At 35.2% G+C, this 72,089-nt stretch overlaps 1 long non-coding RNA gene and 1 other non-coding gene across 2 annotated transcripts; one reads left to right on the top strand and one right to left on the bottom strand.

Moving 5' to 3' along the window:
• Nucleotides 1-31,408: 31,408 nt before the first annotated feature.
• Nucleotides 31,409-31,512, bottom strand: LOC111756043 (U6 spliceosomal RNA). Its single transcript, XR_002790546.1, has one exon. It is a non-coding gene; the product is annotated as a U6 spliceosomal RNA (small nuclear RNA).
• Nucleotides 31,513-35,121: 3,609 nt separating this feature from the next.
• LOC134474059 (uncharacterized) lies at nucleotides 35,122-59,749 on the top strand. Its single transcript, XR_010044646.1, has 3 exons — nucleotides 35,122-35,186; nucleotides 52,042-52,119; nucleotides 59,480-59,749. It is a non-coding gene; the product is annotated as an uncharacterized LOC134474059 (long non-coding RNA).
• The last annotated feature ends 12,340 nt before the right edge of the window (nucleotides 59,750-72,089 follow it).

Below are 72,089 nucleotides of genomic sequence, written 5' to 3'. Positions count from 1 at the left end.
AATGGAGACAGGTGGGCGACAGAAGTTGAGATGACCACTCAGAATGATCAGATTTAAGGCTGAAAGGGCACCTCTTAGCGTGAGTGATGTGAAACCAGGATGGCAGTCTAGTAACTTTGATTTAGGCATGGGTCACTGTAACCTGGTTGTATCAGCAGTTTACCTGGTTGTGAGAAAGGCTTTTATGTATCCTGGAAAAGTATAAATAAAGTGAGAAGACAAAATGTATCTGTCAGTCTTGACCAGAGTTGTCTGACAAATTGGTGAATATGAAAAGAAGGGGGCTGTCTTATATCACTGAGGAGAGGTCCACCAGCAACAACAGGTGGAAGCTGCCGAGGCCTCAGTGTGTCTAAGTGAGCCTGCATAAACACAAGGGAGTGAAAGCATTTTAAGATTTAGGACTAGGACCTGCACGAAATAGGCCCTGTTTATAAATGGCATAGGTTGACCATCAATACCCCGTCATAGAGATTGAGGACTTAATATAGCAGCCTGAAAACTCAGGAAGAACTCTGTATATATGGCCTCTCTATCCACAAATATAGAGAACTGTCTTACGTGAGACTTAGTGGGACTTGGATTCTGAGACTGACACCTTAAAGGGGGCTGTTTTGCCCTTAAACCCCTCAGTCTTTGGCAGCAATTTTTTTCAGCGATGAATCTGGCAGTGTCCACATTTCCTGTGAGGGCTAGAAGCTAGGATGGCTTACCCACTCTCTGGTGGCTAGGACAGACCAGCAGCCCTGGAGTAAGGTCTCCAAGAATGCCAGGAAGGGGCATTTTTCTTGTCCAATGTCTTCTGTTGCATTTGAGTGTGGTCCATGGGGGGAGTCAGGCAGCTCCACCTTGTGTAGATTTACCTGCCTCAGAACTCCAAGTGTCAAAAGTGTTAAAAATATGAAAAACCATATTAAGATCTCTCTAAGGTTGGAAGGTCAAGTTTTGTCTTTTTGTTTGGGATTTGGACTACAGTAAAATTAAGTAGGTATGCAGGAATTTAATATTGGCATTTTAGATCAGAGAGCAGGCTTTATCTGGATGGGATATTGCTTTTAGGGTGTTGCATGGAATTATATATTTAACAAAAAAGGCTCAAACCGAGGCTACTTACATACCCCCATGCCACGTGTCTGGCGGAGAGATCACTGGATGCCAGTGGTGGGGGGTGCCAGTCATCTCTCTCTCTGTGTTCTCAGAATAAAGGTCACTTTTTGTTTTGTACTTCTCGTCTTTTGGAAATATTTTTCATCTTTTGGAAATAATCCTATCAGATTTATCTGGTGTCATCTCTTGACATAAGGACACAAAAGTGCTATGGAAATAATTATAATACTAAAAACAAAAGACCAACTTAATCCAAAGAGGGCTCTTACACTGGGATTTTGTAGTCAGAGAAGAGAGGGTCAAGTCAAGGTAGAGAGTAGGGAGAGACATGGATGGAAAATTACTAAGGGTATAGTAATTCTTTGGTAAACTGATATAATAGAATTTTCATTAAAGATGTCATTGGCTAGTATGGCCCCTTGCTTCAGCAATAATGGGAATGAAAACAAAGCCATTTACCATGAATTTCATGAAAAAGTTTGAATTGAAAAGTAAGAGAAAACATGAAGGCAGGGCACAGCTTTGACACAGAGCAATCTGGCCCCTTCCCAGAGTTGGGGAGGCGCTGGTCTGAAGAGGAGAATTAAAGTGGCCCATTAATGCAACAATAAAGGCCAGTGTTACTGGTTTCTGTGGTAGGCTATGGTCTGGTTGATCATTATTTTAGTTCTAGTTTTGTAATCCTAGAGGAATTCTCATGCCTGAATGGGCAGTTTGATGTCCATGAGTTGTTTACCTCTGCTTAGACCCTGCTCAGTCATGTTGTTACAGGTAGCTGAGTTAGAAATATAAGCAGTGAGACCGGGTTAGGTCCTCAAAGGAGCCAGGGCATAAACTCAGATACCTGGCAACTGGGGTGAGGGGGGGAAACCCACCAGACACCTCCTGTTGTGGGACAGGCCTTAAGACAAAAAGTCAAACAAATACACCCTGTCTTAGTTACTTTTTACTCGTTGCTGAGACAAAATACCTGAAGCCCAAAGTTGGGAAAGGAAAGGTTTATTTCTTACAGTTTTTGGAGGTTTCAGTCCACACTCAGTTGGCTCCAAGACAGGCGGGCATGGCTGGACCGCCGTTCATGGCAGCTGCAAACAGCAAGCTCGAACCAGCAAAGAGAAAGGCACACCTTCTTCCTGCCATTACATCACATCCTGGCTCCACCCCTATGTGGGTGGAGCACTGACGCAATCAATCCAAGCACTAGACAATGAACAAATAACAAGTGCACAATTCAAACTCTTGAGGGCTGGGGGACACAGACATAAACCATGACACACCCATATCCTAAGGATTGGTATTCTAAATAGTTCCCTATCACCCTGAGAAAGCCTGGAGTTACAATCCCATCCACCTAGGGAAGAGTCACTGCTTCCTAAGAATGCCTGCTTTCTAAGTGACTGGCTTCCCCATTTGTCCCTAATATAATCTAGTAATCTTATTAGCTAACTATAGGTATGTCCCACCTTATACCCATCTGCTTTCTGAGCTCCCAGTCTTCCCCCAACTTGAACACATCTCACTCCATGATTTTGGTCTAGAAATCTGGAAAAGAGTCCCTTGGCAACCTGCTCAGGACCTCTTCTGTCTCTCTTCAGACAGAAACTTTCTTTCTCTCAATAAATATAGTCTACTTTTAATATCCATTGTTCCTAAAATTCATTCTTTAATTTTAGAGAACACATACTTATGGACATAGTAGGTCAGGAGTTTCATTTCCTATATCAGTGTGAGGCTCTCTTGGAACCTAAGGTTGATGTAGGAGAAATATAACTCCCAACTTGTTACGTATCAGATGTGCCCAGTTTGTGTCCCCTGAAATCAAAGAACGAATTACAAAGGTCAAAAGAGGTTAACAATAGGAAAGATTCATTAAGAGACAGGAGGGTTCCTAGGAATGGGTTGCCATCAAGGCCCTTTGCCAGGGATAATTTATACAGCAAAGTTACAATGTTAGTCCAATTTGGGCCAAACTGTCCTAAACCTATGGGTTTCCAAGTTTATCTGCTTAGCTAACATTGGCCCGATAGGGAAGTGGGTCACACAGCAAGAGTACCTGGAAAGAACAAAGGCATTTTTGGAAAAGGATGGTTCCAGATGCTCTGGTCTTCCACCTGGGTGACTGATGTCGATCTGGACTTCCTGGACTAGGTGGGCTTAGCTGTAGTATAATTTCAAGCTACTGTTTTCCCTGGCAGAGGCATCTAGGGTCTGCCAGTATGTATTTATCTTGAGTCCTGGTTTCTTCAGATGCAGTGCCAGCCACAATTCTGATATCTTTTTTCTTTCTGTGGACTTTGATAAACACCCAGTCCCCATCACATATTTATATACATAAATTTCTATCTAACTCATCTGCCTATAGTAAGGTGACTATAGGTTGAGATCAATGCAGACTTCTAGGCACAGTTGAACTTTCCTGTAATTCTCTTATTTTGAGTCCTCAGTTGTAAAGACAGATGAGGCACACTATGTAAATGAGGGGTAACAAACCATCTTAAATTACTAGCATATCTGTATGAAGAGCTGAGGAGTTGATCCAGACTTTTACCAAATGAAGGTCAAGCTTGGTTCAGATTTTAGTTTCTATTAGACATTTGTAATTGCAAGTCAAAAGTCATGGGTTTTAGTTTTAAAAAATGCTTTTAAGTTTCTGTCTGCCTCAGAAGAAAACACAATCCATGCTTTTGATGAATAACAGGTTAAGGGACCAGGAATTTCTTTGTGCTCTCTACCTAAGGTGGTCTCTGAGTCAATCAATTGCAGGGGAATATTGTCAAAGGGTGGGATATTTTCCTTCAACTGACTCAGCAGGATTCTTTACAAAACTAGAATAAGTGGGCCATATGGAGCCCAGTTTCAGTGCTGATAGAAAATGAGGGCAGAGAGAAATTTGAGTAGATTTAGGTCAAGGACAGATTTTTTGTTGTTGTTAGGAAGTAACAGTGAACAAATAATCACTGTGATGTAATATTGCATTTTTCCATGCAATATTTATTTGTATGTTGGTGAGACACCATCCCTGAGAATGTCACATGCTGAATTGGTTAGTAAATAATATACAAAGAGATCAAATTTATTATTTTAATGTAGGAGTCTCACCAAAATTGTAGTCCAGCCTTATATATTTTACTTTGTTAAGCTTTGTTCAGTATCAGTTTGAACAGGAAAATGAAAGCATAAAGTAATTGGAAAAGTATCATTACCATAAATTTTGAGTGACACAGGAGAAAATGGAATAGAAGAGGAGTAAAGCAAAAATGTCTGGCCTTGAGATAATAGAAGTATTTTAGGATGAACAGCTGACTGTTCTTCCCACTTCTTACTTTATCTATCCAATCAGCTACTACTAAAATGCCCTTAATATGTGAAAGCATCAATTCCTTCCAGATCTCTTTCCATTGTGTGGCTCAGCAGGTCTCTTTTCAAAGGTAAAATGTTCCTAGTTGTCATTAACAATGGTGAAGATCTGTGACTACTGTGAGTGTTTCTTTTGTTCCCTCTGGAACTTTCTCTGACGGTTTTTCAATTCTCACTAGTAAAATTGAATCTTTCCTTTCTAACTGTTCATCATGGGGTAATTGCATTCCTATTTGGGTAATTATCTCCTTAATGAGAAAATTGCAATTCTTCTCCATATCTGCCATATTTCTGAGAACCAATTTATTTAGCTCAGTAATACTAAAGGTCAGCTACCTAAAAATATTTACCCTTTTTAAGTCTCAGCTCAGATTCATACTAATTCACCTATATTTTTTGGTATAATTAAACTCCTTCTTTTAGGAACAGTGGAAACAATCATACCAGTCAAATGCTTGTTACTTTTATTTTCAAATTCTGGGGAAACATTAATCTTTGTATAATTATTCAGCAAATAATGTGTTCAGTGGTCCTGCATTTTTTAAACAATACTTTGAATTCTAACACTAAAACTAAACACTCCTATTTAGTAATTTAATTCAGGACTAGAAATTACATTTAAAGTTCCTGTGTACCGGTATTATTTTATTTGCACTTGTAGTTAAGTACCTAGTTTTTCAAATGGGTAAAACTAAGAACACAGACACATTTCCATGTGCCCTTAGAATTGGGAAATATTTCTTATAGTTCTTGACTGTTACCAGAATTTTGCAAAAAAAAAAAAAAAAAAAAAAAGCCTTCAATCTGGAGGTATCCAGGAGTCCAGGCTCTGTCACACACCCTGTAACACTAACCAAGGGGATGAGCATGGAAAAGGGTAAAAAGGACCTTCAGTCACCAGGGCCATGTGAAGCAGCACATATTAACAGAGGTTCAGAATCTGACTTTGAGCAGCTGACAGAAGCTTTGTGGTTTTATAGCTGGCAGCACAGATAATCCTTGTCAAGACATGGTCTGGTTGATGGATGAGTATTTCAGGACTGTTTCTGCAAGTTTATGTGAGATCCATTATGGTTTTAAAGTTTATGATTTAGACCTAAAATGTTCCTCAAAAGTCCTATGTGTTTGGAAGATGATTGGATCCCAGGGGAGCTATACACATCAGTGGATTTTTCAACTGATGGGTTCAGGAGCTGAGTGTGCTAACACGTAGTAGGTTTTGGGTGGAGGTGGTGACGCTGGAGACAAGACCTAAAAAGGCTTATTCTTGTCCCTGACCTCCCCTCCTCTGGATTTTTTCCTGGCTGCCATGAAGTGAGAAGTTCTCTTCCACCAGGCCATCTTTGTGTGCAGTTTCTGCTCTGGATCTGGCCAAATTGGGACTAAAGCTTCTGGAAACTGCAAGCCAAACAAACCTCTCCTCTTTTAAGTTGTGAGTGTTGAATGAATCTGACAACTGCAATCCAGGTCGGAACAGAGACTACTTTAGATACCTTCCCACTGCTATGCTTTCATACGGAATGCCCAGTAAGCATAGCTACACCCTACAATTCCCAATCATACTTCAGTCTTGCCCTTGACAAACAACAAGCAGCTCCTTGTTCATTCTCAAGCCCTGTCCCTTAGGGAGAGCCAGGACTCATTGATGCTGATCCCAGCACCATTCTCAGGTCCCACAAAAATCTCATTGTGACTTATTCTTTCCATGGCCCTCTTTTTATGCTCATGATCCTTAAATACCTTATAGCCTGTATAGGAGTTAGCTGTTCTGGTCTCCTGTGCCAGAGTGGTCCCTCTCAGGCTTGTTCTGAAATAAATCTGTGCTACTTCTTTTCCTTTTAACCAACAAGTGTCAGGCATTATGCCCTAGAGATAGGAAAATGACTAACACAAAACAAAAACCCTGTTGTCTTCATGAAATGATAGTTCCTGTGTAGAGGTGCAGCCTCAGTACCTGTCAGAGGGTTATTCCCTTTGCTTGTACAGTTTCCGGATCATGGGTCACTGCTTTTCCTGGAATCAAGTTTTAGGACAATGGTTACAGATTTGAAGGTATCATTACAAGAGTTCTGGAACTATAAGTCATTGAAGCCTGGCAACTGAATACCACAACAAATGGCAAAATTAATTTATTTACTGTAATTTCACCATTCTCAATTTTGAAGGGGGATGAGTTTGTCAGTGTAAATATATGGCAAATAATCATGGTAGTACAAATATTCCTTAAGTGATTAGCATGCCATGTATGGGGTGGAGGAAAGATGCCAAGTTTTATCTGTATTTATTTACTTATTACTCCCAGTATCTCCCTTGGTTAGTTCTGCTCACTGACAACTGCTTTTCTTTGCAGACACTCCATGTTCCTGAATAATCCAACTCCTAGAATCTGCAAAACACTTCACCTTTACTCTTGCAGCTTCACGTTTTCCTCTCAGAGGCACACAGTCTGGCTACCAAGGTCTTCTTCCAATGTTTGAGTGGAATAATCCCTTAATCCAACAACTTTTTCATTCTGTATTCTGATAAAAAAAAAATCACCTGGATGTAGCCAACATCTGCTGCCAGCTTAACCAGTGGCAAAGCTTCTAGAAGTCTCTGAGTACCTGAGTGGCTGAGTTCTTCAAAATAAATTCTAGGAAACATTATTTTAGGGGCTCCTTATCTGACAAATGGAGGTCTCTGAGTGCCTGAACGTGGCTGAGCTCTGCAAAATAAATCCCAATAAATCAGCATCTTAGATGCCCCTTGTCAAACAAGAGGTCCTGCATCTATATTTGCAAATGAAAGCACTGTAGTTCTGTACTGTTAAACATGTGAGTGTGGTTCTTACAAATTCTTGAGATGCCTTCTTGACATTTTTCTCATTATATTCGTACCAAGCATTTTCTTTCTTTCTAATACTAATCTGTTCAACAACCATGGTCAGCTGATTGCATGGCAGGAAGGTCAGGATAGAAAGGTCTGGCAAATCATCCAAATTTTACATACACTTCCTTTTTGACAAAAGTCCAAAGGTTTTGAATGGACTTTTTCTTCTGATTTTTATTGCAATCCAGGTTAAAAGTAGGCAGAAGTACTTATGCCACAGCCTCAACGTTGGGCTATCATGAAATTTTCTCAACTAGATTAGTTCACTGATCTTAATCTAAGTCCTTGTGAAGTTTCATGATATGAGGAAAATATAGACAAATTTCCTGCTATGAAAAGATCTTTAGTTCAAATACCAATGGATTACTTTTCCTAAATGTGGTCTCCTGAGACTAGTCTTTACTGTGTACATTTCTTTTGGCATTCTTGTCTTCAGAGATTTGACCAGAATTTCCCATCAAGCATTGCTTATAGTATTCTAGGACATCAAGCTGACATCTCCAAAGTTTTTTAAACTCCTCCTGAAAACCAGTTCCAAGGGCTTATGAACTACATGGTCAGGTATATGTATTGCAAGGATCCTACTCCCAGTACTCAAATCTGTCTTAGTCACTCATCACTGTGACACAATACCCAGCTTTCACATTTCAAAGGATGAGAGATTTATTTTAAGTCAGTTTTTAGAGGATTCTTGCCAGAGCTGACTTTTACCACAGCAGTAAAAGTGGTGGAAGTGTCTGGCAAGAAAGAAAGTCACCCACTTTACAACAGCAGAAAGCACATAGTGATTGAAGGAGGCTGGGAGGGAGATACATCTTTCCAGGTAACATCTTCAGTGACATGCCAGCCCCTGCATCCTAACAGCATAGTCAGCTGTGGAACTCATTTTGCTGCTTCTGTGTTTGAATTTGCCATTCATAGACAGAAACTTTAAAACATGAACCAAAATAAACTTCTTTATTAAGTTTTGAGTGTCGAGTATTTTGTCACAGCAAAGAAGAAAGTAACAAAAACAATTGATGACACAAAATTAAAGGAAAGAAGCAAGTACTTGTAAGAACTTTGATGGACTATGGTGTGAGGTGAGGGAAATAGCAGGAATAAATGCTTGTTGGACACTGACAGTATGCTAGAATATCCTGTGTTCTCTGTATTTATTCACTCATTTTTCTTTGAAATCCCATGATGTAGAAATTAGTGTCCCTAAGGCAGAACAGAGATTAAACAATACTTTGTAAGTGATGGAGCCATTCTTTGAACTTAAGGGATAGGACTCTAAGTCCATATTCTGAAACATGGTATAATAAGAGATACAATTTATCATTATTGGGAGGAGAAAAGCTCATTGCATATATATAAAACTTTTCACTGATATTAGCAGCCACTTTAAGATTATGAATAAAAGGTTGTTGATATAACTCAGTGGCACAGTGTCTGCCTGGCAAGAATCAGGTACTGATTACCAGCAACAAAAGGAAAAAAATATGAGACTGGGAATAAAGGAATGTCATGATTCATCTTTATTTTAGCAGAATAACTCTCTGTATCACTAAGAATGCAAATAGGCAAGTGCAGAGCAATGATGATAGTTTAAAAGGAGTACGCTGCTGATCAAAATGAGCGGTGGTGGTAACACAGACCAGAGTGATGATGGTAATCAAGGCACATTGAAACATTTTAGCATATATGTATGTATGTATGTATGTATGTATGTATGTAAAGCAATAGCATTTGACCTCACAGAGAATATAAGATATAATAGTGTGTTTAAATTTAACTGTCCAACAGCTAGAAAGATGTAGTTATCTTTAATTTGTGTGGAAAGATAAGGTCTCTGGGTGAAGAGGAAGAGACTGCTTCCTGACATGCCACACTTCACATTCATATCCTAGTAGGATTCTGGACCAATAAAATATATGGCTTTGCTAGCTGGGAGTGTGGCACAAAACCTGAAACATGCAAGAGCATTTCTAAACTTTAGCAATTTTAGTAATGGGAGATAAGTAGGATGTAGGAAGGAATATAATAAAGATTAATCGGTATAATATAAGGAAAACAAGAGGCCAGGGGGTTTTAGTTTAGCAGCATAAGCACCTGCCTGGCAGGCACAAAGTCATGAGTTCAAACCCTGATTAAAAAAATATATATATATGGAAAACCAAAACATGTGATATCATACTTGCCTCCAAGTATTCCTAGAAAGAGTAGTGTGATTAAATACTATTGAAGATTGCATATGACAAGCCCTGAAAACTGAACATTGAACTAATCAAATGGATAACATTTGTAACCCTGAGATCTGTAACTTTGGTAAAACTTTGGAAGTAAATGAAAGAGAGAGAGAGAGAGAGAGAGAGAGAGAGAGAGAGACAGAATGACCAAATTAAAATTTCAGGAGGACTGATTAAAATGGGAACATAGTATGATGGGAACCATTAAAATGAAGAAAGTCTTTTTTTCTTTAAATTTTAAAGATGATACTACTTTTATGATGGTAAGGATGAGCCAGTAGAAGGATGGTTTTAATAATATTGAAAAGAAAAGGAAATACAGGCCTGGGCAGGTGAAAGCAAATAGTATCTAATGTACACAAAGATTAGTCTGGCTGACAATCAAAGGAGAAGCATTTACAGGAAAAAAGAGGAAGATGTAAATACATAGGGCCTAAAGTGTGTAGAGAAGTGGTATAGATGTGTTGAATTAATATTATAATTGCTTCTGTTAATATATGAGAAAAAGCTAAAAACTATCAATGCATAGAAAAAGAGAAGAAAAACAAAAAGCCTGAAAGAAATTCTGTAATTTGCAAAAAATCATTGGATCACTTGAGACTTCAAATCAAAGTAAAATTTAACAACATGGTTGTGTCTTTCCCAGCTTGGTTTACACATAAGGACTGCTATTTTTTATGGAGTTACTGAAACTGAGGTGACACCAAAAAGAAAGAATCTAAAAGATGAATGTATTGGAATGATCCACAATGTAAATATTGACAACAACTAGAATTAAAACAAAAGTAGGATGTTAACATTAGGCAAGAGATCAATTTTTCAAAGAATTGAAAGGAAAAACCCAGGAGCTGCTAAATGATTTTAACGAGAGTGAGTAATTACTTTTGAACTGTGTTTGTAAGCTTCACTCTAGTTAACAAATTCACTGCTAACTTTACAACTATGATATTCTCAAATTCATCTTATGTTTGACTTCATTTGAGTAACAAAGCATTAAGGACATGTCCATAACAGAGGGGTAAAACACACTTTTTTATATCTTATATCACTACAACTGCAGAATACTGACACAGTTTGAATTTTGGAGATGCTGCAATTTATTGAAATAACAAACATTTTTCTAACTGGTGTTCTGAACTTTTTTTTTTCTTTGAGCCCAAAGCAAAACATCACTGTCAGCAAGCAAAAGTGAATCATTTGTATCACAGCAGGAAACAGAGAAGATAACAAAAGAACAGTGTTAAACTAGCTACAACCTCTTTCCCTTGATCACTTTCTTTTCATAACTAGAGCTCAGTAATTAAAGAAAACTGGTTTATTTTATTGGATGCAATGAAAAAAGCAATTCAAGAAGAAAATTTTGTCACTCAAGGAAAAAAAATGGGTTGGATACTTGAAACAACATTGTGAATGAATGATTTTAGAGCGCTACAAACATCCATTTTAATGACAGCTTTCTGGGAACTGTTTTTCAGAAAAATGCCAGCATCTTTCTCTCTGAACAAACAAACAAAAAATACCACCTTATACTACCTTTTACCTTCATTTTTGAAACACATCTCAAGCAGTAATGTGTTACAGTTTTCCCTTGAGAGCTGAAGGGAGTCAAGTATTACATCTTAAGAAGGAAAACTTCAGTGTTGGTCAAGGAGTCCAAGATTCCAGTCATATGATGATTAAGTTCTGGAAATTGAATGTCTAATATGGTGATGATAATTAGTAATATTATATTGCTTACATTAAATTTGTAGAGGGTATACATCTTAAATATCTTTAACAAACAGCTACACACAAATACAATAATAACTGTGGATAGCAATTTTCATGTGTAAATTTGGTTTTGATATTCATTTTATAACATATATGCAATGTTATATTATCATACTGTACACCCTGAATTTTTTTTTTTCCAATAACATACCAATATCGCTGGAAAAGAAATCAAAAGAAACATGACTTAGCTTGAAGAGCAGGCGGGAAATTTACAAATTGTAGATAAATTTAAATACCCAAAATTAAAGTTCAGATAGCTTACATGATTCTTACCTTGACATTTCTCAAATTATCTTTTGAGATGTGGGACTCTGAGCCACCCAGGGAATTTCTCCTTTGCAATCTGAAAAGGGACTCTGAGTTCAGGCCACTGTATAATCAAACACACCATTAGAAATCTTAGAAATTACAAAAGCAAGCATCATTGGAAGAGGGAAAGAAGTAATTCATGTGTTTCTTGAATGATTAATGGAAGTATAAACAGGTAGGAAGATGCAGGCTGTGAATATGCACCTTTAAGGAACATTGACCTAAGCAAAGAAAATGGACCCAAATGCTGTCCATAATGCTTAGGAAAAGTTACATAAACAGAAAATAAAAATCAGTGAATATATTACTCAAATTGGCTTTAAACTTGAGATCCTCATGGTTCTGCCTCCTTAGTGCTGCGATGAGTGCATACATCATTAAGAAATCATCCTTGTTTATGTCTTTCCGTGTCCAAAAATGTCAATAAAGCACATACTTTCTATAAAGTAGAACTCATGAGTTATATGAATTAGCATATAGAACTTCACAATGCACGCTAAATAATTTTACAGCTAGTTTTTTAGCAATTTCCATTATATGAAAATAATATTGGCCACTTTCTTGGCAGTGAGACAAAATACCTTTATATATCCAATTTAAAGGTACAGAAGTTTATTTTGGCTCATGGCAGATGCCTTAGTTACTTTTCTCTCATTGTTAAGGGACAAAATACCTGAGGCCCAAAGTTAAGGGAAGAATGGTTTTATTTAGTTTTACAGTTTTTGGAGGTTTTAACAGTCCATAATCATCTGGCTTCAAGGCAGAGTGGAGTGGCTGAGGGGCAACTGTTCATGGTTGTGGAAGACACCAAAGCAACAAGAGCAAAAAGAGGGTAAGCAAGCCTCTTTTCCTCTCTCGTGTTGCATGCAGGCTGCCACCGTAAGGCGGGTGTGGTACTCACCTCATCCCCAGGCCTTCCTCTTGCATAAGCTGAGGATGTTTACAAAGTGAGGACCCTGGCCCTCTGCTGAGTGGCTTAGCTAAAATTCTCAACTTCTCAAGTTGACACAATTAATCAACCCTTACAACATTCTGAAATCATTTGGTGCCGTGACTCGATGGGCAGTAGGTTGACTCCTGGGACACACCAAGTTGAGTCCCCCAGCCAATTCATGAACCAGATAACATCCTGGGTTAATTCCACACTTTTTCCTCTCCTGAGATGTCCTTGTCGCCAGCCGCCTGCACTCACCATCAGCCAGATTGATTTCAGGTGAGCACTCTCCAGGGAACTCTTGGCACTGGGCAGCCCCAGTGGACTGTTCTCCCCATTCGTGTGGGTCTGTGCATTTTCACGTCCTTAGGACAGGCCAGGGCTGAGTTCTTTCTGGGTGAACCTGTGTCCACACTCAAAAACCTCTCACATTCTTTGGGTTCGGATAGCCCAAAGCAGAGATTTTTGGACCACCCACACTGCAAGGCCGTCACTTCCCTTAAAGCCTCACGCTTTTCACGGGCAAAACTGTTACTGACCCCACGTGGGCTCCAACTCATAAATCTCTCAGTGATGACTTGAATATACGAGTTTTTGGAACCTTAGCCACCATGTGGTGCCACAAACAAGTGAGGACTTATCCTCTGGACCACGGCTTACTTCTTGCCTGAACCAGTCATGGGAAACATGTTTCCTGACTCCCAAATGATGCCTTTACAATGCCTAATTTCCAATTTATGTACTTTAAAAATTAAAAGTACCATAAAAACTAAACAACTAACTTTTTACTGCCGGGAGGTGTGGCAAACTTATCCACTTAGCGGCAATCATTGGCCCAAAGAAGGAACATTTGACCCCTGCATTCTCAGGAACTTGTATGACTTCTGTCAGGCCTGTGACAAGTTATTAGAACTGCCTTATATTCAGGCCTTTCTTATTCTGAGAACATGCCCATCTCTCACTCCCACTGAGATACTTTTAGCTAACTCTACCATGCCGCAAACTTTTCTGTCCTGCCCTCAGGATTTGCTTGATGACGTTCCTCTGGTGTTTTCCTGGCCACCTCCTCCCTACCCCCAAAATGGTTCCACGCCATTATTTCCCGCTGTGTGATTGAGTTCCCCTCCATCTCCTGGGACCCATAACTCTCCCAAAGGCTCTAATCCCTCTGTTAGTGCTTCCTTGTAGTCTCTGACTTCTTATTCTCCTGAGAATTCTCTATCCCCTACAGCATTCTCACCACCGCCCACCATACTAGGTCTCAGTCACTATGTCCTTCCAGCAGGCTGCGTGATTATTCCAGCTTGCGCCGGGAAAGGTCTCCATGTTGCAACCCTCTGCCATGTGACAGGGCGCCGCCATGTTCAGAAGAGTCACATGGCCACAGGGTGCCACCATGTTCAGAAGGGTCACATGGCAACAGGGTGCCACCACATTTGGACAGTCTCACAGTCAATGGGTGCCCCCTTGTGAATGGCAACAGCTGCCCTGTTGTGGTCCACATGACAGTTGCCAACAGCAATCCTCTCGCTGCAAGGCACACAGTGAGATGCCATCTGCCTGTGTTTCCTCCTCCCAGGGTGAGCGGCAGCCACTCTGTAGTCACTCTTCAGATAATTCCTCACAAGTGTCTACAGGACAGATGGCTGCCCAATGGCCCTCTGCTCCGGAACCTTCTCCTCAGGCTCTGCTACCACTTTGGGAGCAAGCTGGCCCCAAGGGACTTGTTAACATCCATGTGCCTTTTTCTCTTTCTGATCTATCTCAGATTACCCATAAATTAGGTACCTTCTCTGTTGACCCACAGAATTATATCAGGCAATTTAAATTTATTACTAATTGTTATGATTTACATTTTAAGGATGTTTATGTGATTCTAAATACCACTCTCAGCTCACAAGAGTGAAATCAGCTGTGGCAAGCAGCTCACGAAGAAGCTGATCACAGATATAAGGTAAACACCGCTGATAATGACCCTGGGCCTATAGCTGTGCCAGAGCAGGACAAGCCATACTAACTATAACAAACTTTTAAAACAGGTCCAGGAGGCTAATAAAAGCCCAGCTGTGTTCCTAAATTGGCTTTCTAATCCTCATGCCCCGTGAGCAGTTCCAGCTTCCTGCACTGTGTGGGGCTGCCTCGCAGCCCCTCCCCATGCTCCCTCCCAGCCCCTGTGCACCATCGTCGTCGCCGCTACCTTATGCATTTCTGGGGGCAGTCCCAGCCCACCCCTGTACGCTATGTCCCCCACCCTGGGCGTGCTTTGCCAGCACACCGCAAAACAACAGCTCAGTGGCTTCATATGCTTTTTTAACAATTCAGCTCTGCTCAAGAGATGCTATTTTTTTTATCACAATTCTCAAACCATTTAATCAAGGTTACTGGCCACCTGATAATTTTACCAGCCTTGTTCATCAATAAACGCCTTTTTTGTTAAATATGTAATTCCACACAACACCCTAAAAGGGATATGCCATCCAGATAAAGCCTGCTCTCTGATCTAAACTCCTTAATTCTACTGTAGTCCAAATCCCAAACAAAAGGGCAAAACTTGACCTTCAAAGCTTAGAGAGATCTTAATATGGTTTCTCATATTTTTAACACTTATGACACTTGGAGTTCTGTGACAGGTAAACCTACACAAGGTAGAACTGCCTGCTCCCCTCCCCCATGGACCACACTTAAAGGCAGCGGAAGACACTGGGCAAGAAAATGCCCCATCCTGGCATTCTTTGAGACCTTACTCCTGGACTGCTGTACTGTCCTAGCCACCAGAGAGTGAGTAAGCCATCCTAACTTCTAGCCCTCACAGGACACTGCCAGATTCTTCACTGACAGAAAATTGCTGCCAAAGACTGAGATTGTTCAGGACAACAACAATCCCCTTTAAGGTGTCAGTCTCAGAGTCCAAGTCCCAATAAGTCTCAGGTAAGACAATTATCTATATTTGTGGACACAGAGGCCATATATACAGAGTTCTTCCTGAGTTTTCAGGCTGTATATTAAGTCCTCAGTCCTCTTATGACAGGGTACTGATGGTCAACCTATGCTATTTATACACAGGGCCTATTTCGTGCAGGTCCTAGTCCTAAATCTTAAAATGCTTTCACTCCCTTGTGTTTATGCAGACTCACTTAGACACACTGAGGCCTCAGCAGCTTCCACCCGCTGTCGCTGATGGACTTCTCCTCAGTGATATAAGACCACCCCCTTCCTTTCTTATTCACCAATTTGTCAGACAACCCTAGTCAAGACTGACAGATACTTTTTGTCTTCTCACTTTGTTTATACTTTTTCAGGATACATAAAAGCCTTTCCCACAACCAGGTAAACTGCTCATAAAACCAGGTTACAGTGACCCATACCTACCTGATATTCTTTGCAATCCCTAGAGCGGTCAAAGTTGCTGGATTCCCATCCTGGTTTCACATCACTCAGGCTAAGAGGTGCCTTCCCAGCCCTAAATCTGATCATTCTGAGTGGTCATCTCATTGTCTGTCACCCACCCGTCTCTGTCTCACAAAGGCCTCATAGCCACAGTTAACAGGCTAAGTCATGTTTTGTTATCCAATTTGGTTCCTAATTCCTTACATTCTATTAATGGTCATTTTTATAGCAGGACTCTTGACAGTCTTCCCTAAAGACTCCCACATCATGCATAAGATAATCTTCATAATGTTCTATATGATAACAGTCGCAGTTTTTTCTACCCTCACTGTCTGGTTAAATGACATCCCTGAAAGCCTAAGCCCTTTCCTCCCCTATACTGGTATAGCCACTGCCTTCCCTGCTCCCCCTATTTTTTCCAGTTCAACTCCCGGACCAGAGACAAGTATTATATACCTACCCTCTTAACTTTTATGCTTTCAGATGGGGGAGTAATCACCTCTCATAACATCATTTCCCTCTACCTCACCTGGGTCCTTAAATATGACAGTGCCGTGTCTCCTCATAATATCTTGTCTCTTTGTTTTTCCAGTCTAACATACGTGCATTCACCAGTGAAGTTGTCCTGGCTAAAAAACATGGCACCAGCATCTACCTGGGCATCAACCTTCATCCCGTCGACTCCCCTAAACCCCAATACAGCACGCTCTGCCAGCAGGAAGTAGTTAAAGAGAGAAATCTTTGCCCCTTTTCATAATAATAATCATAAGACAGGATATGAAAGGTTTTGGCCCAGACAGGACACTGTAGCCAGGAAAGCCTCAACCGGAAGCAGGAAGCCCCTATCTTCCCGCCCCTACGAATTTACCTGTGATGCCATCTTCCTGCCCCTGGAAATTTACCTATGGTGCCAAACCTAGGATCAATGGGCTACCTGTGCATCCCTAATGCTCCCCTTAGGTTCCACCCCAAACAGAGGCTACTTATGTACCTCACTCCATGTGTTCCACGGAGAGATCGCCAACCCCGGGGTGGAGATGCCGTGCCCTGCAGGGGATCGGGGGTATCTCTCCCCACATTCTCAAAATAAAGGTCATTTATATTTCATACTTCTTATCTTTTCAGCCACCTCCAGTCCCCCACAGTTCTATCAATGAGTATAACACATGTATGATCCAATCACCTTCTAACCACATGAGATTTGCAGTGTTATTTTACATCTAAACAAATGTTGTATAACAGTGTGATTGCATTTCTCACTACCTCATATCCTTGTTATTTAATATTTGAGGTATTGGAAAATTTTTCCAGTAAGATCTGTCTCATTGTACAGTGGTACCCAAATTAAATGAACTTAATTTGTTTTACAATGTGAGAAAAATGATTTAAAACCATGTTGTATAATGACATCTGTGTTAATCAATTTTCTGTTAGAGTGACAAAACATCCACATAAATAACTTAAAGGAGAAAAGAGATATTGTGGCTCATGGTTTTGGAAGTTGCCATTCATGACAGGACTGCACCATCACTTTAGATCTGAAGTAAGTAAGAAACATCATATCAGAAGAGCATGGTGGAATTAAATGGCTCATCTTGTAGCATCCCAGAACCAGAGAAAATGTGGATGTGAGAGAGGAGGAGGCCAATGATGAGAAAGCTTACCAAGTCAAATTCTCCTGGTTCAATTCTTTAACCAGGCACCAGGTTTTGTTTCCATCACCCTCCAACAATGTCATTAAATCCCAACATTATTAGCAGACTAATTCATTGTTAAACTTACAGATTTTACGGCCCAATCACTTCAAAAATCTGTTAGCTAGCAACCAAAACTTCAGCACACTGAACTGTTTGTGGGATGTTTTCAATAAGAACTATCACATCTGTGTCTAAAAATCTAAAAATGGCTATAAAAATTCTACTAGCAACAGAAGAACAGAGAAATAATCAGGCTAACATTGTAAAATGTAAACAAAATAATAAAAATTCTACAAAATTATATTTTCTTGAATGAAGAAATGAACCCATTCTTTAATCTGAAAAAATTAAAGATATTTTTCAAGTAATAAAGGGGTTCATCTTTATAAACTCAAAGTAGGGAGTCATATGTCAGAAATATATACAATACACTTAACCTATCAAATACCATAGCATAGTGGAGAGTACCTTAGGCATGTTCAGAACACTTCCATTAGACTCCAGATACAAAGTATCATCCATTAGGATGCCTAATTCATAATGAAGTGCTGAATATCTCATGCAAATTTCTGAATATCTGTATCAGAAAATCACTGGTAACAAAAATAGATGTAGAATATCATTTTTTAATTTCTTAAGTCTGACTCTGTAGTTGACTAGAAATCAACTTGTTTCTGTGGCATCAAGATTGTGTCCCTTATAACAAGCCCAAGTAAAGTTTAAAATTCAAAATACAGTTGCCACTAAATGCATGTAAGTTTGACATCATTATATAGGCAAGAAAATATAAATCAAACCGTTACAATGTGTAACTCCTGTGTACAGAAAATAGTAGAAATAAAGACTAACAATGAAAATAAAAGAAGTGAAAATAGCTGAATTAACGGAAGAGTAATCAGTCTTAGAAGACAGGAAAACAGGACATGATTGAAGAGATAATAGTCAAAGAATAGTAGCTAAGCTTTCTCCATAACCAAATATATGAATTTGAAAAAGCTGCAGTCTCTTGTTAGGAAAGGTTAATCTGTTGGCTGAGAAATCTTGGTAACATTTTAATGTGCCAAAGACTTAAGAAGAGCCAAGTGATTTTTTGAACTTTGTGAGAATTTACAAAGTATAGAGTCCCAAGCTTTCTTTCCATAAAAGACTTCCAGAAATATTAAGACGTATAGCTACCTAGTCCTGGCAAAAATAAAGAACACTCAAAAACAAGGAGTTTCCATTTACACTGACCTGTATCTCTCAGGTCCCCACCACAGTGGTTACTGGTCACAAGGTTTGCCCAAGGTTGTTATTCTATTAAGGATATAAAAGGGAAGATAGAAATAGACTCATGCTACTGTCTCATTCTACAAAACTTGTCTTCTTTCTGAAGCTATAAATATCAAACACATGTAGTTTAAAAAAATATGGATTAAAATTTTATGTGACAAGAAATAATTTCAAAAGGAAAAAAAAATCATGGTTTATACCCATCCCTCTTACTCCTACCTTGTTTGATTGAAGTCTAGCTCAAAAGAGACTGTCCTCTATAGATTTATTAAGCTTGTCAGTGCTAGGTGGGAAAACCAGCTTACGTGTAGAAAAATTATCAGAGATATTTGATTGGGTCACCTATCTCCAAAGAACTACTAAATGTGTTATTTCTCAGCTCAGCCTCTAGGACCCATTGCACTGAAGTGTCTTCTTCCCTTCAGAAAAAGGGGTTTTCTTTGTGAGCTTTAGTTGATCTGATATTTTGTTGTTTTGTCAATAACAGAGAAATCAAAGAGACAAATTACTAACCCCCCAAAAAAGAGACAAAAAGAATGGAGTAATTTAAGTCTGAAACTGATGGCAGAGGTTAGAAAGACATGAAAAAATGAACATTTTTCTTATGATGTGTGATATATCTCTGTGATTGCTTTGTGTAAGATTTTGGATGTCTACTCTGCTATAGATTTTGCTCACAACATAAAAGATAAATCATGTTTTGTCTCCATTTTAGAATTCTTGTTCATATACAAGTCCCCTACATTTTCTTAAACATTTTTTTCCAGGTGAGCAATAGATAATTACATAAAAGTGGAAACCAAATTTATGAGTTAAAACTTTTTAACCCTAGTTATCTTTCAGTTCATTTTTGGATCTTATTGATAAGAGCAGACCCTGTCTTTCTTACTAAACTACACGCCTCTCTTAAATAATAAATGTAAACTAACGGAATAAACTTAGTATTCTTGAATTTCTTCAGAAGACTTCTTTGTCACCCAACTACAACATTGAAGTTCAAATTAGAACTAGTTAAATAAGAAGGGAACGGCAGGGTTCCTTTATCCATTGTGCTTTTGTAGCTTTGGACTTGAAACCAAATGTGATTGCTTGGTGTCTGCTTGCTGTGAGGTAACCTCAAAGGCAAAGTCATTCACATGACTGGTTTTCCAGGTTACTTCTTAAATGTGGTTGCCTAGCCCCTTACACCATGCTGTATGGCCTTTGTACAACTGGCTTAATGAGGGTATCCTGTCTGTAATTGTCCCCTGAAGCAACTTTTCATCTGCAACATTAAGGATTTCAGGAGGTTAGTCAACCTTTTGAACCAAGATATGTCCTTGGATTAGAACCAAGTGCCTCCTTCCTGAATTTATTATTTTTTCACTTATAGCTAGAAGGACATTTCCTGATCAAAGTTTTGAAAAATTGTTTTCTTGTTAAAGAAAACAATAATATGTTTTTTTTTGTGTGTGTGTGTGTGTGTGTGTGTCTTTATGATTTTCATTGTGTCTCTACAGAGCAACAGACAGACAAAAGGGCAGGCAGGCAGTAAAACATATTTACTCTGTATTCACCAAGAGCTTGTCACTGCTATACTTGAAGGAATAACAACATTCACATAAACTACTAAAAAGAAACACTGAGAAGGGCAACAAGGAAAATACATAGATTGAGTACAATGACAGGAAATTCAGAGTGCTGCTTATAGAATTGGCTAAGTAGTTCCTGACAAAACTTATACATGCATAGTCCTTGCTAATAAGTGTTAAGTATCCATGTGAACCCAATGTAGAAAAGAAATAATGGGGTGGAGAAAACTTAGACATCCACACAATACTGAGCACTCCTGTAGAAGGTGGGTTCTCATCCCATTATATTTCATTCTGTTTCATTTGTGAAATAATTTAAAAGGTGTAAAAAAGAGATAATACTATAGAAAGACACCTTGACAAAGGAAACCAGAGCTGGACAGTAGTTAAAAAGCAGTAAAGATAGATTTTATTCTGTAAGTACTGCAGTAGAGAAAAAAAGACTTCACTGAATATAGACCTGAGCTCAATTCCAAATACAACAAAGACAACTGAGAGTTTATAGCCAGCCAGGGGGTGGGCAAGAAACTTACTAAGAAGAGATCTCAGGGATCCTGGAATTCCTGTTAAACTGGCCTATCAAGGACTTAGCCTGCAAAGGCAGGAGTTGTGGACCTTGATATGATATCAAGGTTGGTTAGATATTAAGCACAGGTGGTATTTCTGCTAAATGGACTTAGGAGATTCTTTACTAAAACTGACTTCAGCAGGCCAAGTATAAAGCTCAGTCACGAGGCCTGGGTGCAAAAGAGACTCTAGTGGAACAATTTGGAATTTGGTCAAGGAGAGTCTGAGCCTCTCTTTCTGAGTAAATGATGTGCAGTAAGGACATTAACTTCCAAGAAAAGGAAATGTACTAGGAGTCTATTATGCTAGAAATAATAGTACAAAATGGGAAAAAGAGAATGCTGTTATAAATTTTTAGGAAAATTCCTCTGAATTTACCATCAGAAAGCACTGAATCAAAAATATCAGCAAAGCAACCCCTTAGGTTTCAGCAGCTCTATGGAGGGGTGTTGTCCAATCAGTGGTCCTTTTTCATCCCCCCCCCCCGACACTGTTCAATAACTCAATTAGATGTTAAATGGAAGCCAAGTTAGGAGCTAAAGGGTTAGGGTAATGATATAGGGGAACGAAATTCCTGACTTACTACATGTCTGGTAAGGGTTCATGTTCTTTAAAATTGAAGAAAGAATTTTAGGAACAATGGAAGTTAAGAGCAGAAATCTTTATTGAGAGAAAGAAAGCTTCTGTCTGAGAGAGAGAGACACAAGGAATACTGACTGGGTTGCCAAAGATTCTGTATTTTTTAGAGATTTTTATAGAGTAAAACCATGAGGAGAGGTGGGTATAAAGTGGGGAAAACTGAGAGCTTGCAAAGCAGATGGTCATGAGGTGGGAGAGAGCTATGATCAATAAGTTTAATTGTTCAGGTAAAATTGACCAAATCAGAGACAAATTGGGAAGTGAGTCACAAAGCAAGGGAACATTCTTTATGGATCAGTGACTCTTCCCCTAGGAGGCTGGGATGGTGACTACTGGCTCCTCAGTGTGATCCATACCTAATCCCTAAGGATTATACTTAAGGGTTTGGTTGCATTTGTTTTGCCTTGTGCTTTGAGATCTGGACCACAGCAAGAGGTGTGTGTCTCCTCCAAGATCACAAGACATCTGGTCCTCTTGGCCTGCTTCTTGGCGGGCCTAGCCCGTCTGTCTATATTTTTTATATTTCTTTCTTTCTTTCTTTTTTAGATTACATATTGTCATGTTAGAAATAGTTGTTCAGGTTACAAAATTAAAGCGTATGAAGTGGGCAGTCACACAGTGAGACTGAAAACAGTTTTTCAATGATCGAACAAAAACTTAGTAATATAGTTATCTGTCTTACACACTTACACATACATGCAGTTATATCTTTTAAAGAGCTTTCTTTTCCTCTCTTCTTTCACAACAACAATTACACATTTTGGAATTTAATATTCATACAATTTTTATTACTTTTTTATTTTGAAGACAATAAAACCAAATGTGACAAAACAAAATACAATCAGACAAAACAAGAGGATGGACCTAGTGCATGATGTAATAACAAAATACAAGGTGAACAACAATGGTTATCATAATGCCTCTTGCTATCTCAAAATAATCCCCCATATTATCAGGTATAATAAAATTGAACAAAACAGTATAGAACTAAAACAATAAAAATGAAACATTAGAGATGTTACAGGATTTCAAAAGAAGATAATAGTCAAAACAGAATGGGTATCATAGTGAATCTTACTGTCTTCAATGTAGTTGCCTATATGCTCAGACTTGATACTATCAAACAAACAGAATAGAGGAAAATCAGCTAAAATAAGACAGTGAAAACAATTCAGGCCTTCAAATCAAGTTAATAGGAAATCAAAAATAGTCACCATAATATATCTTGCTATCTTTGGAATAGCTGTCCATGCCATCAAATCTAATACAAGAAGACAGACTGGAACAGAATAAAACTAAACTAAAAGGAATGATAAAAAAATATGGATTTCAAATTATGATAAAAGATTAACAATGGCCATTGCCTTCCCATTTTAGACAATTCCTCCCCTTTCACTTTTACAGGCTGCATTGTACATTTTGCATCCCACTAACTCCTTTAGTTTTCAGACTAGGGAGGCATCCCGCTATTCACCTAATTAATTCTGAATCTTTTTACCCATGAACATGATCTCAAGTTGTATCCATTTACCTCAAGGTTTTCTTTCTTTATGGCTAAGTAGTTTTCTATTGTATAAAAGTGTTATGACTTTTTAGCCAATCTGCAGCTGATGGGCCAGCTATCCCACTTTTATCTGGTTCCCTGTCACACAGATCATTGTTTTCTCATCTTTGACTTTCAGCTTATTTACCTGCTTTCAGGTTAATTATATTTCTTATATAAAGCATATTATTAGACCCTATCTCCTGATACACGCTGCTTGTGTTTCTTTTTATTAGTGCATCAAGGCCATCCATGTTAGTGATTATGCCCTACCTTTTCTGCCTCACTTCTGCCATGCTATTTTTCTACCATTAGTTGTCTAAGTTTCCCCCTTATTCCACCATCTGACCTGCTCAGTGGGCCCCCTCTACCACTGTACCTGATAGTGTGGTCTTTTTTCTTTTTCTCTAGAATGTCCTTCAGTATTTTATGTAGGGTTGTATTGGTGGTCATGAACTCTCCCAGTTCCTTTTTGTCATAGAACATCTTGTCTCTCTATTAATTTTGAGAGATAATTTTTCAGGATACATCAATCTGGGTTGCAGGATATTTTCTTTCAGGAATTGGAGACTTCACTCCAAGCTCTTCTTGATTTGATGGTTTGTGTCAAGAAGTCTGCCATGATTCTGATGGGTTTTCCTTTATAGGTGATCTGTTTTTTTTTTTTTTCTTCCTCTGGCAGCTTTTAATATTTTGTTCTTGTGCTGAATTTCTGGAATCTTGATTATTATATGTCTGGGTGTAGATCTATTTTGGTTATGGCTGGCTGGAGTTCTGTATGCCTCATATATCTGAATATCATTTCCTTTTCCTTTGCTTGAAAAGTTCTCTTTAAATTTTTCTGTAAATAGCCTTTGTATTTCATTTGTGTTTATCCCTGGTTCTTCATTCATGTTTTTTATTCTTAAGGTATAGATCCTCTTATCATCTTCTAGCCTTTCTATTGTTACTTCCTGGTTCTTTGTTATTTTTAAGAGATCTTTCCTTTTGTAATCTCAAATTACTGTCTTCAGGGTTTGATAGTTTATCTTTAGTTTCTTTCAAGCAGTTTTGCCAGCTTTCAATAGGGTGTTTAATTTCCTGGTAATCTCTTTGAATCTGTTTGATGTGTTGTAATATTTTCTATATTCTTCATTGATGGTTTCCCTCCTTTTTCTATGCTCCTGTAGTCTTGCATCTGTGTCTTCTTTAGAGGTGCTTCTCAATTCTTTTATTATGTTTCTCATATCTTCTTTTATTTGAGATAGTATTTCTGTTCTAAGTTCTTTTATAGCTTCATGGAGTTGTTTCTTTATTTCAGTTGCTGTTGCTTCAAAAACTGCAGGTATGCAACCCCTGACCTTGTTTGGATTGGAGGCCAGAGACTGCCTTTGGTTTCTTCCTCTTGTCATGTTCCTGGTTTCTTCCAGACAAGTGGGTAACAGGGTCCCCGGCACTTCCTGTATTGGTTATAATTATTCTGAAGTGTGTTGGCTAGGTATTTCTGCTGTTTGCTGCTTTCTCCAGTCTGCTGGTGGCTACTGGAGTGTAAGCAGGGGCAGACAGGATGGTCCCTACCTTCTGAGCAGGTTAACCACAGAGAGTCTTCACCACCTTAATGTGTGCCAAGCAGGTGAGGTTGGTTAGGGATAGCTTTAGGGAAACTTTGGCAGTGGCTATTGGACTGCCAGCAGAGGGGTGGGACTCAATCCAAGCAATTTCCACCAGTCTGCTCTGAGCTAGGAGTTGCTGAACAAAGCTGGCTGCAGTTCTGTCTGCAGGCTTATCTTGCCCAAATCCAAAAGGCTGCCTGGCCAATCTCCCACTCCCACAGGAGAACTGAGTCCCACACACTCACCACCAGCCAGTGAAGTTCTCTGATCTGATGCTCCCCTCCACCACTGTGTCTCCCTGCCAAGGCCTTCAGACTTGCTAGCCACCAGCTTCACTGTGCCCATGCATCTCTGGGTTGCAACAGCACTTCTGGCATGGTGGTTCCAGCTCCAGTGAAAATGCTGCCAGCTACTGCCTTCTTCTGTTAAGTTTTTCTTTTCTTTTGTTTTCTTTTCTTTTTATTCTCTTAGTGGGCTTCAATACTCACTTTAGTTTCTTCCTGGGTTGAAGAGACCCAATTCTTCCCTATTGTCTTCTTCAGAATGCTATATTCCAGCATGTGGGCTGTTTCTCTCAGAGAGGCTATTTACTCTGCTGCTTACTGCTCTGCCATCTTCCCAGACTCCTGTCTGTAATATTTCTAACTAGCTCAGCTGCCTAGAACATTAAGACTGGAGAAAGTACTGTTTTGTTCAATTTTATTATATCTGATGATATAGGCAACTCTTTTTTAAGGTAGCAAGAGGCATTATGGTAATCATTGTTTATCACCTGGTATTCTGTTTTCACATCATGTAGTATGTCCATCTTTTTTTTTTTTTTTGAGTGACTCCATTTTGTTTTGTCACATTTGGTTTTTATTCTCTTAAAAAAAGTAATAAGAACTGTGGGAGTAATAAAACCCAAAATGTGTAATTATTATTGTAAAAAAGAGAGGAAAAGAAAGTGCTCTAAAGGATATAACTGCATGTATATTTAAGTGTGTAAGATAGAAAACCATATTACCAAGTTTTTGTCAGATCATTGAACAGAACTGTTTGCAGTCTCACCATTTGAAAGTCCACTTTATATGCTTTAATTTTGTAACTTAAACAACTATTTCTAAGATGACAATATGTAAGTTGTTAACTAGTGATTTCTTACTGTTTATTTTTTTGAAAATCCGTATTACTTGTACCCTTTTACTATTTTTGTTTTCTCTTTAAATAAAAAAAAAAAGTTTTAAAAAAAGACTGGGAAAATAAAGATAGGAGCCCTTAAGAAAAAGATAAGACTTAAAAATCATGAAAGCAGATTTAATCTAAATAGTAATTATACAGAAAATAATGTCATAATATTGTTTAAAAAGATAAGGCAGGCATTATTCCATTGTATGTTAATACAGAGACCATACTGCAATGGAATTTTTGTTGTGGGGCAGAGAGGTTAAGCCTAACATTAAAAAAAAAAATGAAAATAAAGTGGGAACTTACAGCCAAGAAGTAGAAACTGTGGGAAGCTGGTCCATGAGCAGGTTATTATTAAAGAGAAATCTCAGTAGTAAAGGAATTTCTGGCCAAATCAACAAATTTCTTATTAAAGGCAGGCCATGATGATCAGAGATCAGATTTCACTGGGACATGATGGGGGATGGATAATTTGATCAAATATTAGGGTAAGTTTTCATTAAGAATGAGCATTTTTCACTAAAGCAAAGGAGAATTGATGCTAACTTTAGGCTGTTGACAGGAGGATGATGTCTAACTGAAAAAAGACTCAGAAGAGTTTGACTAAATTTTGGTTAAGAAACTAATCTTCCACCATAAATAGAAAGTTCTAAGGTTTCATCTATCCTTTCCTCCTCAAAGAAAGACAATGTACTTTGAAGCCTTCAGTCTAAATAGAGATAATCATCGTATAGAACAAAAGTATATATAGAAAGACAAAGTACATTGGTATACGTGTGATTGCTGAATGGCAAATGCTCACTTCATGCTTTACAAAGTGAAAGAGAAAACATATTGAATATAGACTCCTCCATGACTTGTGATCAACTTTTCTCAAAATTGTCTCATTTAATTGTCATATTATCTCTATGAAATAGCTACAATTAGCCTCCTAGAGAAGAACAATTCAAATACTAAAAGAAATGTGACAATTTTCTGATAATGACTCTTTGCAGGCAGGGTTTGAGCCCACATTTGTCTTGGTAAAGTGCTTGCACATAGCTGGCTAAAGAAAAATCTTAACCGTACAAAAATGAAAATAAATTGGCACCCTCTTCAGGATATATGATTACAATACTGAATATAAATTTACAATTCACTATGACTTGTCTTCCTGTATGGAAGACAGCTAAAACCAAGACCTATGGACAGAAGCAAGTGGATTAGAGCTGAGCTTTTAATTCTGGTGAACTACTTAATGCATTCTTCCTTCCCCAAGTTTTCTGATTGTCATCATAGAACTTGAGAACTCTAAATGGGAGATGATTAAAAAAAAAAAAAAAACAGGAAGTTGTGCTGTAGTTTAACATCCTATCCTTGATACATATCTGATCTTCCAGATTAATAGGGACTCTCATTACTCAAAATAAAATGGCTTATTTCCTGGTTTTATGGCTCATTATGTTGCACAATAAGAAGCTCTGTGCAAGCATTTGTTTTGTCTGGGCTTAGGAGACAGTGGCCAGCCGACATATGATTTCTGGTTAGCACGCTTTTCTCAGAAATATTGGATGAAAGTGACATTTACCTTGGAATAATAATCAACTGGTAGTTTTTATAATTAACCGGTATTCCCTAGAACTGCTTTTCCACTGAAAGTGTCAGACCTTAATGTGTCTTTTTCTTTCTATTGTGTGAATAGATACTTTTTTTTTTTTTTCAAATAGCATTATTCAAGGAATGTTTGTGTGTTAGGGTAAAAGAAAAAAATTAAATAACATAGTTAAGTCATTTCCATCCCATTAATTAATTAATTATTTTAACAATATATGAGTAATGTATGAGGCATTCATTCTGTATTTTCATCCTTAAACAATGACACTCTATCTAACCCCTGTCTCCAACCAGGTCACTTGTTTTAAGTGTGATGTGTCACTTATGGTGCGTAGAAGTGTATGTGGTGGGAACTAAATAAATGCTAAAACAGAATGAATTATGATAATGAATATGTAGAAAATTGAATCCAGGACAAACAGAATAGCTAGTACAAAAGCCACAAAGTAGAAAGTATGCTTGGTAAATTGATGCAACCATAGTGCGGATAAGATGTCTGAGAAGATTTAAAAGCAGAAGAATAGCTTCTGTGGAAATAGCATTTAGGGTTAAAATATTTATATAATTTTAGTTCACAGCAAATACTTCTGATTTCATTTAAGTGTATGTGTTAATCAAGGTTTGCTATGTGACAGATTATCAGAGGTAATTTAAGAGGAAAAGATACTGATTTTGGCTAATTGGTGCAGCTGTTTTAGTTCATGGTCACTTTGCCTTAATGGTTTTGGGCCTGAAGAGAGACAGAAAATATACGCCATGCAATACAGCTCCTCACTTTAGGATGGCAAGGAAAAAATAGAGGAAGTGTCTAGGACCCCAGTGAACTAATGTCTTCCAACTAGGCTGCAACAACACTGACTTCCAATAGTGCATGGCTAGTGAACAATTTTTAACACATTCTCATTTAGGAACACTTAAAACACACAAAAAGTTGTCTCAGAAAACTTGTGGCAGGATTTTATCCAGGGCATGAGTTGTCTTATGGCTTATTTTATTATGACTGCCACTTAACTACTAACATAAATAATATGTATTTGTACACACCAAATAAAGATACAAATATATTGATGTATGTATTTTTTTCCTGAAATAACTCAGAAACCTGTGTCATCATACAAATCATATAGGAAGCACACACGTGTATGCTACACAGTAATACCTCGGTTCATAAATCTTTCAGTTCATGAAAAATTTGGTTCACAAATAGAAGCATTTGGCCAAATCTTGTTTCTGTTTATGAAATCTGCTTTGGGTGACAAACAAGGCTGCAGCCATTTTCCCTGCGTGAGCACAAAGGCAGCCATCTTCTCCAGAGTCAAGGAATGAATTAAGCTTATGAACTGAGTTACCACTGCATATTTAAATCTACTTCGTGAACCACATATGCTGTCAGCTCTCAAGACATAGACAATAAGAAATTGAATCCTGAATTGAAATATACACATATATATGTACACACACACACGTACACACGTACACATATATAAGAAAGATTTACCTGTAAAATTTCCAAAACTTGAGAAAAACATAATCTACTTCACTTCCTGAACCTGTAAACATTCTCTTTATGTCCAAATCCTGGTGACAAAATCTGATTTTCAGATTCAAAATGTGACACAAAAAGACAATCATAAAAATCTTTTTTCTGAGACAATATTCAACCTATTTATCATGATCATGATTCTTAAATGTTCTATTAATTTTTACTTCCTATGATTTATTACTTCCAGGATAGAACTTATTAAATGTACAAATTAATATGGCTGCATTTCTAACTATTGCGACTCATTATAGATATATTATTTTTAAATGAAATTTAATTTTAATAACTAAAATAGTGAAGTAATCTATAGGTGAGAAAGAGAAAAAAGTCAGTATGAAGCTGGCCTTTGATTATTTATACTCCATCTCATCTTCCTCGCGAAGGTATTATCACACCATCCTCAGAATTATCAATGTAACTCTAGGACACTGGTTTCTGATAGAAATGTGTCATGGCTGAAAAGATAAGAAGTAGCAAATATAAATGACCTTTATTTTAAGAATGTGGGGAGAGACCCCCGACCCTCTGGGGTCTGACATTTTCTCGCCAGTCAGCGATCTCTTGGTTGGACATGTAGAGTGGGGGCATACTTGTAGCTTAGGTTGGGGGTGGTGTCTGAGGGGCATTAGGGATGTGCAGGTATCTCGTTGGTATTCATTTCATGCCAGAGTAAATGCCTAGAGGTGGGGAAGATAGAGCTCCTTGGTTCCATCTGAGGCTTTACCGGCTACGGTGTCCCCTCTGGGCCATAATCCTTTCAGTTTTCTCCTTAGACAACTTTTCGTTACACTTTGTAACCTTTTCTAGGAACTGAAGCTATCTCCAGTATCTGAGCCTTTTAGAATTTGATAGTAGCTACAATCATTATGAATCTTATTACATTTACACAGAGGGCACAAAATGGCACAGAGGGAAACTACTCATGTTTTTGAGATACACACATTTTATTTGGAGACAATAGGTTAGTACCAGTAGACAAAATTATCATGGTTGTCTACAAAACTATTTGAGGATAATATAGAGGATCTTACTAACATTGTGCCCCAGCATAAAAGTGTGATTGTGTCCAACACAACACACTAGCAAGTCTTTAATTGGAAACAGTTATTTTTTGTTGTAAAGTGCTCAGCTAATAAGAACCGTATATGTTCTTTTGTTGTATATGTTTCCACTTTTGCTAAACGGAAGGAAAACAAGAGATGGAGGGAGGGGAAAGAGATGAAAAAAGAACTAAGATGTGCTTTGTACATCTAACGACTTCCCATGAGAAAAGTCATCATTATGAACTGAAAATGCACCATTGAAAAAAAAAAAAAACTAACAGAAGATTAATTTGGGTGGGAATGGCATGGGAAATTCAGTTTTGCTGATGAGCAGACAAAAAGCCAACATCACCAGAATTATAAATGCAACTAATTCAACTTAGCTGTCACCAACTTCAACAGGTACTGCCAAGAGCATTGTCCCCATGGGCCATTGTCATCAAAGTGACAGTTTTGCCCTGTCAGAGCAAAGCTGTGATAAATAACAGGTATTGATAAGGTTGTCCATCAGAATTATACAAACAACATTCACTGCCAAAAATTCAAAGCTTCCTTGCAGGCATTTGAGGACTTGCATTCCATAGAAGGGAAATGTAAAGTATGAGTGGAATTGTTTGTGAATGTCACTGTTAAAATGTAATCACAGAAATGTGGGGTCCAGAAAATACAATGAATTAAGAGTTTACAAAGGCAAAAAACTTAAAATCATGTATATTCATGTTATATAAATTCATATAAACATCTAGCTATCAAGGTTACTAATCTTCCTGATCCTTAATAATCTAAAAATCACTTGATCTAATACTAATTTACATTTTGTAGAAAATAAAGTTAGTTTTCTCATATCGCAGGGAATTTTTTGGGGGAGGTTAATTTTCATTGCTTCCTGCGTCTCTGAAATTCTATTCTCCACTCAATTCCTGTACAGAAACTCTCACCTTCCAAGTGTAATTTTTCTGCAGTCACTGAGAAACAGAAATAAAATTTTGTCTTGCTTTTAGATTAAGAAAAAAATAATCCATATGACAAAATGTATTAAATTTTTAGAAAAATGTACATAAAAATGACTTACATAATTAAAAATTACAATACTGGTTATTCCTGTTCTTTAAAAAAATCATGTTTTCAAAATTTCCAAACTTAGGAGGCCAATAACATCTTTGATTCACTGTCTTCATTCTTTCTACACTCTATCCTTTTCTAGGGCCTACCCGTACATGCATGGAATGCTTTAGAAATTTGCATGTCATCCTTGCAAAGGGACTGTGCTAATCTCTGTATCATTCCCATCTTAGTATATGTGCTGCAGGAACAAGCATAGTACTTTTCTATACTTTCAAATTCATTTCCAATCTTAACACAAATCTATTTGATTTTCTCTGTATGTCACAGCACAATAATATTTATATAGCCCTATGTATTTAATTTCTTAATCATGGTATCTTAATTAAAAAGTTTCTTTTTTAAATTATAATGGATCAAAACTGCAAGTCTATACATTCTAGGCTAGACTCTAGTCTTAAAAAAGAGGGATTTTCATTTTTCTTAAATTCAGTATATAATTGTATTTAATCATGTTATATATAATGGGATATTTAAATAAACATTTTGGAGACATAATGGTAGACTATAAATTCAACATACAATCTAGGCTTTATTCTTCATTTGTTCCTATATTGAAACACATGATTTAGTATTTGTCTTGATATGTTTCAGTAAAATAAAAATAAATTCTCTCATGGGTATTAAAAAAAGCTTCATTGAAGCAGTCAATAAATATTAGCTTAGAATTCTTTTTATTTGTCATTTGCAAATATGTAAACAGGTAAGCAAAGAAATGAGTAAAATGTGTAAGGAAAGTAAGTGTGCAGTAATTTATTGCTGAAATTGACAAATATTTGTAATATTTTTATATACATTTGTTTCCTATTGTATTGTATCCAAGAATTTAATTTAAGGAAAGAGTAGTAACAAACACACTACTTAAATTTTCCAAGTATTCTAGGTTTATATTTTATTTGTATTCTGACTATGCAAGGCACATTAAAACAGTACTGATAATAATAACCATTAAATATGTTTTGGTTTATTTAATTTCCTTGTATGCTGAGGGGAGTTGTGTGTTACTGTATTGGTATGTTCACACAGGTAATAGCTATTTTCTAAACAATAGTCTCGGTCACCAACCATCACTTAGCTGAGGTTTCTCACTGTAGTTTCATCCCAGCCACTTCTCTCTTCTGTGCTTTCACCATTGTCCTGTCCAGCCCTGAAGGATCTTACTGTCTGAAAACATTCATTTCATTCCTAGTGTCAAACATTTATAGGTTAATCATAAAAAAAATAAGGGTTGAGCAAAGGAAGGAAGGCAGGCAGGGAGAAAGAAGGGTGAAAAAGAATGAAAGAAGAGAAGAAAAGAAAAGAAAAATGTAGGTTAGTTTGTAAAATATTCAGATATTTAAAAAAACATTTTCATTGAGAATGTTTTAGATAGTTATGAGTTAAAAACCAATAACATGGCAATGCCATATATATATGGAACAGAATGAAAATCCAGAAATGAATTCATATAACTAAAGCTACAATGGTTTGGAACTGCAGACCAAACCACCACATGTTTAAAGTTTGATCCTCAGCCTGTGATACTATTGGGAGCTTCTGGAACCTTCAGGAGACAGAGTGTAGTAGAAAGTTATTAGGTAAGAGTGGGGTGTGTTACCGAAGATGATATTAAGGACCCTGAGTCTGTTTGTTTGTCTATCTGTCTGTCTGTTTCTCTCTCTCTCTCTCTCTCTCTCTCTCTCTCTCCTTACTGTAGTCTGTAGTCTTGAGGTGAGCAGTTTTCTTGGCCACATGCTATAGCATAAAGTGCTACTATTCTGCCTCAGGTCCAAAGTAATAGAGCCAACAGAACAAGCACTAAAAAAGACTGAAATAATTAACCCAAATACATTTTTTCTTTTCTGTAATTTGAGTGTTTTGTCACATTAACTCAAAGCTTACATAAAAGCTAACCAATTTTTGACAAAAGCATCAAAAAACTCTTTTGGATAAGAAAGAATAATTCCCAATGAACAGAGCTAGGGAAACTGTACACACATATTCAGAAGTATGAAATTAGACCCTGACCTCTCACGATATACAAAAATCAATTTTAAATGAATCAATGGCTAACATGTAAAACCTGAAATTCTGAAACCATTAGAAGAATGCATGGCGAAGGATGCTTCAGGAAACAAGAATAGAAAGCACAAAAGATCACAAAAGGCAAGGAACAAAAACAAACCAGACAGAGGAGATTAATCAATCTAAGAAGCTTCTGTTCTCCCTGAAAAATTTTCCTAGTATGGTGAATTATCTTTGAACTACTTGTAATTTAAAATTTTCTTTCAACTAATTCATGAATTTTAACAAAAGCTTAAAAGGTGTTTGTTTTTTGTACTAATTGTACCCTTGCCAAGATAATTTCTAATTTTTCTTTGGCAGTCAGAGAAAGAAAACGGCCCACAGGACATTTTTGCATTGTCTTTCAGAAAATAATTCAAATTTACAGTACATTTATAGTCAAGATATTTTCACAATATAGGAAATTAAAAGTTGTCATATCTGAAACAAAAGTTTAAATTTTCTTCTATAAAACCCTTAAAAATTTGAACATTTATTTCCTACTTAGTAAGACTGAGAAACAATACCTAATCTTTTGGTGGGTGAGGTTATAATTAGATGGAAAGTCAAGAATTCTTCACATTTGACACTGCATGAAATAATTTTTGCTTGAAGTTGTGATAGTTCATGGTAAGCATTCATTAGATATTCTACAGCTTTTGATTTCAGGTAGATTTGTTCTTTCTTTGGGGAAAGTTGGAAAAGTATGTGATTTCAAGAATGCCATGACATCAGAATCATAAACTTTTAAATGTTGCAAAATAAAGCACTGTTTTCTTTAACATAAAGAAAAATAGATGTGTTTTAAGTTATGCCTGAGTTGATTTAGAAGGTAACTGCAATGGAAAATCCAGTTCATGGGAAGTTGTCAAAAACTGTGTCAGTAGTAAATTTCCACTTGTGCATCCTCGGTGGAGAATAGGGTCAGAGATGAGCCTGGCAGATGAAACTGAAGCAATTCTCAGTTCCAGTCTATTTCTTCAACAAATGTGCAGAGACACGGAGTGCAGGACCCAAGGGTGTCTCCATGGTCTGGGCACCAGGTAGATCACAACATGCATTCAACCTTTCCCTCCCCTTTCCTTTACTGGATATATATATGCTGACAAAAGCAGGTTAAGATGAACATCAAGGTCAACTACGAAAAGGAAAAGACTTTCACGAAAGGGCTGCCTAAGGGAAATGGTATTTAATGATAGTAAACCATAGTTACTGGCGTCATCCGGCAGACCCTGAGTTCTGCTGCAACTTAAACTTTCCCTTAAATCACTATCTGTCAGCTCACATTCACTAAGTACAGCTTTAGGAATTAGCTAGTTAAATACATTGCTATCTTAATAGTCCAGTTTACCCTTTAACAAGAAAGATGATGTCTTAGTTTAGACTGCTTTAACAGAGTACTGTAGACTGCATGACTTAGAAAATATGTATAATTCTGGAAGTTGTAAGTTCTAGATCAGGTGATAACATGACCAGGTTCTTAGGAGATTGTAGACCAGCTGACAGCCTCGGAGATTGTTGGGCGCAGGGCTCAACATACCATACCCCACCCGGGACTAAGGACCACGCCAGCTTCTGCAATGCGCTACGTCCCACTCCAAATTAGCCACCCAGTGCTCACTTCGTATTCACCACAGCTGGGTATATTAGCCAGAGCCCGTGTCTCATTCCAGCCCTGCCTCCTCGTGGCAGCCCTCGTGGCAGCCTGATTGGCTACAGTCAGATATATAAACCAGAACCCGCAACAATAAAGCGGCAGTTCCTGTTACCACCTGAAGCGTCTCCTGTTTCATTGGGGCTGCGCTGGTCAGAGATGACTCTGTACATGGTAAATAGAAGTCGCTTTCTTGGTATAGGCCATTAATCCTACCATAGGGCTGTGCTCTTTACTACTTTGTTCAAATCTAATTATCTCTCAAAGGCTCAAACTTATATCATCCTATTGGGGTTTAGGTTTTCAACAGATGAATTTACATGGTCACAAACGTGTGATTTATAACAGATAAATTATAAATACAGCATGTTTTAAAATTTGTATTGTTAAAATTTATAACAAATCTTATACTGAGCATAATATTTTGTTCCATAGTACATAGCAAGTACATGAAACAAGAATTGACCCAGATTATTATGACTGCAATTTTCTCCCAGAATGGAATAAGCAGAAGTACATGTACTTTTTAGAGAAATTAAAATTCTGTGAAGATTTCCGTTTTGTGAATGAAAATAACAGCCTACTTCATACTTAGTCTATTAGTATTTTTAAAATGATAGTACAATTCATTAATCAGAGAGAAGTGATTTAAAACATTTGTAAATTGTAGTAGATTTGTATAAAGTGTAGAACAATTCAATGTCTGACAGGTTACACTCATCAGAGTTGCTCGTCTGTCCTCTCAGCTGATAAGAATGTACCAAATGTCATCTCAGCTAAGGAGCATTTTCCTATGAGGATTCAGATTATTGCAAATCTCACAAAATACTCAACCTACAGTACCTTAACAAGCTCAGGTTGGAGATTATGTCTGAAGTTTGTTTTAAGGTTTTTCTGAAGTATCTCCGAGGAGCAAAAGTCTCTATAATGATTTATGTTATGCAATTAGAAATGGAGATGTAAGGCGAAATGTGGAACTGAGCCTGCTACTCTGTGGTTACGCCAGCACCTAACAAAAAAGGTCAGTACTGGCACTGCAATTTAGGTGAGGGAGGCTGAGTAAAGAAAACAAATGAAAGTAGTTCATCGGGGAACTTTTACTAGAGTTGTTTATACATGAAAGCATTCTAAGGTGAAAAGAAGAGAAAGAGAGAAGTGAAGAGGAGAAAAAAGGGAAGGAAACGAAGGGAGAGGAGAAAAAAGAAAAAGAATAAAAGAAAAGAAAGAAAAAGAAAAGAAAAAAGAGCCACTCTGAGAAATCCATGAGGGATCTTAAAGCTGGACAACTTTGCCTGATTCCTCTGGAGTTTCCTGGAAAAAACAAAATGCAAAGTAAGATATGTACGTAAGTCCTAGTGTGTGTGTGATTATATAAATAAACATAAATCTATTTTGTTTTTATTCTTGCAATATGTCCTACATACATCTTTAAAGAAGTATGAGCATTAAAAGAAAGGGCTAACTTTAGCTGATGACAATTTGTGCACATACAATTTTCATTGATTTTGTTTCATTTCTGACCTAAAACTTCCTTGTGCTATTCCAAATGAGGCTTTACTTGCACTGAGTAAATGAAGGCAGATATTTCTGCTGAACAGGGTAAATTATGTGGTAGCTTTGTGATTTGAACAAATTTGCATTAGCTACAATGAAGAAATCACAAAATGGATTTTCAGCTGTGAGCTGAGACAAGTCATAAAAATTTCTTTAGAGAAAGAAAGAAAAGTCACAGGTTGTGCAAAAAATGCTGAAAATTTAATGTGGAATATAATTTAATCAGGCCCTAATGAAAAGCATGAAACCTCTAATGCCTGTGCTATGATGTTTCTTGCACATTTTTTGTATTGCTTTTAATATCTTCCCTTAAGCAGTGATAAGAGGAAGTGAGCAACATCAATTGTATATTTAAGTTGGATCTAGGGTGCCCAAACCACTTAAATTTGTCTTCAAATGAGATTTCAATCGTCCCAAACCAATCTTCCAACATAGTTTCATGGGCATGAAGGCACTTAATAAGTACCATTGAATCATGATTAACTTCCCAAATTGCTAGATAATTAATCTGCTGTGAACTTAATTGGTGAATTCACCCCTCCAAGTTAGAAGCTAGGAAGGTGGGCAGTCTCAAAATTAATTCCTCTTGAAAAGCTCGAAATCTGGGGAAATCCATTATTTCATGCTAATTATAACTGATTAGAGAAAAATGTTTTGATTATGCATGGGCTGTTATGTCCATTCTTTTTCTTTGAATACTAAGTGGTCAAGGTGCCAGGCTGATTAAACTTTTAAGTGGAATTCTCAATAAAAAAAGCTTATTTTAAGGCAAAGCCACAGATATAGAGATTAAACAAAGAGGTTCTACAATTTACAATGCAATTTACTTTTTAAAGCAAAAATCAGTTTAGTTGGAAGAGCTCATGTTATAATCGTCTGGAAAATCAACATAAACTGTCCAAATTTATGTGTGCTAAGTATCTTTTGTCAAGAAATCACCAACAAATCAGAAATAGCTGTTATTTCTTGAGCATATAATATGTTCTGTCAATGTGTATTAAATTTCTAAAATAGTCCATATATTATTAAACACTTTTAAATGAAGAAATCAAATCAGTTATTTTCTCATGGCTACAGAAATAGAATTTAAAGTGTGTCTAACACCATGATTTGTTATTACTGAAGTCTTTCTTACACTCTCAAAAGCAAACTGGAAAAGAACAAAGCAAAACACAAAGAAACAAGCACACACACACCACTTTCTTTCATAGTGCAGAAACTTTGTCTACCAGATTCCAGCTTCTGCTACTAATTGTATTGTTGTTTTATGCTATTTTCCACGTTTGTCAGATGTATTAAAATATTAAACTAGATGTTAGAGAAGCAGACTCAAGTGTCACACCAAAAATCTACGTGAAACAAAGATTCTTTGATAATATCCTGGAGAGTGCATGGATTTGAGTGAAAAGGAGCAAGAATGTTCTATTTAGCATAAGCATTAACAAGATGCAAGAAAATGATCATCTCTGACTTGGATATATGATTTAATACTGTCTATTTTTTGGCTTAATAATTGTTACGGTATCTGGGGTCCAAACTCTGAGCCAGGTTAACTATGCAGACTTTGAGGTACTGCATTCCTGAGACACTCTTCAAATTGCTTCCCACATTGCCAGATGCATACCAGAAAATGTTCACAGGCCTCTACTTCCTAACTTAGAAGGCTCCTGGCCCTTCAGATTGTGTTGCTCTCAGAATGAATAAACCCAGTAAGGTAATTTTACTTTTGGGAAATACTGTGGTAACTGCGAAAATTTTCTTTATTGTTGAATTAGATTACTGTTCACTGACCACATCACTAAACATCTACTTAGAAATGGTTTACTCTGCCTATTGTAATAGAGCGGTGACAGGGCATCTTAAATACAAGATTTTTATTTTAAATTATTTTAAACAGATATTAATTTATTATATTTATACTTTAGTATTTTTTATTAGTACATCTTTTCAGTATGTAATGATTACATTCACTGTTTCAAGTGGGTATATGCACATTACACATCTTAATTCTTTTCTCTTAAATCTTCTTTATCCTGTGCTCTCTATCTATATCTAGATGAATTTAATTAGCACACCATTTAGTTATCTTTAGGTATTAATGGATACAAATAGGAGAAATGTGAATCTGACACCGCCAGGTGTAGTCTACATTTTTAATGGTTTGCATCTAAAATATGTCCCAAGCCTCTCAGGCTTTTAGATAGACCTTGTAGAGGATGATTCAGTTATGGGGCTAACAGCTGACTTGCCGTTAGGAAGTGGGGCTTGATCGGAGTAGGTCTGCCACTGTGAGCATGGACTGAAAGTTTCTACCTCCTTTCAAAGCTTGCTGTGCTCTTGGTGTCCTGTTTGCTAAGAAAGGCACAATTTTCTTCCACTATGACCCTGTGCTGTGCAGTCCTGCCTTAAAGGCAGTAGACAACCGATGACAACTTTTAAAATCTGTAAGCAACATAAATAAATAAAAGTTTTCTTTAAATCACTAATTTCCTGTATCCAAGAACTTATTTTTTATTGGCAAAGGTTTTCATTTGTAAGTCCAATTTGTCACCACAAAACTCAGGGAAAGGAACCATTTCTCTAGAACATACATTAAACATGCTTCATGTAGTTTAAACCAGTTACTCTTGTGACATTTAATTAACTGGTAATAAGATGAATTTTTAGCCCAGTTGTGGCTAATACAACAGCAGGAACATTTAGCAGTATTACTTCTGGACTATTTCCTTTGTTTTATTAAAAATCCAAAAGCAAAGCGAAGAAATGTGTAAGCCCCTGGAAAAAAGAACAGAGATGAAAGAAAAAATTATTAGTTCAGTGTAGAATGATGGCCTATAGTGAGTGAAACTCTAGGCTCTGTCCTCATATTATGGAAATAATAATAATTGAAATTAAAGAAATTGGTGACAGAAATGTCACCATTATCGCAATCTTAATGGGCTACACATGCACTCTTTATTGTAAAACTAAGAATGCGCTGTATTTTCATGAGATTCAACTCTATATATTCCAATTCATTATTATCAACATAGATAGACATTATAACAGTCTAAATTGATAGATCTAGACTTGCAGTTTTGGTATTTGTTTCTTTCTTTTTTCTTTTTTCTTTTTTTTTTTTTTTAAATCGGTACCAGGGATCGAACTCACGACCACCTGCTTGAAAGGGCAGTTTTGGTATTTGTAGGCTTTTGATAGGATATAAGAAAAAATTCTCATTTAAGATCAATAACCTCCCATTTTAGCAAATGATTTATCAATCTTATGTTTAGTTCCCTTTCTCTTGTAGGAGGCAAGTTTTCTGTATTTATATGTAATTTTCACCTTCATTTTCCAAATGGTGCATGTTCATGAACTTTATTCATTAGTAATTTTGTTTATGTAACTTGAAAATTGTATTTTATTGTCTGAAGTAAACATTTGCATTTTGGAGGAAAAATTTTAGTCCTTTAGTATGTGTTGCTCTCTAATCACAGAGAGTAAGTCCATGAATATGGGTGCTACTATAGCTGCAAAGATGTATTGTTCCCCTAATCCAGCAGGTTTGCCTTTGCCTCAGCAGGTAGTAGTTATTTCCATCTTTATCAACATTATTCTTCTTTTTTCATTGCATGCTGCTAGCTACCATTCAAATATAATTCCTTTGTAGTGATATTTATCATTTTAATTTTTATAGCTCTTTCCCTCCATACTCTGTGTAGCACATGTGTCTTTTCTATGCATTCCATATCTCTTGTATATCAAAATCATCATAGATCTTAATCACATTTAACTGTAATTGATTTTTTTCCTTTTTCTCTCCCATTGTACTAAAAACATTTATAATATTAAACCAAAAACAAAAGGGTTAATGATGTTAAACTAAGAAGAAAAAAATGAATAAACGAAAGAAAGAATGATGGGAGGAAGGAAAATGACAATGTTTTAAAAGAAGAATATGCCTGACTTGGAGGCCAGTGTGGCATGTGCAGGGGAAGAAATCCTGGTTCAAGAAGATATCTATTATAAATTTGGGCTTAAATCTGAGTGAGATGCAAAGATTTTCAAAGATTTTGGGGACCTTGCCATTTTCTGATTTCTGATACTTAATGAAATAATTCTTATATTTTTTGTGCAATAAAATCTCGACATTGCAACAGCAAACTCCATGGGACATGATATTAGGTCAGCGCGTTTCTCTGGTCTAAAGTTGATGGTAGCTTTACGTAGGGTCAACACAATCACAATTTATGAATTAAGGTTTTATTTTGAAGAGATCCAAAAGAATTTACATATGAAGAGTGGGGCAAAGGGGTCATTGTGTTTATCATAAACTGAAGACTGAAAATAGTCGATTTGGAGAAGCAAGTAATGCTTTTGTTATAGAATGGTAAGCTTGAAATTCTTAGTTTCTATTTGAACTCCAAATACGAAGTAGGAACTAAGTGCCTGAAATCTAGGCCTGAAGATAAAATTATGAGTCACTGAGATTTGGTCTTCACTATGATCCAAGACATTGAAGAAGTTGCATTACAAAACAGCATGAGTATCTACTTGACGATGGAAAGAAAATTTCATCTGACTTCACTAATCTTATCTACAAGTCCACCTCTTTTTCACTAAAATAAGAACTGTTTTCACTCTTACCATACTGAAGAAGCTTGTTTTTAAATTTTTTTTTTGGTACTGTGAAATCAAATTTAGGAACTGACACTTGCTAGGCAGGTTTTGTGCCACCAAGTATATCCCCAGTCCTAAAGATGCATTTTTCTGTATTCATATCAATCTAAAATTGATGTCTAAAAATTGCTAATATCTTACTTTCATACTTACCATTTTAATTTAATTTTTTTTCACATCACAGATCATTTAAATTTAGTTTGCTTCTCAAAGTGAGATATTTAGGATCTTTCCATTGGCAATTTGTCCATGTATTTATTCCAGTAAAATTTTAAAGGAAATTTTAAACATTTTATAATATTCATTTTCTATCTTGAGTTGAATTTGAAGTTCAACTTTAATATTTACTTGCAACATAACATTAGATAACACAAAATCTTGACTGTAAGTAAAAGAACATGTTACTAGAACCACTTCACATTGTCTAAGAAAGCAAGAAATTTAAGTGAGCAGAAAACAAATCTAAGAGATTGCACTATGTGATGTTTAAAAATCCATTTCCCTGAGAAATGTTGGCATAATCAGAAAACTTGCAACATATTTTTGAGATTTTTTGATGGTAATCCTTTTGATGTGGAAAGCACATCGAAGAATAATGTCATGAACTACTCTACAGATCATGTTAAGAGAGGAGAACCAATTACTGGAGTGTTGTTGAGGGGAGATACAACAGAAGGACACAAGACATGGAGTTCCTTCTTACACTGTAATCAAGAAAGGCTGATGATAGTCATCCTGCTGATGACGAGTCTCTGGAACACAGTAAGAGTCAAACCAAACAGAGCCTCTGGGAGTGCTGAGCTCTGCTGCCAGTTCTCAGGGACAACTGCCAAGATGAGCTTCCTGAGCCAGGATGGATATAATCCAAACCAGCTGCCAGGAGACACTGGCAGGTGCCTTTCTTCTGCAGTGAAACCTCCATAGATATACAACTCTTCAACCTCACCATGTTGAAGAAAGACTCAGAAAGTCTAGGAACATAATGTGACAAACAAAGTTTGAACAAAAGGAACTTAAGTTTAAAAAAATATTTATATTCATCTGCTTTTTCCTTCAATGTCTTAGCATGAAACGTTCATCAATATTTTCCTATTAAATGACACAAGAGGACAAAGGAAAAGGCAGAAGAGGAAAAATAGTACCCTTTCATCACATGTCTTCTGGAACAACTGTTCAACCACATAACAAGTCACAGAACTAAATGTAATGGCAAAACTATAAGACTCCTAGACTATAAAATAGAAAATCCAGATGATCTGAAGCCGTGACGGTGAGACTTTTTAGCGATGAATGCCCAAACTGCAACCCCAAATCCACTTATTGATCACAAAGTGCCTGTGCTGAAATTAAAACTGAATGTTGAGTGTTTAGTTTTGAGCAAACAGTTCATGCATTAGTTTTAAAGCAAAAATATATTTTGTCTTAAAAACAAAAACAAAACAAACAAACAAAAAAATGATATGTGTGCCATCAGTTTGCCAGCACTGGTATGGCTATACAGTGCCTTTTCAGTCGTAACAATAAAGGCTCAATCCATGAAAAATAGGTCAAAGTCCTGAATAGATGCCTCACTAAAGCAACTTCCTGATTAATATATGAAGGAAATGCAAACTGAAACAATATGGAAATACTACTGTACACAGAAAAGGATGGCCAACATCCAGAACAATGACTATATCTAATGCTGAGGTGGATATGGAGCAACAGGACCTGCTGTTCACTGCCAGTAGTAATACAAATTGGGATAGCCACTGTGGAGCTTAGTACATCATCCATACTTTTTTTTTTTTGGTATTTACTGAAAGAAGCTAAAAATTTATGTCTACACAAAACCTTGCACATAGATATTTACAGCAGGGTTATTCATAATTATCAAAACTTACAATCATGATGTCTTTCAATCAATGATTTGAAAAATAAATAGTTGCACATTCAAAACATCAGATACTATTTAGTGCTATGTACTATACCATGAATAGACATGGAAGAGAATTTAAGGGCATATTACCAAAAGAAATCATTTTGAAATGTCTGTACACCAGGTGATTATATTCAAATGATATTCTGGAAGTAACAAAGGCATCAAAACAGAAGAAAAGTAAAGGCTCTTGCAGGTTTTATGGAGGAGGAAGGGTAAATTGGCACAGCACAGAGGACTTTTAGGATAGTAGAAAATATTTTATATGATAGTAGGTGGTGGATAAATTACATAATAAATATGTCAAACTTAAAGAATGCACAACATCAAGGCGACCCTAATGTGAGCTATGGACACTGGATGATGGTGAAAGGTCAATGTAGGTTCTTAAACTAACTGCATTGTACTACTGTGGGCTGTCGGTAATGGTAGAGATTGTCCCCGTGAGAAAGCAGGAGTTATATAAGAAATCTCTGAGTTCTCGTTAGTTGTTCTGTAAATTTAAAACTGCTGTTAAAACAGTCTTAAATTTTCTTGATAGAACTTAAAATTTGACAAACAATTATTCAAAAATTAGCTATTCATCAACTCCCATGAGCAATAATTAGTGCAAGACATAAAAATTGCATAATGCTAATAGATTAAATTCAAAAAGGAAGAAATAATAAGTGGCAAAGTAATTATTATGGTAATAATTAGATGATAGAGAACTTGAAAAGACAGACAAACATACATAGGTAGACGACAGCTGGATGAATAGAGACACATGTGCACTACATCTGGAAAGTAGATAAGAGGTTCCAAAACAAAATGTTTTCTTTGAGTGAGAATAATACTAGATAACTGCAAATTTTAAACTGCATTGCAGCAGGTGTTCTTTTTGGAAGAATAACCAAGAATGAAGACAGAAAGTCTCAAACCATGAAGCAAATATACACAAGCTTCAGGAAAACATGATGTAAACTTAGAAATATTTCAGCAATGTATCATTCAATTAAGCAGAAAAAAAAATGTACCAGCTAATAGAAGGAAACATCTGAGACCTGAAGGGTCACACAAAACAATGAAAAAACACAACACTTGCTGCCAGAAAAATCTGCATTTAAGCCCAGTCACTGTCATATATATATATATATATATATATATATATATATATATATAGCTGTATATATGGGCACATAGATCACCTGAAGTACCAGTATAGTCACATGTAAAATGGGTAAGGACATTTAACTTCTATAAAGATTATTCATATTGTAATAAAGACTAATATACTTCTTAGCACATAGAAAGAATTATGTAAGTATTAGCTATTGAGGGCAATAGAAAATTTAATTATTTGCAAAAAAATGTTAAAGCTTTCATAAAGAAGTACACTTCGAGAAAATTTAAGAAGAGAGAAGCATAACTTGATCAGAAGATGTATGAATAATATTCTATCCTTTTTACTGATTCTGAAAATTAAAGTAAATCATTGCATTTACTTTACCAGAAAAACATCAATGGCATTTTTATTTAGTGATTGCACGTTGTACAAGTTGGTCTATTTGATTCCACTAATTTTCTACATTGATAATACATATCTGCTAATGGCTATGCGATTAAGCACATTCTTCCAGAGCATGTCCAGAGTGAGCTATGTCTTTTCACCAACCTTCTCCTCCAACATCACAAAAGCTGTAATTTAATCAGTGGACAAATCCGATATCACACACCCAAGATCCAATAACACATGCGTGATCCAATGTCACACACCTATGATCCAGTCACCTCCCAAAAGTCCCTTCTACGAACACATGAAGTTTTGGGGACCATCTAGAAATGAACTGTAACATATCCCCTCTCAATGCTGCAATATTCAATTCCATTAAGTATATCAGGATTATATAGAATCCTGCTGTGCTAAAGTGATTTAACTTTGTCTAACACAGTTTTAAAACAATCTTTCAATTATGGAAAAATTATTGACAACATTTGATTTGGCATGTCCTAGACCAACATTTTTATAGGAAATAACTATCTTAGAGATTTTAAATTTAACTTATGATAATGGAACAAATCAATTGCTAGAAATTGTCCTTTTATTTAAATGATTTGCAATGGAACTTCTTGAGATGACAGGAACGTTCCAAATCCATGCTATCCAATACAGTAGTCAAGAGGCAAGTGGCTGTTAGCACTTGAAACATGGCTGAGACTGATGAACAGAATTTTAAATGTCATTTCATTTAAATTTAATAAGCACACGTGGCTAATTGCTCGTTTATTGTATAACAGAGACTTTTTGAAATGTAATTTTAAAAGAGCAGATCTGTCAATTTCCTCAACGATCAGTTTGATATATAGAGAGATAGGTGGCTTTGAACTTAGAAATGAACTTTCAAACAGTTCAGATTAAAGTTATTTTATCAGCAGCATGAGTTTGTTGTTCCCATAACATGATATCACAAATTAAGGTGCTTTGGCATGCTGAATACTTTAAAGATCGGAGACCTCAGAATATGTCAGTAGGGACCTTCTTCTCTCCTATTTCTCACCTGTTGTTTCCCAAGGAATGAGTCATAGAAATCGAAACTCTAGCTCCCTTCGGTGATTCACAGAAACTAAAATTCCTTTCTGCTGAAGCAAGCCATACAACCTAGAAAGAGGGTTTTCTCCTTTGTTGCGTGAAGCCTTCAGTGCAGATGGAGCCCTGCTGTACACACGAGGGAGGAAATGCTGCGAGGAGAAGCTGGGAAGAATCCGACCACACAGGCCGGTTCCCCCTCCTCAGGTTATTACCCTTAGATCACTTTCAATTCAATCACATTCATACCTGGCATCTGGGCTTCATCAAATGTACACATAAAGATGTGCAGGCTCCCTTGGTTCTTCTCTGAAATATCCCATACCATAGCAAGTGTTGATTGAATAAATGTTATTCATGTTTTCCTGTTAAACAATACAATGGGTAAGGAAGTGGGTCATGTCTTTGCTTTTACAAATACACTCAATGAAAAATGCAATGAACTAACAATCCCTTCCAAAATAAATTATGGAAATTCAAACATAAAAATATTTTATGAATGCTTATTTTACATTATCTAATTATAAATTTTAAAAGTTCATTTTGAAGAGTTTTTTTTTTTTCTTTTGCAAAAGAAGTGTAAGAACAAAAATTTTACTCTGAAAGCTTAGAATATGCTATTCATCTAGGCAAAAGTGGCAAAAGTTACAGGATTCAAACTTGAGGGTAACAATGTGACAGAGATAGGAATTTTTACTCAGTGCTAGCCATCTTAAATTTACCAAGATTATGAGCCTAATCTTTAATTGTATTTTAATTAATTATTGCTAGTCAAATATTGCTAGTCAGAAGCTATACAAATATGTTAGAATAGAAAGCTACATGAATGTACCTGATAGATTTCAAAAACAGTGTATTTTAACAAAATACAAGCCAATGCAGAAAACACAATAAAAAAGTGAAAAAAAAAAAAACAAATTCATCAAGAATGCAAAAAAGATAAGCCAGGTATAGTGGTCTATGTCTGTAATCCCAGAATTTGGGAGGCTGTGGCCGAAGGATCACTTCAAACTTTAGGCCAGCCTGGGTTATGTAGTGAGTTCAAGACCAGTCTGTACTACATAGTGATAGTCTACCCCAAAAAGCAAAAGAAAAAAAGATTAAACAAAAATACAAAATGGGTAAAAATCAGTGAGTATAACGCAATGAATTTATAGACCTTTTAATAATATGTTGTAACTGATAATATTTTCAATAGTTCTTTGAACAATACAGCATTCAACATTTGATCTAGATTTATTAATTAAATATAAAATCCATTTCATTATAATTTCCTCAGTTGTGCCTTGTTGAGTTTTCACTTGTGTTTCAATAATTTAATATCTGCATGAAATTTTATGTATTATATTTTACTGTTGATACATAATGTTTCTTGATGGATTTTGTGGGAATTACACTTTTATAAAAAGAGGCTTTTTCAAATATGGTTTTTCTTTGAAAATTATTTTGCAAGAGATTACTATTTTCAAACATAACAACCCCATCTTGGGTTGCATTAACCTAATATATTTGTGCTCATTTTTTATTAATGAACATATAGAGCCCTCTTGCATAAATAATTTATCAGTAGGATTTTTTCTGTTACATTATATAAGTATCTATCCTTTAAAGTACAGTTTAATCAGAATGGCCTCAGGACTAAAATTCTGGGTAATTAAAGGTTTGTCAGATGGTTTGATTTATCTTTATATCTTTTCACTGATTATTAAAGAACACCGACCTCCAAAATTAAAAGAATCAAAGATATACTGCCACATATTCTGTAAAATATAGCAACTAATAAAAGTTTAACTTATGCTTAAAGAGAAATCTTGGTTGGTTTATGTTTTCACATTGCTATACAAAGTTTAAGATGATGCTCTTGTTTGGCCTGTTCATTTAAGTATTTGTATTTTTTTAGCATATAGGTTAGTCTGTGACAATAACAGCATAACACTTTAAAAAAAAAAAAAAAGGTAGTTCAGAGTAGATGTGTTGGCTGCTCCCTGAGATCTTTAAGGGCCCACTAAGAAGTTGGTCACTTCTTTGTGCATTCTACTTTTTGAAGATACAGTCACTTTAAAATACACTTGTGTCTGTGTTTAGCTAAAAACCCTCTAAACTCAATGAATTGCTGACTTGAAATAATAAGACGGGAGGCACTAAAGAAAAATTATGAGTACTAGTATTTTATGCATATTTTCTGTGGCTGGTGCCTAAATGCTCTACATATCTCTCTATCTCCATGTATTTTTTTTCTATTTTAAATTTGATTCTTAAATTTATTTTAGTCTGTATTTAAAATACATATAATGTAAATACCACTGGTATGTGACATTTTGATATATATACATATTAAGTAATTTTTAAATCAGTTAAGTATATTCCAAGGATTCATGATGGTTGCATGGTGAAAACATTCAAAGTTCCAAAAGCAAGTGTTTTGACATACACAGGGTGTTGTGTTACTGTTATCTATAACCACCCTGCTGCGCAAGAGTAAACCAGAATTCCTCACGTTTACTTGTGACTTAATACTTGTTCAACAAACCTTTACCCTGCACTTCAACAATCCCCTTAAACTCGCATTTTCCAAACTAGCAAAGGAATCTCAAGCCAGAACTGTCACTCTTGCATTCCCTGTGTCATGAAGGGTCCCACAACCTAGTCATAAAGCTGGATCATTATGTGACCTCCTACCTCCTGTCACCCAGCCCTTCAGGGTTTCCTTTCTGGTGCTTGGCTTGAAATCATTCACTTTCTGTCATCTTCAAAGTTATGCTTTAATCAAAAATCTTATATTTCATCCATATTATTGCAAAAGTATCTCATTTAACCTTCCTAACTCTCTTCTTGATTTTTATCAAGAGGACTGCCATATTTTTAGCAAAGGAAACCATAGGAAATATAAATCTTTTGATGTCATTTTCCCGGGAAAATCATACAGATATGGACCCCAAATTAGCATGTTCAGCCTTTCGTCTGTCTTTACTATCTTGCACTCTGTAAAACACTTCCTCATTAGTGTAAGTTTCTTGTACAGATAAGATTTCCCCTCAGATTTTGAAATGTTTTCAACTTCATGCATGCAAAGAGGTGACTAACATTATGCTGCAATTTTGCAGTCATTTTCTTTCATGTATGATACAAATTACTGCTTTAGACTGCAGGCATTTTGAAGGATGAAATCCACTGCTTAGTTACTGTTGGTTTACACATTTATATGTAAAATGATGTTCCAGAAGCACAAAATTTTATGAACTGTGGAAAATTGTAGAATTGTAACATTTTGAAGAGCTTTAAAAGCCATCTAAACAAAACCTATAATAAGTACAGTGATTACAATTCAAACATTTAACTATGGCAGAATAAATGTATTGTTAAATGCAGCCATTCTGTATGGGAGATAGAATATCTCAAAATTTGAGTAATTGTTATCATTTTTGAAAAATTAAAATTCTCATAATATTTTTCCTCATTGTACTGAAGTGTGATTCTTCATGTATGACATACCTTAGTATCAGTTCAGGAAAATAACAAAGAACGTTCAGTGAAGCTTCTACACCACCATCTGAAACATGAAGTGACATAAAATATGACAAGACCTGATATCCTCAATTTTAATATAATGACTTTGAATCAACTGCTGTAATCTGTAAAAAAGAAAAAAAGTGCTGTAATTAAAGATTCAATATATATATATATATATTTCTTCAAACTTAAAATTGAATATTAAATTCAAATCAGCTGACCAAGTTGTATAATTTACATGCAAAACATTTTGGCTCAGCATCCATCAAATATAATTTACTTACACCAATAAAAATAATTGCTGAAAAGATAGATTTATTATTCAATCAATCTAATATATTATGAACACAAACCAATATACAGTGACAATCAATTTATCATACTATATAAAGTATTTCATGTGGAAACCAATTTATAATAAACCAAAGACTTAGTACAAAACACATTTTCAAAGGCTTGATACAATATTTACATAAATTCTATGCAAAAAATTAAGATGACTTTATAGATATCCCAAAGTGGGTCACAATCTTTTTTTCATTTCCAATGCCATCATCTTGCTCCAAAGCAGTCAAAAATTTATAAAAACTAGGTTTCTTTCTTTCTTTCTCTTTTCTTTTACAAATATGAACAAGAGAATCATTAACAGAATAGAAATGAATTTGACTTCAAAAGCTTAACAATTACACAAATCTGATATGAAGTGGTTTTAACATGTTAGAGCAATTGTAGATTCACATTTCTGATGACTTTGATTTCATTTAAAGAAATAATTTAGCAGAATAGCTTTTGCAACCATGACACATTTCCCTGATTCACATTTTAGATCTGTTGTCGCCAAAAGAGCAGTTGCCAAAGTAATAAAGCCTTTGCAACTTGAAATAAGTAGGTGTTTCCAAAACTTCCTATATTCTCTTGATGACTCTGGGATATGTGGGGCAAAATTGATCTTTATAATACAAAATTAGGCACGGAGACACAGTCCCAGTGTCTTCCCTTCCAAGAGCCCAGCTTCTGTCCTTTATGCCCAAGTAATTATGTGCAGAGCTATCTAGGGATTATCAAATGGGAAAGAGAAAAATCACATAGCAAAATAGGAAGGGGCAGCTTTCCAAATTTATTTCAGTGAGACCCCACTAGCCCATTGTCCTTAGGGATATCTATTTAACTGCTAATGACATAGATCAGAATAATAACATTATTAATCACAGTGGTCAGTCATCTACTTTTAACATCTCTTGGAATCTCTCCTAAAATGAGTGGCATAAGTATTTATTTTCAAAGCATAAGTTGCACTTACTCTGTAAGCATAGATTATGTGGTACTCACTTTAATTTTATTATACCTGTGTTATACTGAGTATATAAAATTTTTAAATTCAAGTCAGTTGGATTTTCTAGATATTCTGTATTTTACCTAGTGGCATGGGGCTTTCTTTGAGAGTCGTAATTTATAAAAGTGTTTCTCAGTTTAAAATGATTTTATACAATTTTTTTGTGAGCTCCTGATTGTTCTGATCGTAGAACTCACTGCCTCTCGTATTCTTAATTTTTCTTACCGCATAACTTTGATTTCTTAAATTTAGAAAGAGTATTCAATACATACCTTAATTTTAGGATGTATCAACCATACTTAGTGTAAGTATATAAATGATTGAGCTTGTTTGTAAGTAGAAGCCCTGTCATGTTTTTCTATTAAGTCTGAATACAGTAATGTTAAAAATAGATGATTTCTTTGAACCTTGTCTGCCAGGAAACTTTCTAATAATTTCTTATGGTATATTGGTACTTAATCATAAGAGTCAATATTTTTGTCATAATTTGAAGTAACAAATTAATTTAGCAAGTAGGGTAATTAGTATGATAGTATATTACATTTAAAATGTTAATTTGGTTACTCAGAACCTATACAATTTTGTTTCATTCTATGTTGACCTAATTATGTAAAAATAGAGTCAGAAAATTGTGACATAGTTTCTTATTCAATATTTCCTCAACTTTCTTATCTTTGCATGTAATTTCTTATTTTTAGATCACTTTCTTATTTGATAGAAAAATACATATAGATGGTCAGGTAAACAGAGGCTATGACAGGAAAAGACACTTTTGGAGACATCCTAATGCTGTATGTCTATTTGAAAATTCACTCATATACTGACTTCTAGGAGTATTTACTAAAAAATCAACATGCTTGAAAAATACACGTTAAAGGTACCTGAAATAGAGAAGATAGGTCTTATCTTTGGTCTTGGTTTCCATAAATTCAGATACCTATGAGTAAATTTCATCTGAAATTATTAAAACCCAGAAAAAAAATTTCAAGTAGCCAAGTGTTACAGTAGATGCTTACAGTTCCATCCATGCAGGACATTGTGATAGGAGAATCCACTTGATTCCAGGTGTTTGAACTCAGTGTGAGTAAAATGAGTTTCTGTTTCAAAAATTATCTTTCATAAATAGTGTGATGAAGATTTTGTCTCTCCCATTCCACATGCTTGAAATATGAGTCATCTTTTGTCCAATATACCCAAGCTGTATATGCTATCATTTTATTTGTCATCAGTAATCATCTCAGTTTACAAATTAACTATGAGATTTCAAGCTATATCACAATGCCTATATCATTCATCTCATTTCATGTCATTGTCATCATGAAAAATAATAGTAAGCGAATTATAAGAAAATATTTTGAAACGGTGTTTTCACCAGATTTTCGGTAGCCATATTCACATAATTTTCATTGATTTATTATTAAAATTATTCTACTGTTACTTAGGTGTTAACCTCTTACTGTGCTGACTTTACAAACCAACTTTATCACAGGCACGTATGTGAAAGGATAAAGAGTCACAGAAAGATTGATCCGGTTTTCACCGAGTGTCCGGAAAATCAGCTGCACAGGTAAGGAGGGTCCAGGCTACAAGCATCTGAAAACATCAGTGTCCACAGGGTTTATGTCTAGCACACACCCTGACTCTGTGAGAATGATTCAAAAATACTCTAGATAAAAATAATATTCTTCACATAACCAAATGGGGGAAAAAAGTGTTTGCTCCTGAATGCTCAATTAAGATTATGAATGAAGAAGATACACCAGTTTTAAAAAGTGAAGGGCCATATTGTCATACTAAGAAGTAATAATTAAATTTTGAATGAGTGAGTTGTCTACCATAATACATGTTCAGAAAACTGGATAAATAAATTTTTGGATATATTGTTTGTTATTTTTAATTTATTGACTCAATAAATATGTATAGCATACTAACTGTTTGCAAGGCACTAGGCCATATACTAGTTATTAGATATGATAAAAATGGATGTAGTTCTTATCCAAATAGATGTATATTTCCTAAAGAACACTAAGCAATAATAGCAATAAAGAATAAATCAGGCTCTATGGTCAAATTAGTTGAACACCAAGATTCTTTCCAAGAATTACATTCTCCACAGCTATGATTGGCTAATAACAACTTAGCATAGTGTATAACTAAGTAGATCTGAGTTCAAATGCCTAGTCCCAAATTCTTAATTCCATCAAAAACTTAGTAATAGCAGCAGTTAATTCTTTTTTGTTTTATTTTCCTCATTATTTAAAATTAGAATAATTTTACTAACATAGGGTTTTCTTAAAGAATGAGTGACTTATGACAGTAACATACAAAGAACAAACTGTTGTTAGTCAGAAATTGAAAGAACTTACTTGTTAAATCAATAATCAGATTGTTTTAAAAGCTAAATTTCAGTGCATATTTGCAAATATGTGTTTTGACTGTAGTGAACGCCCCTTCTTACATCCTAAACTAAAAGAAATTCATTGACTGATAATTTGTACAAGCAATATAATGTGTGATTGGTGGACGTAATGGAGAGGCAGTAGGGGGTAAAAGATTCTATGGAATATTTTTTCTCAATGTATGTTAGTTGAGATTAATATTTACATATGCTTTTCCTTCCAGACTCTTAATAATAGATCAACAAAATCCAAATCCACATAGAAAAATATTTATTGAATAACTATTAAAATTTAGTAATTAAAGATAGATAGGATAAACATGTAAGACTATTTGCCTATGTAATTTCAAGGATTACATTTATGATATCACTAAAAGTGAAACGTGTATAAAATCAGCTCATTGTGACTGGGCTATACACACTGACAGCAGAAATGACAGAAACGAAAGAAAGCAGCCTGAATACATCAAATGAGTGTACTTTCCCTTCCTTCTCCAAATTCATCCATTTAGCTTTAAAATTCATCTTTCATTTTCTATCTTGCATAAATTACTTTTCAGATCTTGCTTTGTGTGTCATAGAAGCTGAACCATAAATAGATGCAAATCATCAGATTATGTTGAACTTTCTTCCTTAGTTAGATGATCTTGTTTTCTGAGACTTTGTATTAGAAATCCGTGTTCTATATGGATATCAACATACCCAGGTGGAACCCACTTGGAAACTGCAAACCACAAGCAAAGTAGTTTACACTGAGAAAAAGAATTCTCTCTGAGGAATTTAGTATTTGAAGATGATTTATTACAGCTTATCTGTGCTTGTAACAGTCTTAAGAATGCTTATTTTATGAGCACGCCTACATATGCAAACTTGGATTTATTTTAATTCCTGAGAATTAAATACTTTATGCTAACTGAACAGAAAGCCATAAGCTTATTACTCACTTTATATCCCCCAAAACTGTCCATGTAAACAAATTGAAATTATTAATATAAAACTTGGCACCAAAATAATAATTAATATACCTAAACCTATCTAATCAGTACTAAAGAATCACTGTAATACAGTAGTTTCAGTGACATAAAATATTTCAAGATTAGTTTCATATCCACTAACTTCTAACTGATGTTTACTACTAAATACAGGAAATGAGTGAAATAGAGAACGAGGCTAAAGTTACCCAGCATTAGAATTATACCAAGCACCAGAAGCTTTAAATGCAGTATATCATTACTTTGTCTTAAGTATTTTTTCTGTTAAAAATAACACAAACATTTACTGAGAATTTCTTATATGCCAAGCATTTTGCCAAATATTAATGTACTTGGAGCATATTAATTTACCTAATCTTCATATCTCTAAAAAATTAAGTGTAAATAATAAGAGAGAAAGATTAATTGGCTAAATGAACTCTGCTAGCAGCTGTGAAGTTAGGAATTAAACTTAAAGTTTCTGATAAAAGTCTGCTCATACTGAATCATACTTGTAGCTATAAAAGCTTTGTGCCTTGTTGGCTTTTACCAGCCCAAAACACATACCATGAAGCAAATGCGGTTTTCCTCCAGAAATTAGAGCACACCAAGATCATTCCAGATGTTTTGTTATTTTACTTCAAATAAAGATGCCTCAAGACATCAAGGCAACTGAATGGTTGCAGGATCTGAAGGCAAAGAAGACTAAAGATTCCTTAGGTAATCATCATCTTTCCTGGAAGATTATGCTTGATTTTTGCTCTGTGATGTGCAACAATAAATGAGTTATCACCCAAGAAAATATGTCTGATATGCAAAATCACATTGTTTTTAAGAATTTGTATGTGATAGTAACAAAAATAATATGAGGTTATTGACAATTGAGTAAATTGGCTGCCCTAAGGTGAAAGGAGTTGAGTTTACATTTGTTGTGTGGTGTTGATGTGGCAGTGTTTTATGTATTTTATTTTATTTTATTTTATTTTCTAAGAATCCAGGTGTCCTTAAAAATAACAAAAGGAGCTGTCCAACATTTGATAGCGTAAAATGGTATTAATAATTTGTATACAGATATTCACAAAAAATGTTGGAAGAAAAAAAAAAACCTTTAGTAAGAGAGCTATAAGAAAGTATGTAGCTGGTGATGGTTGATATTTGACACAAAAATGATGAAAAAGAAGATATTTAAAGAATCTACATGCTTTTCAGATAATAGTTACTTTCTAACAGCATTTTTTAAAGTGATATTTCCAAACATTCTTTATTCCTTTTAAAACATATTATGCAGTCTGTTAAGGAAATTAACTCATAGTAGGAGCTTGTAGAGAATGAGTTTTTGTTGACTATTTTAATGTGCTGTGATACACATTATATAGTGATAATGTATAAGGTTATTCAACCCAAAATAAGAAGATAAAACATCTTGACAGCTTATTAAAGATTTTTAGAATCCTATGAAAATTCTTTCTACATTGCACAACTTATATAATTTTATATATTGGATGTTTCTGTTTATTTTGCTTAATTTTGTATAAATATATAGCAAAGATTTCATATACCCATGTCTTATTCATTTATCTATTTTAGTAAAATTCAGTTGCTTTTCTTATTTTCTTTCTTCCCTATTGAAATAACATCTGTGTTTCTATAGACAAGTTTCCAGGGCTACCAACTAAGTAGAAGAGGAAGACATACTAGCTTCTTATTAATGAATGCACCAGAATCTCTCCCTATGTGAAACAATTGCTTTGTCAGGAAAGTGATACGAGAAAAAGTCAAATAATGATCTTACTAGCCTACAGCACTCTGAGACTTGGAATGACTTGGTATTAACAATGAAATTCAGGATGTTTTAAAATGCATGTAAAGTTTCCAGGAATTTGTGAACTCATGTTGTATGTATACATTTCAAAATCATAAATGATTATTTGTGTGCTGAAAACAAGTATTTCTTCACAGAAAATATTTTGAAATTGAATCAAAGTTTCTTACATCAACTCTTCCTAAGGAATACAACTGCATTCTTCTTACCTTATGAAATCCAACTTAATTCTTCTTCACCACTTCTTCCCATCCTCTCCATTTTCTTTTAGCCTTCATTTCATAACGGTTTTGAATAACCACGTTCTTCCCAGAGATATGATGTGATAGGAGAAAGTCAAGTAAACAGAGCAACAATAGAACTTGATATTTACTAAGTAAAAAGTAAGCACAGTGTATTGTGAACATATATGTCATATAACTGTGCCTAAGCTCAAGAAATCAAGAAGCACAGAAAGAAAACATGTAAATTTTAAAATGAATTTGAAAAATGAGCATAGTCACTAATGCCACCAAAATTAAAGATTAAGGAGGCTTGAGTCTAGATGTTTAATTAAAAATTCATTCCTTGATTTCTTAGCTCTATAATAGTGAACCTTCTGTACCTGCATTTTAGTCTCATGGGATTAAAGTTACCTTTCAAGGCCTTGCTGGTAACAGCTGACCAATTCAATTTATGGGTAAATTAGAGTAAAAATGGAGGTCAGATTTATAACATGCAATAATGACAACATAGTGTTATTTTTTCAGTGACAAGTGAGTTAATGACAAATGAGACCTTAAACCTTTGTTTTCTGTTTGCACATCTTGGAAAGAAAATTAAATTGCTTGAGAAGTTGAATGAACATGTTTTCCCATCAGTAGGCTGTCTTCAGTTAATATTGTGCTATGATGCAAAAGGAATATCGATTGGTGAACCTTTATACTGCATTAAATACCATTTTTATGAACAGAAATAGAGAAGAGGATGTCTGAGAGAAAGAAGCAGAACAGGAGAATGTGGAGTAAGGTGTAATTTATTTTATAAAAATGGCTTTTGTCTATTATGTTTAAGTTCCATCCTCCTTTAAAATAGGTATTCTTATCAAGCATTTATCTGTCATCACTTTCTGACATAATACACATCTTGAGATTTCCAATTTTACCACACAATAAACTTCTTTTATGTTCTCAAAATAACACACGTTAGAATTCACTAAAAATAATCCACAGTAGTACCATAGATATTTCAAGCTCAAAAACTATTGTTTTGTACTGTTTTGGGCTATAAAGAATGGATTTTAGAGGAATTTGAAGGTTCCTACCAAAATATTCTCCAAGGGTTTTAGGGCTTTTCTTTCTACTTAATGCACAAAGAGAATTTTCTTGAATAACTACACTGAAACAAAAACATCAAAATTTTTCTCTATATTTCAAGCAATTTTTCCTTTTAATAACTGGATATTACATGGTAATACTATTGTAAAATGTTTTTAAGTTTCATCATCGTGTGCTTATTTGTTCAGTCACACATTTATTTAAAGTTCAGTGGTGATTTTCTATATAATTCTATACAGAGCCAAGAAACAGACTGAATTTCAGAGCATCACAAAAAGTAACCCTCTGCTCTAACCTGTAAAACCTAATAATTTTTTCCATTTTTGAAATGTCTGTCTTTTATTTAATAACTTCTAAATTTCTATTTCTTCTAAACTACCTTATTATTAAGGCAAACAGATCTGTTCTGTCTAAATAAATTCTCAAAAGGCTATGGATTCTTCCTTGTAATCTTCAGCTCAAATCAATCAAAATCACATTCTTCTCCTTTGCATACTTGATTATTTTATTATCCATGATGGCAAAAAATAGTAATCATTTTGTTTGCAGGTGGTCTATCCAGATAAATGGCAGCTTTAATCTGACATATTTTGATGAACAATTTAGGAAGATTAAATATGCAGACCTTGTACCCATTATTCTACTGCACAAAATATATATCTGTTTAAGTGGCAAGTGATATTTTAGCTTTCAAAACATAAAATTACACCTCATTATCCACTTAGTGTTTTTTAATGTCTCAGAATTATCTAACGTCAATGCCTGAGTAGATCTACTTAAGAGTCATTTGAATTAGTTTTTTATTGTTTTTGTCAGGAAATCAGAGTTTGTATCCTAAATCCAACATCACTAGCTTTGCTACATTAAATAATCAGCTACAAAATGTGAACCATGCTAGTTAATCTGGAAGACAAATAAAAAAATAATAGACATTTAATAGGTCAGAACATGAAATAAACACCCAATTGTTAGTGTTGCTTTTATTGTTAGAAATAACAGAACCTGTGAACACATAGAATGTTTACATATGTATTAATATTTCTAACATATATATACATATATAAATATACATATATATGTACATTTTAAATCTCCTAAAACACTAAAATTAATCTTAAGTTATTACAAATCATCTGATTAAAAATCTCTACATTTCATATTTTCCCAATAGCTTTAGTGGATTATAGCATAAATAAATACATAAATCTCACCTATTTTGCTCTAAAACTATAATTATAGTCCATAAGAGCAGCTTTAGGTGACTTTCTCTAAAGATAAAGGATTTTGTTCCTATCCAAGTAAGACATGTTAATAAAAATATTATGGGATCTGTACGACTATCTTTATGTACTATGATTGTAATACTGTATTCGATATAATGAAGTCACACTTTTCAGGCAAGTCTTTCAGATCAGTGGTAGCAAACCTATGACATGCATATTGTTGCATTTTATTTTAAGGCAAAAGATTTTAAAGTATGAGTTTTTTTTTAAGCTAAAATCTCAGTGTCATGTTGGTACTTTGCAATAAATGAGTTGTGTATTACAGTTTGTTGAACTTGGTCTTTAAAAGGTTTTCGATTAGTGTCTTAACTTATTGACTGACCACTTAAAAAGTTCAAAGAAAAGCAAGGTAAAAATAAAATTATTTTCAAACACTCAAGATTTTCATAATACAATCCCACAAAAACTGGTGTAGAATTCATGTACTCTGGCATATCAATAAAATTCTGGAAATAAGTTCTAGTTAATTAAACATTGAATGGCAGTATTTGAAAATATATCTATGCTTCAAATGAAATATTGCTATTGCTTGAAATGTCTCAATTTATATAAATAAACTTCATAAAATTTATCTGTAAGTAACAATTGAAGTATTTTTTAATAGTATTTATTTGGAAACAAAACAATCGCTGCATTTTACATTAAAATAGACTAATATATAATATTTATTTCTAAATGGCCAGAATTTTATTGTGTATATATGTCCGTATTTTTACATCTCTTACACATGTAAAGATTTTTTATTTCAAATAATCCTGAAGCTTCATGATTTTTCAAAGTGCTAAAAACTGCAGCAATTTTATTTCTGGAAAAATATTGTGGCTCAGTAGCATGGTAGAGTGTTATTTACATTCTCACAGCTCTTGGACACTTTGTGAGTTAGCTATTGTTGTAGAATAAAAAGAACTTGCACAACTTAGTTACTTATGAAAACAACTTTTTCTTTAGTTGGCAATTCTGAGAGCTATCAGACGAAAGTCCTAACTTTCCCTTTGAAGATTCAACTTTAGAGGACTGAAATGAATTGACAACAGACTGATGGTTAACAGGAGTGAAAGAAAACAAATTTTATTAACATGTATAAGCACAGGAAAAATTATTGCTGCTAATGAAAGGTTTTGTTGGGTTTCTTTCTAGGTTCCTGGTGTCCAGAACTGGATGGCATACACAGAAAAGGCAGTGAGGATGTATTTCTGTTGAAGGTGGACAATACGTACACTACATGTACACGGGCAAGAGTATGGTACAATGGCCTCACATATAAAGAAAAAGCGTTTTTTTAAAAACCCCAAATAGCTAAGGTATCTTCTTCTCCCATGCAAATAAAGCACTGGGACATTTGTCCTATTGGAAATCACTTGGTGCCATGACAGATATATATGCTTTCGTATAGAAAGACTTGTTTGACTTCCAGCTAGTTGTAAATAAAGGAGCAGAAATAGTGCCTTTCATTGGTTATTCCCACATGCAAATAAAAGATGGAAAATGGCACCTTCTTACTGGTTCTGAAAACAGCACCAGATTCATAGGAAGGGTTAAACAGTACATTTCTGTTTGGTCCACAGTGTTCAGCAAACCTGAAGTCCTTCTGGATCTTGTGTCCTGAACATGTGCTCTTTTTTAAAAAAAATAACTTACCCAGACTGTTAGCAGTAGGTTTTTATCACTTTGACACATTCCACCCAATCACATATTTGGTTTGCCCCAATCTTTGTGTGGCTACCTTAATATTAATAAAGCTCAAAGAAGGAGCAGGTGGTTGGAGCTTAAATAAAATCTCAGTAGGAGAGAAAGCTGATGGAAGGGCCCTGTAGGCAATTGTAGAAAAATAGTAGGTGATTTTTTGAGAAAGAAGGAATCTGAGAGATCAGAAAATGTACTGAGAGATTGTCTGGAGTTCAGATGTGGTGTATCATGGTTTCATTTGTCGTGTCTCTTGGTTTGTAAAAGAGTTTCATCTTTTGTAGTAAATGAAATTTCATTAAGAATACTGAAAATAGTTTTGTTTATTGGTTCAGTTGATCTTTAGAAAGAAAAGAAATTTCAGAGTAAACCTGTTCCTGTGCTTCCAAAGAAAAAGAAGAGAAGGGTCAGAAGAAAAATCAAGGAAAACTTAAAGCTGCTTCTTTGGTTTAACTTGTTAAAGCATGGATTTATCAGTACTATTTTCTGAGTCCCAAAATTAATATGTTGGTTTCTACTCAGTTAGGTAGCTCTGCTGATTTGGACCAGGCTTAGCTTTTTTTTTTTTTTTTTTTTTTTTTTTTTTTTTTTTTTTTTGATACTGGGAATTGAACTTACAACTTTATACTTGTCAAGTAGGCAGTTGTGCCACTGAGCTAAATCCTGACCCTCTCTGCTGAACTTGTCTTAATTTTATAGGTGGTTTCTAGATAACTGGGTCCAAGAGACAGAGGAATGTTGTACAGGGATGGCTAGAAGAATCTGTAACACACCTGATATTTTCCAGTAGTGTACCTGGACTTTGTTTTTTCCAATTAAGTAAAACCCAAGGAGAAATCTGCTTAAATCACTTTTGCCACTAAGCCATCGATTACAGAAATTTACTTATCAGAGTGGGAACATTTTTCCTACAAAGTTAGTTAAAAGGAATTGTGGATAAATTGAGGCTAACTGTTGTCACAATCCTCCTTGGACATTAGAGCACGTTTATTAATCTTTATGAATGCTAAACCCCAAACAACAAACCAATAACAACATTCAAACTGTTGGGATAGCATTTCATAGAGGATTTTGCATAATACATTGCTCTTAGTGAGCAGCCGATAAACTTAAATCATGTGAAATAACTTTTTATGGAAGTAGATAAATTAACTAAACACATCACAAAACTTCTCGCTCAACTACAAGGAAAACACTACGCATGGAGCCAATTCTTTATTAAAGTGGTGATGATGATTTAAAAAAAGTTGATAGAAGAACTAAAGTAGAATCATAAAAGTAAGATAAAAATATGAATTAATAGAGATAAGTTGTTGGAAAAATTACTAATAATCTTATTTTTAAAAAAGCCAACATTGATTTAAAAATATACTAGTAAATTTGGAGCTTGGAGGAGAAGGCCCCATTGGTGAAAACAAATCTGGGCAATTGTCATTAGCTAATAAGTGCCACGAGGACAGCTCAGTGTGTGTTTTATTACTATATCCCGCTGAACCTTTTATGTTTAGAACTTCTGGGACAAATAATGCACAAAGCATTTTAATTTTCATTGATGTAACTAATTATTTATTTTATGTTATATTTTATTAAAATATTAATCTCAGTTCCTGACTCCAAATTTCGTGAGAAGTTCAATATTGAACTCCATGTAACTGTTTTTCCATGTGCATAAAATCATGTATCTCAGGTGACTGACAGACCTTACTCTGGGTTCTTGGCCATCTCGGCCACCATGGTTGCTAGACCTCCAGTACTAAACCACAGCCTGTAAGCACTGACCCAACATTAGGAACTGTTTCGTGAAGCAGGCAAATATGACGATTCCCAGGAATCTTACTTTTGGACTGATATCTGTGACCATCGATCTTTAATCCATCTACAAAGCAGGAAACTTTGTGAGAAAGGCTGCTATTTTTTGTGAGAGTAATATTTATAAGTGGAAAAGCAGTTTGCACAGTCCTCACTTATTACAATAGCCTAGAAAGGCTTGAGAAAGTTCATTCTTCCTGCCTCTTTTTGGGATCACTCTCCTTTTCAAAGTGTTAAGCTGTGACTGTTTTTAAAGGAACTTTTAAAAACAAAGAGGCTCCTGGCTTTCCTTCACACTACCAGACAAGACCCTCCCAGCAGCATTAAGAACACTTACTCTGAGAAAACGAAAATGGGATGATTCTGAATCTATCATATTAGAATAAGTAGAAAAATAAAGTCGCAGTGAAATATTCTACAACACAGATGGACTCATGCCCACTTACAGAGGAAGGACTGAAGCAAAATTTTTGAGGTGGACAACTTATTAATTGCTATAAAATTGGAGAAAAACTAGGATTAGAGAGTAAATCTAAATATCTTCTACTAGTCTGTTATAGGTGCTGCTTCTGAAATACTGATGATTAAAATTTCAGGTGAAAAATATAATGTAATTATAAAAAATTGTAGACATCAAAGGAAATATACTCTTATCTCTGAGTGTTTAAATAATTCAGAATACAAAATTTTAGAAAGCAATTTATTTTCAAATATGGAATCCTCATTGTTTTAATAAGTCTTATCCAACAACCACATTTTAAGAATGAAAGGTTTGTTTTGGGTCACAGTGTAAAAGTTTCAGCCCATACTTAGCTGGCTCCAAGACAGGGTGGCACAGCAGGGGTCATGGGAGAGAATTTCTCATGATCTGGCAACAGGAAGCAGAGAGAGTTCAAGAGAGAAGGGAAGGAAATAGATCCTTCCATGTCATCCGCCTCTGACCCATCTCCTCCCACCTGGCCTCACTGATCAAACAACGAACCTCACAACCCATGATCAAACCATCTTTAAAATCCTCTATCTACGAGCACATGAAGTTTCAGAGAAATAGCGAATATAAACTGTAACACATATTCACCTGCAAGTTTTGAGCAAAGTTAGACTGAGGAAAGACCAATATATTAGCATTATTTAGCTTTTGCCTTCATTTTCCATCTTCTGAGCCCTTAGTTTCTGTTAGCAGGAGGCAAGTAACAATAAATAAAACAAAGTCTCTTTTCTCTTGGAAAACTAAAATCTTTTTATTAGAAATACGTATTTTATAGCTTCATTCCACATAACAGTAAACACATACATAGAGCAAACTTTATGAACTGGTTCCTGAGACAGATTTAAAGAGAGTGAGAAAATCAGGTCAAAAGAAATCTTGAGAGTTCAAAATTAAGGGTTTGAATTTTAAAAAATTTTAATGACCATTCATTTAATCAACAAATGTGTTTAAGAATTAGTCTTCGTTAGTAGATAACGAACGGATATGTAAACATAGGGATAAAAACAGGGAGATTGATCAGGAGGTCATGTTAATTTGGACTATAGAAATGGTGGATGAAATGGAGGGAAACAACAGAAAATGTACTTTAAAGTTTTATCTAATAATATTCACCGACAGAGTCAATACATATGATGAGAATGTTGAAATTAAAGATTACTTATGGTTCTGGATATGGACACTGAGATGAAAAGATATTTATTTAATAATTGGGAACACAGAATGCCAGAAGTTAGCGGGTATAAACAATGAAAGATTGTCAAGAGATCAGTGCTGTTACCTGTCTGTCTTGCTTGCTAAGAAGCCAAGTACATTTTTAAAAATAGGTACACATTACAGTTGCAGAATCAGGGGCTGACTTGGGTTGCAGTCTAACATTTTCAGTTTTATTTCTGTGTATGATTGTCATCTAAAGTACGAGTATCTAGAAAGAAAGAACAAAGTGCCATATATGCGTAAAGCATTTTTAACACAGTCCTAATGGTGAGCGTGGTTTTGCTGCTGCTTATAATGATAATGATGGCAGAGGATGGTGATACTGATGATGGGGATGATGATGATGATGACACATCTGTCAAAGCTCTTGGTTAAAGTGGTATAAAGGCTCTAAGTTCACACAGGACATCTGCAACTACAGATGGCAAGACAGGACATACTAGGTTCTGTGGTCCGTGAAGAAATTAGAGAAGGGCTGGGCACTGTTGGATTCACTCAGAAATTTTCACCAGAAGGGAGCTACAACCCTGCTCCTTCTGCTATTTATGTGAAACTTTAATAAGTGTTAGTGACATTTTTATGAGGTTATTCAAATGAAGACTTTGTTTCAATGAAAGAAATCTTTTTATTAGAGATAGATATTTTATGGCTTTATTCCACATACCTAGAGAAGTTGTAACTCAGGGTCACATGAGAAATAGAACTCACAGTGATACTTGCTGTTGAGAAGCGAAGCCACTGGGCCATACAGTTGAAAGCCGTCTTGTAATCCTTGTTATTTTCTTTCCTTTACTCAAGGGAAACTTTATGATCATCACCATGTTACCCATTTGGGAACTTGAGATTTGAAGAAGGGAAAAATCTCGCAGCAGTATCCAGATTGATCTAGGATTTGACCTGATTGACTCCCATCACACTGACTCAACTTTACAGTAAGTACCATGGGGAAAGGCTTTTTTATTGAGGAGAGAGAGGGTGGGGAGGCCATGTGTTTAAAAATGAAAGGACAGAAGTCAGTGGAAGACACCCTGTACAACGGCCTTGGCTGTCACTAAACACGCCTGCCAAACTTTCTCTCTGTCTCCGTTGTTTAGTTTATTCTTCAGTAAGTTCTGTGCCCCGGGCCTGCTGGGTAAAAACCCGCGTTTCTTGCTTTTATCACTAGATCCTAATGCCGTTCCCTTGCATTTTACAGCTCCGAGGGATTTTCAGATTCAAAAGCCCTGTTCAATCTAAGCATTATTTTCCTCCTTTTAGGGAAAAGACAGGTGTACTACAGGCATCTTCTTGCTTGAGAAATATATATTTTTTATCATATCAAAACATAAAAATGAGCACATTCTGTGACAAATGCAGCTTTCACCTAAATGCTGTAATGATTTATATTTCATAATAAAAAAGAACTAATATACCCTACTGAAGCTACCATACACATTGGTAAGTAGTTTTCTTGTACTCACTCATCACTCTGCTAGGATGCTTGACCTTAGCTCATGGCCTTTAAAGTGATAGTCCTTTTTTAAAGTGAAGAAATAGAAAGTTGTCCAGAGTAAATCAGAGTCCTACAGAGCAAATATATTTATTGTAGGGCAAAGATGGAGCAAACATAAAGTTTTCCTTCCAGTTGCAAGTCAAGTAATATTTGAAGCTGAAGGTCCATGAATGGAACAGCTGGTTGCTATTTGCAATTTGCTGGTCTGTGGCTTTGGGGGGAGTAACAAACTGAAAAGTTTTAAGAGAGAATAGAAGACACAATGTAGAGACTATGTGAGTAAATGTATAACTTCCCTGAATCCTCTTACCTTTCATGCATGAGTTCAGTGCAGCGAATAGATTAGCACATTTAGTTTTCAATTCAGTAGCTGAGGCTTGTTTTGAAAGTCAAGTGATACAGATGGTGTGTAATTATTCATACTGCATCACAAAACCACAATGAAGGTGCTATTAACATATGATTGTTGATTAGTAATCATCATCGTTTCTGGAAAAAACTCAGTAAAAATCAAATCTTGAGTAAGTTCAGAATTTTGCTATCGTGTCAAGAGAAGGCAAGGTGAAAATGTCAGTGTCATCAAGTGTGAGATCATATGACCTAGACCATCACTTTCTCCTCTAAGTCTGCCAATTTGAGCCATTACTATATATCATTATCATTGTGCCTTTTTAATGTATTACAGTATTTAAATGGACTGACAGTCACTGTCCTTCTTTTAAAAACTATTTTCCCCCTTTTAAAAGCAGTCATTTAAATAGATTTTATTTTAAAGGAGTTTTCCAAAGCAGAGTACATAACTTTGCAGTTAGTAAACAACCAGTACATATTACGACAATAATCTGTTTTAGCAATAGTAATAATTTATTGACAGCTCAGTATTTGATGAATGCAATGAAACATTCATCCTATAGATTAACTTTTCAAGATGTTGCACCAAGGTATTATGGTCTGAATAGTGCCCACCGCAAAACTCATATATTGAAGCAGCATTTTCCACTGTGATTTTTCAGAGGTAGGAAAGGCATCAACTGAATTAAATTTTGAAAAATTTCCTTCTTACTTATTACTTGTCTCTACCCTTCACAACAGAACTTAGCTCTTGACATATTTGTTATTGTTAATATATAATATAACAAGCAGATATTTCTCGATAATTTCTTGTATCCTTATAAAATTATGTCAGTGAGCTAGGCATGGTAGCATGCTACCAGAACTCAGAAAGGTAAAGAGGCTTTCTAGGCTGTTCTAGGCCAGTCTTGTCTATATAGTGAATTCAAGAGTGTCTTGGATCCTATAGAGAACCAGTCTGCTATGTAATCTGTGTATATTTTCCATTTGAGAGAGTCTGAGCTGCTCTAAGAAAATAAATTAGACTGGGTCCATAAGCAGTAGAAACTACAAGCTTACAATTTTGGTAAAGATCAAACTGTAAGCACATTCAGTGTCAGGTGTAGGTCTGGTTGATAACTTTTACATGAACTCTCATTGCAAACTAGCCCCCTTGGACCTCTCTTACTAGAGCACTAATTCTGCCCAGGAGGGTGAACCCCTCGAGACATAATCATCTGCCAAAAGCCCTACGTCTCAGACTGCTACATTAGTGACTAGATTTAACTTGTGAATATTGGGTCACAGAAACACTCTGCTCATAGCATCCTACTTAAATTCAATTTTATTTTACTGATTCAAGAAAATAAAACATTTTATACAAGGAAGTAAACTCGCATAACTTGCATAAAGATACCTATGAATATTACTTTAAAATTTTAAAACTCAATAGATGACACTAAGTATAGTATTACTCCTATCTACCTTTAATTTAAATGGAAGTAAATATAATAAAAATATATGCAAGATTGTCAGTAAACAGATTACTGGTTTGAATTTTTTTCACAGTTCTTCCTTAATTTGAAGTAAGTACAGATATCACACAGAACAGTGCATTTTAATCTAATTCAGGTAAAATTCTCTTTGTTTGCTTGTTTAATTATCACTTGATGCTGAAACAGATCACTACTTGCATAAATTAAAAAATAACCACCATTAAAACTAAATAATTCGGGAAGTTTCTGAAAATTGTTTGTCACGTAACAGAGCCCTAGCCGCTTATGGAATGGAGTCCACACACCACACTGTCAGATGGATGTGTTACTAGAGAGGATTAGGGTATGGCAAATATTTATTCTCTGTAATACTCCCACTATCTTGTTTTGACTGATTAGACTCTGTTCCATTCTGTATGATAGTATTAAGTATCAGAGTATAGGCAGCTACTTTGAAGGCAGTAAGATTCACTTTGATGCCCATTCTGGTTTGACTATTATCCTCTTTTAAAGTTTTGTAAGGTTTACAATGTTTAGGTTTTATTGGTCTTTTTTGTTCAACTTTATAATACCTAATGAGATAGACAATTCTTAAGGAAGCAAGAGGCATTATGGTAACCATTGTCGATAACCTTGTACTCTGTTTTTACATCATGTATTATGTCTATCCTTGGCTTTGACTGACAGCTTTGTTTTATCATGTTTGATTTTATTACAAAAAAGTAATAAGATCTATGGGAGCAATAAAACCCAAAATGTGTAAATTTTGTTGTAATAAAGAGAGGGAAAAAAAAAGTGCCTGAAAGGATGCAACACCAAGTGTGTTTAGGTGTGTTAAATGACCATATTAATATTTTTTATTGGATCATTGAACACAATTATTTGCAGTCTCACTGTTTGAATTTTCACTTTGTATGCTTTGATCCTGTGACCTGAATAACCGTTTCAAAGTTAATAGTGTGTAATCTATTAACTGGTGATAGCTTACTTTTTCTTTCTTTCTTTTCTTTTTTTTTTTTTTTTAATTTGTAGTTCTGTATTACTTGTACCCTTACACTGTTTTGTTTTGTTCTTTTTTTTTTCTCTTTTTCCTTTTAAACAAAAGAAAAAAAAATATTTATTCTCATGCTTATCCCTCCGTAGGACTATGCCACCTCAGAACTCTTCCACGAACACTTATGTCTTTAGATTACAATGAAAAGGATAAATAAAATCTGCTTGAGACATTGTGTGATAAATATTAGTGCATTGAATGAGAAAAAATAGAATATGAAAATCGTTCCAAAACATTTCAAAATCTTTTCCTTTCCTGTCTTGAGAGAGCCAGACAAGTGTAAATAGCAATAGGAAAATTTATGTAATTAGTTCCTTATTCTAAATTTCTCTAACTTTAAAAACAACTGAACTGAACAACAGCAGCATTCAGCAAATGAAGATACCATGACAGAATCTAGTTTGTGAAAACGAAGTCCCTTATGTTGGTAAAGTTTTGTCTGATTCTCAGTACGAGGCCCTCTTGGGACATGTCTTACACTGAGTTCTGACAGGTCTGTCCCCTAGGTCTTCCTATTGTAGGCCGCTAGAACGGCCATGGAAAATATCACAAACGCTACAGAGAACAAACCACAGTTGATTTTCTCACTGTTCTGGAAATGGAAGTGTGAGATCAAGATGTCATTAGCTTTGGTTTATGACCCCTTCCTTTTGGGCCACAGACCAAGACATTTTTATGTGACTTTGAATGTCCTGACTCCTCTGTTTACTCCTGAAACATTTTTCTGTTTTCCCAAGAAAAAGACATTGGAATCCCCATTCCCAGGCCTGGACCAGGGGAGCCCACTAACATCACACTCATCACCAGTTTGTGGCTCTGGAAGGAAAGAATGTTTAGAGCATAAGATCCTGTTTTGAATCAGAGAAGATAGGACTGTGTAAAACAGGTTGCCATCATTATCATCATCCTGGATTTTAAGTGATTTAATTGGGTGAATTCAAAATGACAAATTTCAAGTGGAATTATGAAGATCTGTATAAACTACCTTAGAAAATCATCGGCAACAATGCAAAAGGGTGACGGTGTTAGACAGTTATAAACGATATAATTTCATGGAGATAAAAATCAAAGCTTATATGATCCCAAGTAACACAATGTTGAAAAGACTTAATATCATACTTTGGTAAGTATCCAGAAACAACATGACCATGTAAATATCTAAGACATATTTTCACAAATATCCAATTACTAATACATTTTTTTGTTCCTAAAGTTTTAAGAATAACTATACTTGAATATGAAGTATTCTTGCCATGTAAAATTTCTGTGTAACCTATTCTTCTCTGGATAGATAATAAGGTTTCGCTCATTCTATTTTAAAATGCCAGTAACTATGTTATATCCGTGAGCACAACATCTTTCTTTTTTCATTTTATATTTCCACAAAGGAAAGGATTGGAAAAAATCTAGATAGAATGTAATACCAATCTTTCTGAATGTGACTAGAATGAAAACTTTGTAGAATATTTATTCTTATTAGAAAAAGATCATTTTCTAGGAATTTGTCTTCTTTTCTCATACTTTCTTCTACAAATATAGAGTCCAATTCAAATTCAGAATATAATTGGTTTCTTTAATAGTTTGTATAGGCTTTTTAGTAAAATTCCAGACATTTTTCAAAAACAGACTTTTCTTTAAATGCTAATATCTATTTGATATTAAAAGTCAGAATGTTTGAGCAAGACTTTTGGAATTCTTAATGGGGATATAAGAATAGCTTCCTTTTTTTGGAACCAGGAAACAAATTCAGGACCTCATACTTGCTAGGCAGGTGCTGTGCTGCTGAGCTGTATCCTAAGCCCCTTAGACATGGTTTCTTCAAGCACAACATAATTCATTATTTTATTCATTTTATAATTTAATGAAAAAATTAAAATAAATAGATATGACCCAAATATCAGAAGATCTGGACGTCACTTTATGAGACAAAAGATAATATTTAACAATTTCATAGCATTTTAATTTCTGTTCATACATTGAAACTTATGCAAGTAACACATGATTATCATTAAAACTTAAACTTTTTCTTCTTTTATTATATAGCAAGGAAGACAGAACATGGATAAATGGCAGGCTCTGTGTAATTAATGAACACAATCCTCCACTAGAATGAATTGCCTTTCATTTCAGTTAATTTAAGACTTTGAAGTTTTTCTGTCTATGACAAAGTTTGACTTCTTTGGTCTATCACCTAATATTTTCTGAAAGCTTGATTATTCATTTTAGCTCTCAATCTGTAAGTATGGTTAGTAAAATTTTAAATCAGACAAACATTGAACCCATGCATTGTAAATTATAATACTATAATAAATAAGTAGCATCTTAGTTTTCCTTGATATTTAATTCAATTGCTTCTCCATTTAAAGTTTGGAATATTTAACTATATGTTGACATGAGGAATTTTAGTATTTTATTTTTAAATTATTACCAAGATGATGCACAGTATGTGTGCTTGGGGTAAATCATCAACTAAATTATTTAAATTGATTACTAAATAATGGATGTGTTTGATTCTGCCACTTTTTTAAAATCAGTGAATTTCAAAATATATGGACTTTTACATTAAATATTTACATACTTTGTGGAATATGTATGCTAACTCTTATTCCCATTTTACCTCATAAATTATCTTTTCCAGACTCTTGAATTAACATGTTAAGTGGGTATAGGAACATAAAGGTCAAACACTGAGGTCCTTTCCTAAATATAATAAAAGGTATTTTCAGTACAGTGTCCTTTCTCTCAGCAGTTTTGGCATTCACTGGCCCTGAGTGTAATATAGAAAAGACAAACTCTCTGGTTACTGAGAACTTGAATGATTTCACTGCCCTTATTTAGCAGCAGGGGACTCCACAGCGTGGAGTATCACAATGGATGTATCACAATCTTTTCAAAAAAGTGCATTTTGACCCCACATTATATGTGTCACAGAAATATTTTCTCCTCTCATGTAACAAGGCAGAAGGAAAACTGGTTTTATTCTTCTCCCAAGTCTTATCAACTTTCTGATTGCCATGACTTACATGTGGATATTGAATATTCACGATACGTAACTATAATAGATTATTGGAGACTAGATTAAAATCACACTTTTGAAGATCACAAGTTATGTTAATTTTTTTTAAAATGTTTGCTGAGGGAATTTGATTGTATACATCTTTCAATCTATAGAATGTGACTTTTAATAAAATAAAAAATCTATACAGCAAAAAAATTTGAATGACTGTTATGTGAGAATAGTTAACAGTAAGTACATGTGAGTTTGTTTCTATTAACTATTGTAGCTAATGAAGCTGTCTTCTGCTTCAAGAGTTTATCACTTACTTAAAAAAAAGAATTTATCACTTACTGTTCCCTCTTCCTGAAAAAGTCCCGCTGCCCCACTCTAATGCTTTTCCCAACCACATTTCAGTGCCCATTCCTGAATCTAGTGCTCCAGTCATTTTGGTAATTGGCTTAAGAAGAGGTGTTCTCACTCTGCTCATTTTCTTACTGAAAATTAATTTCATCTAAAATTGTACATTATGACTTACATGGTTAGAGAATATATGTTTTATAAAATTATTTATATAATGTCTTATTCAACAATGAATTGTCATTGTCTAGTAAAATGCTTGGTTACTATGGTTACTAATATATGTGATTGTTTAAATGAATGAATTCAAATAAATTGTCTTTACAGAAATTGTCACATTGCTCCTCAGAAAAGAAAATTTAGATAATTAAGAGGATATCGCTTTTGAAATAATGAAGTTGATACATCATGAACTAGAGAGAACTCTATCCCATCCTTGTCACAGTCTAGAAGGGTTACACTTGTAATCCTGTGGAGAAGTTAGTGGAATTCTAGTGAGTTAATTCCAATCTACTATTTGCAGTGCAACCCACAGTAAGAAAGACACTGAGTCATATATGCATATATATAATTGTGGGGAGCCGAAGGGTCCTAAGTCCAGCCAAGATTGTGGTTCACTAGAACAAAGGCCTCGACCGAGAGCTCAATTCAGTTTTATTAATTCTCCCTGAGGGGAGTGGCAGTGATAATTGTGGGAAATATGTGACTGCCATGACTACCCTGAGCTGGGCTAGGTAGGGGCTCTGAGATCACCTCTGTGATAAGCAGCTGGCAATTCATGCAGAGAAAATAATCTATATAACACACCTGAGGTAATTTCTAA

Source organism: Cavia porcellus, unplaced genomic scaffold (assembly GCF_034190915.1).
Source record: "Cavia porcellus strain 051 isolate PalLab524CR breed Dunkin Hartley unplaced genomic scaffold, mCavPor4.1 scaffold_30, whole genome shotgun sequence".
NCBI lineage: Eukaryota > Metazoa > Chordata > Mammalia > Rodentia > Caviidae > Cavia > Cavia porcellus.
This window is presented reverse-complemented; position numbering and strand designations above follow the sequence as displayed.